This window comes from Manis javanica, chromosome 17 (assembly GCF_040802235.1).
Source record: "Manis javanica isolate MJ-LG chromosome 17, MJ_LKY, whole genome shotgun sequence".
NCBI lineage: Eukaryota > Metazoa > Chordata > Mammalia > Pholidota > Manidae > Manis > Manis javanica.
The window spans coordinates 27,661,024-27,733,112 of record NC_133172.1 but is presented as its reverse complement, the minus strand read 5'-3'; the positions used below and the strand labels follow the sequence as shown (position 1 = coordinate 27,733,112).

At 42.3% G+C, this 72,089-nt stretch overlaps 1 protein-coding gene across 3 annotated transcripts; it reads left to right on the top strand.

Annotated features, from left to right (window-relative positions):
* Positions 1-29,364: 29,364 nt before the first annotated feature.
* Positions 29,365-71,827, top strand: MYLK3 (myosin light chain kinase 3). Of its 3 annotated transcripts, none has more exons than XM_017668422.3 (13): positions 29,365-29,527; positions 40,445-40,535; positions 41,369-41,777; positions 45,367-45,812; positions 47,785-47,890; positions 48,503-48,596; positions 48,987-49,096; positions 50,042-50,183; positions 61,454-61,524; positions 68,010-68,138; positions 69,267-69,419; positions 70,355-70,487; positions 71,170-71,827. In XM_017668422.3, the coding sequence occupies exons 1-13, from the start codon at positions 29,441-29,443 to the stop codon at positions 71,227-71,229; spliced, it is 2,031 nt and encodes a 676-aa protein (XP_017523911.1). In that variant the 5' UTR covers positions 29,365-29,440; the 3' UTR covers positions 71,230-71,827. The 3 variants fall into 3 exon arrangements, with proteins under 3 accessions (XP_017523911.1, XP_017523910.1, XP_017523909.1); XM_017668421.3 differs by lacking the exon at positions 29,365-29,527 and adding an exon at positions 34,787-35,487 and having other exon boundaries at positions 45,367-45,476; XM_017668420.3 differs by lacking the exon at positions 29,365-29,527 and adding an exon at positions 34,787-35,487.
* The last annotated feature ends 262 nt before the right edge of the window (positions 71,828-72,089 follow it).

The following is a 72,089-nucleotide window of genomic DNA, read 5'->3' as shown; positions in this document are numbered from 1 at the left end:
ATGCCTGGTTCATTAATAGTTTAAAAAACAACACACATTTACTGTTATCTTACAAGTAATATGTCTAGCAAAAGAATATAAATTAACTTATTTCCATTAAAATAAATAATTTATCTTCTATTGTTCAAATGAGTCTACAAGTAATACATAAAAATATGCTCCTTCTTTGGGATGAGAGGAGAGACAGAGGCTTCCTCCTAAAACTGGACACAATTAGAAAATATAGTTGGCACAACTAATCCTGAGAGAGCATCAGAAAAGAGGACTGCACCAGACTGCATACACCTGGAGAAAAGACCAGACCACATGGAACAGGGTAATGTACCAAAGCTGTGGCCACGCAGGACCCAAGCCCTTCCCCCACACAGCTCACCTGTGGGAAGGAAGAGAAATGGAGCAGGGAGGGAGCAGAAGGCCTGGGACTGCTGAATATCTACCTCTGGAGATCTTCTCTGGGAGCACAAACCTACATTTCATGTTGCTTTCATGATACTTGCATGAGTACTGGTTTGGAAAGTTAATACAGGCAGAATTCCTGGAGAGACTGAGAATCCAGCCACTTGTGGAAAGCAGGGATCCATATCTGGCTGCTCTGGGACAAAAGCTTATACCTATGTGCTCAGCCCACTGATTAAGGTAGGGGAGACAGGCACAGCAGCCAGAAAGCGGGGAACAGCTCTTTCCTCCCCTCAGGGTTCAATACCAGTCCCCTGCCACCCCCGACATTGCTTCAGGGGCTGAGCAGCTCCAGAGTAGACCTTCTGGACACTAGAGAGCGCCATATACAAATATGAAATGCCAAAGAAACCTGGTCCAGAGTAAAATTAATATAACTCTGGAGAAAGATTTAAATGACATGGACCTTATGACTCTTCCTGAAAGGGAGTTCAAAATAAAAATCATCAACATGCTAATGGAGGTACGGAAAGATATCCAAGAACTCAGGAATGAATTCAGGTCAGAGATCCAATCACTGAAAAGCACAAAGCAGGGTATTAAAAGCAGGTTGAATACAGTGGAGGAGACAATAAATGAAATAGAAACTAGAGAAGAGGAATACAAAGAAGCTGAGGGACAGAGAGAAAAAAGTATCTCTAAAAATGAAAGAATATTGAGAGAACTGTGTGACCAATCCAAATAGAACAATGTTCACATTATAGGGATACCAGAAGAAGAAGAGAAAGAGAAAGGAATAGAAAGTGTCTTTGAGGAGGTAATTGCTGAAAACTTCCCCAGTCTTGGGAAGGAGATAGTCTCTGAGGCCATGGAGATCCACATATCTCCCAACACAAGAGACCCAAGGAAGATAACACCAAGACTTATAGTGATAAAACTGGCAAAAATGAAAGATAAGGACAGACTATTAAAAGCAGCCAGAGAAAGAAATAAGATCAGATACAAAGGAAAGCCCATCAGGCTAACAGACCTCTCAGCAGAAATCTTACAGGCCAGAAGGGAGTGGCATGATGTATTTAATGCAAGGAAGCATAAGGGCCTGGAACCAAGATTACTTTATCCAGTAATATTATCATTTAAATTTGAAGGAGGGATAAAACAATTTCCAGATAAGCAAAAGCTGAGATGATTTACCTCCCACAAACCATCTCTACAGGGTATTTTGGAGGGACTGCTATAGATGGAAGTGTTCCTAAGGTTTAATAGCTGTCACCAGAAGAAATAAAACCACAGTAAAGAAAGTAGAACAGCTAACTACTAAGCAAATGCAAAATTAAATTAACTATCCCCAAAGTCAATCAGGGGATAGACAAAGAATACAGAATATGATACCTAATATATAAACAATGGAGGAGGAAGTAAAAGGAGGAGAAAAAGAAAACAACCTTTAGATTGTGTTTGTGACAGCATATTAAGTGAGATAACTTAGACTCTTAGACAGTAAGGAAATTAACCTTGAACCATTGGTAACCATGAATTTAAAGCCCACAATGGCAATAAGTACATACCTATCGATAATCACCCTAAAGGTAAATGGTCTGAATGCAACAATCAAATGACATAGAGGCACTGAGTGGATAAAAAAACAAGACCCATCTATATGCTGCCTGCAAGAGACTCATGTTAAACCCAAAGCCATACACAAACTAAAAGTGAAGGGATGGAAAAAGATATTTCATACAACTAACAGTGAGTAAAAACCAGGAGTTGCAATACTTGTATCAGACAAAATAGACTTGAAACCACAGAAAGTAACAAGAGACAAAGAAGGACATTACATAATGATAAAGGGGTCAATCCAACATGAATATATAACCATTATAAATATCTATGTCTCAACACAGGAGCACCCATATATGTGAAACAAATACTAAGAGAATTAAAAGGGGAAATAGAATGCAATGCATTCATTTTGGGAGACTTCAACACTCCACTCACTCTGAAGGACAGATCAACCAGACCAAAGATAAGTAAGGAGACAGAGGGAATGAACAACACAATAGAATAGATGAACCTAACAGACATCTACAGAACTCTACACCCAAAAGGAACAGAATACACATTCTTCTCAAGTGCACATGGAACATTTTCAAGTATACATCATATACTAGGCCACAAAAAGAGCCTCAGTAAATTCAAAAATATTGAAATTGTACCAACCAGTTTCTCAGATCACAAAGCTATGAAACTAGAAATCAATTACACTAAGAAAATGAAAAATCCCACAAACACATGGAGGCTTCACAACATGCTCCTAAATAACCAATGGATCAATGACCAAATAGAAACAGAGATCAAGCAATATATGGAGACAAATGACAATAATAATTCAACACTGCAAAATCTGTGGGATGTAACTAAGGTTGTGCTAAGAGGAAAGTATATGGCAATAAAGGCCTACCACAGGAAAGAAGAACAATCCCATATAAGCAGTCTAAACTCACAATTAATGAAACTAGAAAAAGAACAACAAATGAGGCCCAAAGTCAGTAGAAGGAGGGATATAATAAAGATTAGAGCAGAAATAAATAAAATTGAGAAGAATAAAACAATAGAAAGAATCAATGAAAGCAAGAGCTGGTTCTTCAAGAAAATAAACAGAATAGATAAACCCTTAGCCAGATTTATCAAGAAAGAAAGGGAGTCTGCACACATAAACAGAATCAGAAATGAGAAAGGAAAAATCACATCAGACACCACAGAAATACAAAGAAATATTAGAGAATACTATGAAAAATTATATGTTAACAAACTGGATAACCTAGAAGAAACAGTCAACTTTCTAGAAAAATACAACTTTCCAAGGCTGACCAAGGAAGAAACAAAATCTGAACAGACCAATTACCAGCAATGAAATTGAACTGGTAATCAAAAACCTAAGAACAAAACTCCTGGACCATATGGCTTCACCACTGAATTTTATCAGACATTTAGTGAAGACCTAATACCCATTCTACTTAAAGTTTTCCAAAAAATAGAAAAGGAGGGAATACTTTCAAACTCATTCTATGAGGACAGCATCACTCTAATACTAAAACCAGGCAAAGATACCACAAAAAAAAAAAAAGAAAATTACAGACAAATATCCCTGATAAACATAGATTAAAAAATACTCAACAAAATATTAGCAAGCCAAATTCAAAAATACATCACAAAGATCATCCATCATAATCAAGTTGGATTTATACCAGGATGCAAGGATGGTACAACATTAAAAAATCCAGCAACATCATCCACCACATCAACAAAAAGGACAAAAACCACAGAATCATCTCCATAGATGCTGAAAAAGCATTTGACAAAATTCAACACCCATTCATGATAAAAACTCTCAACAAAATGGGTATAGAGGGCAAGTACCTAAACATAATAAAGGCCATATATAACAAACCCACAGCCAACATTATACTTAACAGCGAGAAGTTGAAAGTTTTCCTTTAAGACCAGGAACAAGACAAGGATGCCCACTCTCCCCACTTCTATTCAACATAGTACTGGAGGTCCTAGCCATGGCAATCAGACAACACAAAGAAATAAAAGGCTTCCAGTTTGACAAGGAAAGAGTTAAACTCTCCCTGTTTGCAGATGGCATGATATTGTACATAAAAAACCCTAAAGAATCCACTCTAAAACTATTAGATCTAATATCTGAATTCAGCAACATTGCAGGATACAAAATTAATACACAGAAATCTGTTGCTTTCATATACACTAAACATGAACTAGCAGAGAGAGAAATCAAGAAAACAATTCCATTCACAATTGCATCAAAAAGAATAAAATACCTAGGAATAAACCCAAACAAGGAAGTGAAAGACCTATACTCTGAAAACTACAAGACACACATGAGGGAAATTAAAGAAGATACCAATAAATGTAAACACATCCCATGCTCATGGATAGGAAGAATTAATATTGTCAAAATGGCCATCATGCCTAAAGCAATCTATAGATTCAATGCAATTCCTATCAAAATACCAACAGCATTCTTCAACGAACTAGAGAAAATCTTCCTCAAATTCATATGGGATTACAAAAGACCTCGATTAGCCAAAGCAATCCTGAGAGGGAAGAATAAAGCAGGGGAAATTACGCTCCCTAACTTCAAGCTCTACTACAAAGCCACAGTAGTCAAGACAATTTGGTACTGGCACAAGAGCAGACCCATAGACCAATGAACAGTCTAGAGAGCCCAGACTAGACAGCCCTGATATAAACCCAACCATATATGGTCAATTAATATATGATAAAGGAGCCATGGACATACAATGGGGAAATAACAGCATCTTCAACAGCTGGTGTCGGCAAAACTGGACAGCTACATGGAAGAGAATGAAACTGGATTATTGTTAAACCCTATACAGAAAAGTAAACTCGAAATGGATTAAAGACTTGAATGTAAGTCATGAAACCATAAAACTTTTAGAAGACAACATAGACAAACATCTCCTGAATATACACATGAGCAACTTCTTCCTGAACCCATCTCCTTGAGAAAGGGAAACAAAAGCAAAAATGAACTCATGGGACTACACCAAGCTAAAAAGTTTTTGTACAGCAAAGGTCATCATCAACAACAACAAAAAAGGCATCCTACAGTACGGGAGAATATATTTATAAATGACATATCTGACAAGAGGTTTACATCCAAAATATGTAAATAACTTACACACCTCAACACCCAAAAAGCAAGTAACCCGATTAACAAATGGGCAGAGGGTATGAAGAGACGGTTCTCCAAAGAAGAAATTCAGATGGCCAACAGACACATGAAAAGATGCTCCACATCACTAATCATCAGGGAAACGCAAATTAAAACCACAAGGAGATATCACCTTACACCAGTAAGGATGGCCAGCATCAAAAAGACTAAGAAAAACAAATGTTGGCAAGGATGTGGAGAAAAGGGAACCCTCCTACACTGCTGGTGGGAATGTAAGCTAGTTCAACCATTGTGGAAAGCAATATGGAGGTTCCTCAAAAAACTAAAAGTAGAAATACCATTTGACCCTGGAATCCCACTTCTTGGAATATACCCAAAGAATACAAATTCTCAGGTTCAAAAAAACATATGCACGCCTATGTTCATCGCAGCACATTTTACAAAAGCCAAGATATGGAAGCAACCTAAGTGTCCATCTGTAGATGAATGGATCAAGAAGATGTGGTACATATATACAATGGACTGCTATTCATCCCTAAGAAAGAAACAAATCCTACCATTTGCAACAACATGGATGGAGCTGGAGGACATTATGCTCAGTGAAATAAGGCAGGCAGAGAAAGACAAATGCCAAATGATTTCCCTCATTTGTGGAGTATAACAATGAAGCAAAACTGAAGGAACAAAATAGCAGGAGACTCAGAGGCTCCGAGAATGAACTAGTGGTTACCAAAGGGGAGGCAGGTGGGAGGGTGGGTGGGAAGGGAGGCAGAAGGGGATTGAGGGGTATTATGTTTAGAACACATGGTGTGGGGGATCATGGGGAGAACACTGTATCGCAGAGAAGGCACATAGTGGATCTCTGGCAACTTGCTACACTGATGGACAGTAACTGCATTGGGGTATGGGTGGGGACTTGATAATATGGGTAAATATAGTAACCATATTGTTTTTTTATGTGAAACCTTCATAAGAGTGTATATCAATCATACCTTAATAAAAATTTTTTAAAAATGCTCCTTATAAAAATGCAATTACAGGTGGGCGGAGCCAGGATGGTGGCATGACTAGAGCAGTGGAAATCTCCTCCAAAAACACATAGAGCTATGAAAATATAACAAAGACAATTCTTCCTAAAATAGAGACCAGAGGACACAGGACAACATCCAGACCACATCCACACCTGCAAGAACCCAGCACCTTGCGAAGGTGGTAAGAAACAAGCCCCGGCCCGGCGGGACCCCAGCGCCCCTCCCCCCAGCTCACGGGGGATGGAAAGAAACCGGAGCGGTTTTTATTTATTTATTTTTTTTGGCAAGTGATTTTCGGAAGCCTTAAAGGGACAGGGACCCCGTTGCTAGGGAGGCAGGGTGGTGGGACAAGTGAGCAGGTGCCTGGGACCGGCGCCTGAGGACAAATATTTTCGCGTGTTTTTCCCCACGGGACCGGTGGGCGGGAGCCTAAGACTGGCACCTGAGGAAATCGCGTGTTTTTCCCCTTTTTTTTTTCTCTTTTTGGTGAGTGCTTTTTGGAAGCCTTAAAGGCACAGGGACCCCGGTGCTAGGGAGGCAGGGCGGTGGGACCGGTGAGCAGGTGCCTGGGACCGGCGCCTGAGGACAAAGAATATCCCGTGTTATTCCCTGCGGGACTGGAGGGTGGGTGACTGAGATCGGCGCCTGAGGACGGAGGAAATCGCCCGTTTCCCCTTTTTTTTTCTCTTCTTGGTGAGTGCTTTTTGGAAGTCTTAAAGGGACAGGGACCCCGGTGCTAGGGAGGCAGAGCAGCAGGACCGGTGAGCGGGTGCCTGGGACTGGCGTCTGAAGACAAAGAATATCGCGCATTTTTCCCTGCGAGACCGGTGGGCAGGTGCTTTTTGGAAGCCTCGAAGGGACAGGGACCCTAGTGCTACGGAGGCAGGGCAGCAGAACCAGTGAGTGGGTGCCTGGGACCGGCGCCTGAGGAAAAAAAAAAATCGTACGTTTTTTCCTTTTTTTTTTTTTTTTTTTTCTGTTCCCTCTCTCATTGTTGCTGTTGTTTTGGTTTGGAGCGTGCTTTTTGGAAGTCTTAAAGGGGCAGGACAGGACACCTAGACAAGAGGCAGGGAATCTGGGGATCTCTGGGCACTCTAACCCCCTGGGCAACAGAGAGCACAGAGGCCCCTTATGGAGATAAATAGCCTCCTGGCCACTCCCCCTCCAACGGGGCTCCACCACTTTGGAGGAGCAGCACCAGCCAGGCCACACCCACAGCAACAGCGGAGATAAACTCCATAGCAAATGGGCAGGTAGCAGAAGCCCTGTCTGCCCACAGCTGACAAGCATAAGCCACTAGACGTCGCTATTCTCCCAAGAGAGGAAGGCCACAAACCAACAAGAAGGGAAGCTCTTCCAGAGGTCACTTGTACCAGGTCTGCAAAATATCTCTATCACCATGAAAAGGCAAAACTACAGGCAGACAAAGATCACAGAGACAACACCTGAGAAGGAGACAGACCTAACCAGTCCTCCGGAAAAAGAATTCAAAATAAAAATCATGAACATGCTGACAAAGATGCAGAGAAAAATGCAAGAGCAATGGGATGAGATGCAGAGAAAAATGCAAGAGCAGTGGGATGAAGTCCGGAAGGAGATCACAGATGTCAGGAAAGAGATCACAGAAGTGAAACAATCCCTGGAAGGATTTATAAGCAGAATGGATAAGATGAAAGAGGCCATTGAAGGAATAGAAACCAGAGAACAGGAACGTATAGAAGCTGACATAGAGAGAGATAAAAGGATCTCCAGGAATGAAACAACACTAAGAGAACAATGTGACCAAGCCAAAAGGAATGATATTCGTATTATAGGGGTACCAGAAGAAGAAGAAAGAGGAAAAGGGATAGAAAGTCTCCTTGAAGAAATAATTGCTGAAAACTTCGCCAAATTGGGGGAGGAAATAATTGAACAGACCACGGAATTACACAGGATCCCCAACAGAAAGGATCCAAGGAGAACAACACCAAGACACATAATAATTAAAATGGCAAGGATCAAGCACAAGGAAAGAGTTTTAAAGGCAGCTAGAGAGAAAAAGGTCACCTATAAAGGAAAACCCATCAGGCTAACATCAGACTTCTCAATAGAAACCCTACAGGCCAGAAGAGAATGGAATGATATATTTAATACAATGAAACAGAAGGGCCTTGAACCAAGGATACTGTATCCAGCACGAGTATCTTTTAAATATGATGGCGGGACTTAACAAATCCCAGACAAGCAAAACCTGAGGAAATTTGCTTCCCACAAACCACCTCTACAGGGCATCCTACAGGGACAGCTCTAGATGGGAGCACTCCTAAAAAGAGCACAGGACAAAACACACAACATATGAAGAATGGAGGAGGAGGAATAAGAAGGGAGAGAAGAAAAGAATCTCCAGACAGTGTATATAACAGCTCAATAAGCGAGCTAAGTTAGGCAGTAAGATACTAAAGAAGCTAACCTTGAACCTTTGGTAACCACGAATCTAACGCGTGCAATGGCAATAAGTACATATCTCTCAATAGTCACCCTAAATGTAAATGGACTGAATGCACCAATCAAAAGACACAGAGTACCAGAATGGATAAAAAAGCAAGACCCATCTATATGCTGCTTACAAGAAACTCACCTTAAACCCAAAGACAAGCATAGACTAAAAGTCAAGGGATGGAAAAACGTATTTCAAGCAAACAACAGTGAGAAGAAAGCAGGGGTTGCAGTACTAATATCAGACAAAATAGACTTCAAAACAAAGAAAGTAGCAAGAGAAAAAGAAGGACACTACATAATGATAAAGGGCTCAGTCCAACAAGAGGATATAACCATTCTAAATATATATGCACCCAATACAGGAGCACCAGCATATGTGAAGCAAATACTAACAGAACTAAAGAGGGAAATAGACTGCAATGCATTCATTTTAGGACTCTTCAACACACCACTCACCCCAAAGGATCCACCGAGCAGAAAATAAGTAAGGACACACAGGCACTGAACAACACCCTAGAACAGATGGACCTAATAGACATCTATAGAACTCTACATCCAAAAGCAACAGGATATACATTCTTCTCAAGTGCACATGGAACATTCTCCAGAATAGACCACATACTAGCTCACAAAAAGAGCCTCAGTAAATTCCAAAATATTGAAATTCTACCAACCAATTTTTCAGACCACAAAGGTATAAAACTACAAATAAATTCTACAAAGAAAACAAAAAGGCTCACAGACACATGGAGGCTTAACAACATGCTTCTAAATAATCAATGGATCAACAAACAAATCAAAATAAAGATCAAGGAATATATAGAAACAAATGACAACAAGAACACTAAGCCCCAACTTCTGTGGGATGCAGCGAAAGCAGTCTTAAGAGGAAAGTATATAGCAATCCAGGCACACTTGAAGAAGGAAGAACAATCCCAAATGAATAGTCTAACATCACAATTATCGAACCTGGAAAAAGAAGAACAAATGAGGCCTAAAGTCAGCAGAAGGAGGGACATAATAAAGATCAGAGAAGAAATAAACAAAATTGAGAAGAATAAAACAATAGCAAAAATCAACGAAACCAAGAGCTGGTTCTTTGAGAAAATAAACAAAATAGATAAGCCTCTAGCCAAACTTATTAAGAGAAAAAGAGAATCAACACAAATCAACAGAATCAGAAATGAGAATGGAAAAATCACGACAGACTCCACAGAAATACAAAGAATTATTAAAGACTACTATGAAAACCTATATGCCAACAAGCTGGAAAACCTAGAAGAAATGGACAACTTCCTAGAAAAATACAACCTCCCAAGACTGACCAAGGAAGAAACACAAAAGTTAAACAAACCAATTACGAGCAAAGAAATTGAAACGGTAATCAAAAACCTACCCAAGAACAAAACCCCGGGGCCGGACGGATTTACCTCGGAATTTTATCAGACACACAGAGAAGACATAATACCCATACTCCTTAAAGTGTTCCAAAAAATAGAAGAAGAGGGAATACTCCCAAACTCATTCTATGAAGCCAACATCACACTAATACCAAAACCGGGCAAAGACCCCACCAAAAAAGAAAATTACAGACCAATATCCGTGATGAATGTAGATGCAAAAATACTCAATAAAATATTAGCAAACAGAATTCAACAGTATATCAAAAGGATCATATACCATGACCAAGTGGGATTCATCCCAGGGATGCAAGGACAGTACAACATTCGAAAATCCATCAACATCATCCACCACATCAACAAAAAGAAAGACAAAAACCACATGATCATCTCCATAGATGCTGAAAAAGCATTTGACAAAATTCAACATCCATTCATGATAAAAACTCTCAGCAAAATGGGAATAGAGGGCAAGTACCTCAACATAATAAAGGCCATATGTGACAAACCCACAGCCAGCATTATACTGAACAGCGAAAAGCTGAAAGCATTTCCTCTGAGATCGGGAACAAGACAGGGATGCCCACTCTCCCCACTGTTATTTAACGTAGTACTGGAGGTCCTAGCCGCGGCAATCAGACAAAACAAAGAAATACAAGGAATCCAGACTGGTAAAGAAGAAGTTAAACTGTCACTATTTGCAGATGATATGATACTGTACATAAAAAACCCTAAAGACTCCACTCCAAAACTATTAGAACTGATATCGGAGTACAGCAAAGTTGCAGGATACAAAATTAACACACAGAAATCTGTAGCTTTCCGATACACTAATAATGAATCAATAGAAAGAGAAATCAGGAAAACAATTCCATTCACCATTGCATCAAAAAGAATAAAATACCTAGGAATAAACCTAACCAAGGAAGTGAAAGACTTATACTCTGAAAACTACAAGTCACTCTTAAGAGAAATTAAAGGGGACACTAATAAATGGAAACTCATCCGATGCTCATGGCTAGGAAGAATTAATATCGTCAAAATGGCCATCCTCCTCAAAGCAATATAAAGATTTGATGCAATCCCTCTCAAATTACCTGCAACATTCTTCAATGAATTGGAACAAATAATTCAAAAATTCATATGGAAACAGCAAAACCCCGAATAGCCAAAGCAATCCTGAAAAAGAAGAATAAAGTAGGGGGGATCTCACTCCCCAACTTCAAGCTCTACTACAAAGCCATAGTAATCAAGACAATTTGGTACTGGCACAAGAACAGAGCCACAGACCAGCGGAACAGATTAGAGACTCCAGAAATTAACCCAAACAAATATGGTCAATTAATATTTGATAAAGGAGCCATGGACATACAATGGCAAAATGACAGTCTCTTCAACAGATGGTGCTGGGAAAACTGGACAGCTACATGTATGAGAATGAAACTAGACCATTGTCTTACCTCATATACAAAGGTAAACTCAAAATGGATCAAAGACCTGAATGTAAGTCATGAAACCATTAAACTCTTGGAAAAAAACATAGGCAAAAACCTCTTAGACATAAACATGAGTGTCCTCTTCTTGAACATATCTCCCTGGGCAAGAAAAGCAACAGCAAAAATGAGCAAGTGGGACTACATTACGCTGAAAAGCTTCTGTACAGCGAAAGACACCATCAATAGAACAAAAACGAGCCCTACAGTATGGGAGAATATATTTGAAAATGACAGATCCGATAAAGGCTTGACGTCCAGAATATATAAAGAGCTCACACGCCTCAACAAACAAAAAACAAATAAGCCAATTAAAAAATGGGCAGAGGAACTGAACAGACAGTTCTCTAAAAAAGAAATACAGATGGCCAAGAGACACATGAAAAGATGCTCCACATCGCTAATTATCAGAGAAATGCAAATTAAAACTACAATGAGGTATCACCTCACACCAGTAAGGATAGCTGCCATCCAAAAGACAAACAACAACAAATGTTGGCGAGGCTGTGGAGAAAGGGGAACCCTCCTACACTGCTGGTGGGAATGTAAATTAGTTCAACCATTGTGGAAAGCAGTTTGGAGGTTCATCAAAATGCTCAAAACAGACCTACCATTTGACACAGGAATTCCACTCCTAGGAATTTACCCTAAGAATGCAGCAATCAAGTTTGAGAAAGACAGATGCACCCCTATGTTTATCGCAGCACTATTTACAATAGCCAAGAATTGGAAGCAACCTAAATGTCCATCGGTAGATGAATGGATAAAGAAGATGTGGTACATATACACAATGGAATACTACTCAGCCATAAGAAGTGGAAAAATCCAACCATTTGCAGCAACATAGGTGGAGCTGGAGAGTATTATGCTCAGTGAAATAAGCCAAGTGGAGAAAGAGAAATACCAAATGATTTCACTCATCTGAGGAGTATAAGAACAAAGGAAAAACTGAAGGAACAAAACAGTAGCGGAATTACAGAACCCAAAAATGGACTAACAGGTACCAAAGGGAAAGGAACTGGGGAGGATGTGTGGGGAGGAAGGGATATGGGGGTGGAAGAAGAAAGGGGGTATTAAGATTAGCATGCATGGGGGCGAGGGAGAAAGGGGAGGGTGGGCTGCACAACACAGAGAGGACATGTAGGGATTCTACAACATTTTGCTAAGCTGATGGACAGTAACCGTAATGTGGTTGTTGGGGGGACCTGATGTAGGGGAGAGCATAGTAAACATAGTACTCTTCATGTAAGTGTAGATTAAAGATTTAAAAAAAAAAGAAAGAAAGAAAGAAAAGAGGGACTACTCCTTGATAGGATAAAACTATTGGTAAATCAAAGATCATTGCATGCTTTAAATATCAAATGTTATCACTTAAAGGGTGTCAGATGATCAGCTATGGAGGTACGCTTTTCTGATAATATTCCTTTCTCTTAATAAAAAAAAAAATAGCAGTCCCTGTGTGCTGACCTCCAATGAGTTCTGCACAGTGGTATAGTCGGCATGTCAAAGTGTGGGCAAAGGGTCTGTTTGTTTCCATGCAGAAGATCAAGGCCTAGCTTGGATACCCAGAAAATGAACTAAGATACGATATGAGGAGTAGCTTCCGGCATCAGCACTCTCTGGAGAACTTTTGCTGGGGGATGAGCATCAAAAAGTCTCCACAGGGATCTGGGTGATGCTGCGGTTGTGGCTGCGTCCACCCCACTGTTTCCTGCACTTGCCATTGGAATGAGGAGGGAGATGTCTTGGCTGGCATGTGCATACAGTGAGACAACGAATTTGACCGGATCTGTACTGTTGGAACTCAACCAGGAGTTGGGAGGGGTGCAAGTTGTAGCACTCCAAAATCTTATGAGTATAGACTATCTACGGATAAAAGAACATATGGGATGTGAACAGATCCCAGAAATGGGCTGCTTTAATCTGTCTGATTTTTCTCAGCCTGTTCAAGTACAGTTGGACAATATCCATCATATCATAGACAAATTTTCACAATTGCCTAGGGTGCCTAAATGGTTTTCTTGGCTTCACTGGAGATGGATGGTAATTGTAGATTTGCTATGTTTATGTCACCGTATTCCTATTATGTTAATATGTGTGTGCAAATTAGTTAGTAGTTTAAAACCTTTACATGCTTAAGGTACTCTACAAGAAGATATGTCAAGGAAATAATCAATCCTCCCATGTTTTCTTCCATATGCTACATCTATAGCTTTTCTTCTTCCTTCCTAATTACAACCCTTAAATAGAATTTGTGCCTCATATCGAATTTACCAAGTATCATAATTCTTCCAGGTGGTAAAGATACCTCGAGACAAGTGTTGGGCATAGAAGCCATAGGGCATAAATCTGCAAAGAAGTAAAAAGCTAACCTTTTCAAACAATATGGCTTCTCTCTCACTTACCAACTTTACATTTCCCTGTATGGCCCCGGAAGATGACTGGTTAGCCGGAGACGGGTAAAATTCCTCAAGGTAGGAACAACCTAAGACAGGCACAGTCGCAGGGGTGCCATCAGGTGAGAAATTGGGGATCAACAGAGGTGAGGCTCAGAACCTCACCCCCCCTGCTTTGAGAGAAATCTTCTGCATCCGTGGATGTTTTGCTTCCGTTGTCCAGCTTGAATTAATACTTAGCCCATAGGCGCACACCTGATCATCTACATTTGCCCTCTTACAGCACTAAACTATGTTTTCTACCTTTATCTTGCATCTACCTACCACTTCAGCATTTTATTAAAAATAAAAATAATAATAATAATAAAGGGAGAAATGTGGGATCAACATATAAATTAAGTATAAAAATCAAATGAATATTCATATTTGACCTGATTGTTCATAGTTCACAATGTGTGATCAAAACCGAAAATTTCTGTGATGAATGCCCTTGCACTATTTACCATGTAAGAATTTATTCACTATGTAAGAATTCGTTCACCATGTAAGGACTTGTTCGTTATGCTTCAGAAGATTGGAGACTGACGAGAATTAGGCTTGAGATGGATTAATGATTGTACATTGAGCATTGACCCCCCTATACAGAATTTTATTGTTTTTAACAACCATTTGATCAATAAATATGAGAGATGCCCTCTCAAAAAAAAAAATGCAATTACAGGCAGAGCCATGATGGCAGCATGAGTAGGACAGTGGGAATCTCCTCCCAAAAACATATATTTTTGAAAATACAACAAATACAACTATCCCTAAAAGAGAGACCAGAAGGTACAGGACAACAGCCAGACTACATCCACACCTGCGATAACCCAGCACCTCCCAAACGGGGTAAGATACAAGCCCTAGCCTGGCGGGACCCGAGTGCTCCTCACTCCAGCTCCCAGCAGGAGGAGAGGAGTTGGAGCAGGGAGGGAGAGTGAGCCCAGGACTGCTAAACACCCAGCCCCAGCTATCCGCACCCAGAGTGCAGACACACAGTGTGAGGAGTGCAGGAAACTAGCGAAATGGGACAGTAAAAACCTGCAAGCAGGTCCCTGCATCCGGCTCCCCTGGGACAAAGAAAAGCGACTGTTTTTGAAAGTCTTAAAGGGACAGGAACCCCACGGTTGGATGGAAGCATCCCAGGACACTTAGCCTAGCAGCTGGGAATCCTGGGAAACTCCGGGCACACTAACCCCTTGGGCAGTAGCTCTGAGATCCCTCACGGTGATAAACAGCCCCCTGTCTGTTCCCCCTCCAGCGTGGCCCTGCCATAGCAGAGCAGCACCCAGAGGCTGGCCACGCGCACAGCAAGGGAGCTTCCTCCATAGCGGCCAGGCAATAAACAGAGACCCAGTCTACGTGCAACTGCCCAACACAAGCTGCTAGGGGTCGCCGTTGTCCCAATAAAGAAAGGCCAGGAGCAAGTGGAAAGGGTCTTGGCTCTCCCAGCTGTTAGATGAGTCAACAGCACTCCACTGCATCTATTAACATGAAAAGGCAAAAAAATTGATACAGACCAGACTAACTCAGACATCCTCCCCTGAGAAGGAATCTGGGAGATAGATTTAACCAATCTTCCTGAAAAAGAATTCAAAACAAAATTCATAACCATGCTGATGGACTTGCAGAGAAATATGCAAGAACTAAAGAGGGAGAATACAGAAATAAAACAATCTCTGGAAGGACTTCAAAGCAGAATGTATGACATGCAAGAGCATTAATGGACTAGATTTCAGAGAACAGTAATGCAGAGAAACTGATGCAGAGAGAGATAAAAGAATATCCAGGAATGAAAGAATATTAAGAGAAATGTGTGACCAATCGAAACAGAACAATATTCGCATCATAGGAGTACTAGAAGAAGAAGAGAGAGAAAAAGGGATAGAAAGGGTCTTTGAAGAAATAATTGCTGAAAACTTCCCCAACCTGGGGAGGAAATGGCCTCTCAGATCACAGAAGCACACAGAACTCCCACGACAAGGGACCCAAGTAGGGCAACACCAAGACACATAATAATTAAAATGGGAAAGATCAAAGACAAGGACAGAGTATTAAAGGCAGCCAGAGAGAAAAAAAAAAGGTCACCTACAAAGGAAAACCCATCAGGCTATCATCAGACTTCTCAACAGAAACCTTACAGGCCAGAAGAGACTGGCATGATATATTTAATGCAATGTAACAGAAGGGCCTTGAACCAAGAATACTGTATCCTGCACGATTATCATTTTAAGTATGAAGGAGGGATTAAACAATTCTCAGACAAACAAAAGTTGAGGGAATTTGCCTCCCACAAACCACCTCTACAGGGTATCTTAGAGGGACTGCTCTAGATGGGAGCACTCCTAAAAAGAGCACAGAACAAAACACCCAACATATGAAGAATGGAAGAGGAGGAATAAGAAGGGAGAGAAATAAAGAATCATCAGACAATGTTTATAATAGCTCTATAAGCAAGTTAACTTACACAGTAAGATAGTAAAGAATCTAACCTTGAACCTTTGGTAACCATGAATCTAAAGCCTGCAATGGTAATAAGTACATATCTTTCAATAATCACCCTAAATGTAAATGGACTGAATGCACCAATCAAAAGACACAGAGTAACAGAATGGATAAAAAAGCAAGACCCATCTATACTCTGCTTACAAGAGACTCACCTCAAACCCAAAGACATGCACAGATTAAAAGTCAAGGGATGAAGAAAGATATTTCATGCAAACAACAGAGAGAAAAAAGCAGATGTTGCAATACTAGTATCAGACAATATAGACTTCAAAACAAAAGTAACAAGAGATAAAGAAGGACATTACATAATGATAAAGGGCTCAGTCCAACAAGAGGATATAACCATTATAAATATATATGCACCCAATACAGGAGCACCAACATATGTGAAACAAATACTAAGAGAATTAAAGGAGGAAATAGAATGGAATGCATTCATTTTAGGAGACTTCAACATACCACTCACCCTAAAGGATAGAGCCACCAGACAGAAAATAAGTAAGGACACAGAGGCACTGAACAACACACTAGAACAGATGGACCTAATAGACATCTATAGAACTCTACATCCAAAAGCAACAGGATACACATTCTTCTCAAGTGCACATGGAACATTCTCCAGAATACACCACATACTAGGCCACAAAAAGAGCCTCAGTAAATTTAAAAAGATTGAAATTCTACCAGCCAACTTTTCAGACCACAAAGGTATAAAACTAGAAATAAATTGTACAAAGAAAACAAAAAGGCTCACAAACACATGGAGGTTTAACAACATGCTCCTAAATAATCAATGGATCAATCACCAAATTAAAATGGAGATCCAGCAATATATGGAAACAAATGACAACAACAACACAAAGTTCCAACTACTGTGGGATGCAGCGAAAGCAGTCTTAAGAGGAAAGTATATAGCAATCCAGACATATTTAAAGAAGGAAGAACAATCCCAAATGAATAGTCTAATGTCACAATTATCAAAATTGGAAAAAGAAGAATAAATTACACCTAAGGTCAGCAGAAGGAGGGACATAATAAAGATCAGAGAAGAAATAAATAAAATTGAGAAGAATAAAACAATAGAAAAATCAATGAAACCAAGAGCTGGTTCCTTGAGAGAATAAACAAAACAGATTAAGCCTCTAGCCAGACTTATTAAGAGAAAAAGAGAATCAACACACATCAACAGAATCAGAAATGAGAAAGGAAAAATCACAGCGGACCCCACAGAAATACAAAGAATTATTAGAGAATACTATGAAAACCTATATGCTAAGAAGCAGGAAAACCTAGGAGAAATGGACAACTTCCTAGAAAAATACAACCTTCCAAGACTGACCAAGGAAGAAACACAAAAGTTAAACAAACCAATTACGAGCAAAGAAATTGAAACAGTAATCAAAAAACTACCCAAGAACAAAACCCCCGGGCCAGATGGATTTACCTCGGAATTTTATCAGACATACAGAGAAGACATAATACCCATTTTCCTCAACGTTTTCCAAAAAATAGAAGAGGAGGGAATACTCCCAAACTCATTCTATGAAGCCAACATCACCGTAATACCAAAACCAGGCAAAGACCCACCAAAAAATAAAACTACAGACCAATATCCCTGATGAACGTAGATGCAAAAATACTCAACAAAATATTAGCAAACCGAATTCAAAAATACATTAAAATGATCATACACCATGACCAAGTGGGATTCATCCCAGGGATGCAAGGATGGTACAACATTCGAAAATCCATCAACATCATCCACCACATCAACAAAAATAAGGAAAAAACCCACATGATCATCTCCATAGATGCTGAAAAAGCATTCGACAAAATTCAACATCCATTCATGATAAAAACTCTCAACAAAATGGATATAGAGGGCAAGTACCTCAACATAATTAAGGCCATCTATGATAAACCCACAGCCAACATCATACTGAACAGTGAGAAGCTGAAAGCTTTTCCTTTAAGATCGGGAACAAGACAGGGATGCCCACTCTCCCCACTGTTATTCAACATAGTACTGGAGGTACTAGCCATGGTAATCAGGCAAAACAAAGAAATACAAGGAATCCAGATTGGTAAAGAAGTTAAACTGTCACTATTTGTAGATGACATGATACTGTACATAAAAAACTCTAGAGACTACACTCAAAAACTACTAGAACTGATATCAGAGTACAGCAAAGTTGCAGGATACAAAATTAACACACAGAAATCTGTGGCATTCCTATACACTAACAATGAACTAATAGAAAGAGAAATCAGGAAAAATTCCATTCACAATAGCATCAAAAAGAATAAAATACCTAGGAATAAACCTAACCAAGGAAGTGAAAGACCTATACCCTGAAAACCAGAAGACACTCTTAAGAGAAATTAAAGAGGACACTAACAAATGGAAACTGATCCCATGATCCTGGCTAGGTAGAATTAATATCGTCAAAATGGCCATCCAGCCCAAAGCAATATACATATTCGATGCAATTGCTATCAAATTACCGACAGCATTCTTCAATGAACTGGAACAAATAGTTCAAAAATTCATATGGAACACCAAAGACCCCGAATAGCTAATGCAATCCTGAGAAGGAAGAATAAAGTGGGGGGGGAATCTCACTCCCCAACTTCAAGCTCTGCTGCAAAGCCACAGTAATCAAGACAATTTGGTACTGGCACAAGAACAGAGCCACAGACCAATGGAACAGAATAGAGACTCCAAACATTAACCCAAATATATATGGTCAATTAATATTCAATAAAGGAGCCATGGACATACAATGGGGAAATGACAGTCTCTTCAACAGATGGTGCTGCCAAAACTGGACAGCTACATGTAAGAGAATGAAACTGGATCACTGTCTTACCCCATATACAAAAGTAAATTCGAAATGGATCAAAGACTTGAACATAAGTCATAAAGCCATAAAACTCTTAGGAAAAAACATAGGCAAAAATCTCTTAGACATAAACATGAGTGACCTCTTCTTGAACATATCTCCCCGGGCAAGGGAAACAAAAGCAAAAATGAACAAGTGGGACTATATTAAGCTGAAAAGCTTCTGTACAGCAAAGGACACCATCAATAGAACAAAAAGGTATCCTACAGTATGGGAGAATATATTCATAAATGACAGATCCGATAAAGGGTTGACATCCAAAACATATAAAGAGCTCACACACCTCAACAAACAAAAAGCAAATAATTCAATTTAAAAATGGGCAGAGGACCTGAATAGACAGTTCTCTGAAGAAGGAATTCAGATGGCCAACAGACACATGAAAAGATGCTCCACATTGCTGGTCATCAGAGAAATGCAAATTAAAACCACAATGAGATATCACCTCACACCAGTAAGGATGGCTACCATCCAAAAGACAAACAACAACAAATGTTGGCGAGGTTGTGGAGAAAGGGGAACCCTCCTGCACTGCTGGTGGGAATGTAAATTAGTCAACCGTTGTGGAAAGCAGTATGGAAGTTCCTCAAAATGCTCAATATAGAAATACCATTTGACCCAGAATTCCACTTCTAGGAATTTACCCTAAGAATGCAATACTCAAGTTTGAAAAAGACAGATGCACCCCTATGTTTATCGCTGTACTATTTACAATAGCCAATATATGGAAGCAACCTAAATGTCCATCAGTAGATAAATGGATAAAGAAGAGGTGGTATATATACACAATGGAATATTACTCAGCCATAAGAAAAAAACAGATCCTACCATTTGCAACAACATGGATGGAGCTAGAGGGTATTATGCTCAGTGAAATAAACTAGGAGAAGAAAGGCAAGTACCAAAAGATTTCACTCATATGTGGAGTATAAGAACAAAGAAAAACTGAAGGAACAAAACAGCAGCAGAATCACAGAACCCAAGAATGTATTAATAGTTACCAATGGGAAAGGGACTGGGGAGGATGGGTGGGAAGGGAGGGATAAGGGCAGGGAAAAAGAAAGGGGGCATTACGATTAGCATGTATAGTGTGTGTGTGGGGCATGGGGAGGGCTGTGCAACACAGAGAAGACAAGTAGCGATTTTACAGCATCTTACTACGCTGATGGACAGTGACTGTGAACGGGTATGTGGAGTGGGGACTTGGTAAAGGGGGGAGCCTAATAAACATAATGTCCTTCATGTAATTGTAGATTAATTATACCAATATAAAAACAAAAAAATGCAATTACAAAAACATGTGGACTATAATGGGAAATTGGCTTGTTCCTGCTCCCCTACCCCACTCACCCAGTTCTGCTCTTTTTCCAGAAAGTAACTCCTGTTAATAGTGCAGTGTATTTCCTTGACTATTGCTAATGGATTTACATATCTGCATCTGTCTATCTGATTATCAGGCTATTTTTTCAGATAGGGATAAGTTTTATGCATTGTTTTGTGAATTTTACCTTGGCATATGCCTTGGATAGCTTTTCATGACAGTAGATATTGAGCTGTCATTCTTTCTCTATTGGTTGACATTTAAGTAGTTTGTAGTTTTTCTAAAAAGGCAAAATCTCTTGCTTTCCTGTTTCATTGACCTTTAGCACACTTTCCACCCAAATTGAGAAATTCTTTTCTTATCTGTAAAGAATCCCCGTTGATGAAACTAAAAAGCATAATTGTATGAAATTGGATGGAGTTGAACAGATCAAAATATATGATTATATTTAGAAGCATAGTACTAAAATTTCTTTATTAAAACTTATGTTATCCTATCCCAGTTAATGAATGGAACAGAACTGTATTGTATTTGTTTTGCTTGGAGCTAAGGAGGCAAGCCAGCTTGCACATCATCTCTCAAGTATACTAAGAACAAATGTCCAGATTTAAAATGTCCTTGTTTTCCCCCTACTGTTCTTTTCCTTCTATTTCCTGCCTAGTTTTCTTAGTTTATTCTCTATACTCTAAGTTTTTGACTTGTTGGATGTTCTTTTATTATATTTATTCATATGTTCTTGACACTGGAATCTGTTTAAACTCAAGGAGACCGTCAGAGTGTTAATTTCCAAAAGAATCCTATGTATAACAATGTATAGGAATATCTGTCGATAAAAATACACATTTTGGGGGACCCAGATCCACCCATACCACATACTCTCCACTTTTGAAGAGCAGAAATCCCTTGCATGGCCAGTTTTGTCAGGTGTTTATACTGTTTATACTGTTGCACACCAAAATGGTTGGAGAGCTCTGTGCTTGGTTAGCATTGACTTTCCTTGGCTCTGGCAGAATGACTTTTCTCTCTGTTTTCACATTTCTTCATCTGTAGAAGCCTGGAGCTTATCAGCCTCCCTCTGCAAGGTCGGGTCCGAATTCTAGCTTAAATTTGGCTTTTAACAAAAGGACAACAGCCATCATTCACCAAGCACTAAGGTACATGCAAGCACTGTTGTATTTCATATTGATTATTTCATTTAATGCCCCAAACAATCCCATGCATTAGGTTTAGAGATGTCAAATTACTTGCTAAAGTCATTCAGTGAGTAAACGGTAGAGCAGGGCTTCAAACCCAGGTCTGCGTAGCACCAATGCCTGAGCTCCTAACCTCTGTTCATGCATTTACCACTTAACCAATGAGTCCTCATGAGAGTATGAGAAGAGAAACCCATAGACACCACTTACTAGATGAGTGACTGTAGTAAGCTAGATAATGTCTCCCTTGAATCCTAATCCCTGGAACCTGTGAATGTTACTTTGTGTGTCAAAAAAGGGCCTTGCAGGCTTCTCTCTCATTTACCAACTTTACATTTCCCTGTATGGCCCCAGAAGATGACTGGTTAGCCAGAGACGGGTAAGATTCCTCAAGGGAGGAACAACCTAAGACAGGCACAGTTGCAGGGGGGCCATAAGGTGAGAAATTGGGGAACAACAGTGGTGAAGCTTAGAACCTCACCCCCCCTCCCACCTGTGTTGAGAGAAAGCTTCTGCATCCATGGATGTTTTATTGCCCTTGTCTAGCTCGGATTAGCACATAGTCTACAGGCACACACCTGATCATCTACAATTGCTCTCTTACAACACTAAGTTATGTTTTCTACCTTTATCTTGCATCTACCTACCACTTCAGCAGTTTGTTAAAAATAAAAATAATAATAAAGGGAGAAATGTGGGATCCACATATAAATCAAGTATAAAAATCAAACGAATATTCATATTTGACCTGATTGTTTATAGTTCATAATGCGTGATCAAAACCGAAAGTTTCTGTGATGAATGCCCTTGTACTGTTCACCATGTAAGAACTTATGCACTATGTAAGAATTCGTTCACCATGTTAAAACTTGTTCATTATGCTTCAGAAGATTGGAGACTGAAGAGAACTAGGCTTGAGATGGATTAATGACTATGCATTGAGCATTGACCCCCCTATACAGAATTTTATTGTTGTTAACAACCATTTGATCAATAAATATGAGAGATGCCCTCTCAAAAAAAAAAAAAAAAGGCCTTGCAAATGTGATCAAGTTAATGACCTTGAGATGTGAAGATTATCCTGGGCTCTTAATGCAGTCATATATCATAAAGTGGAGGTACAAGGCGACATGACACACAGAGAAAAGCTGATAAAGCAATGTGATCATGGAGACAGAGACCACAGTGATGTGGCCACAAACGAAAAAATGACAGCAGCTATCAGAAACTAGAAGAGACAAGGAGCAGATTTTCCCCTGGAACCTCTGGAGGTACACTGCTGACACCTTGGTTTGGCCTGGTGATACTGGTTTTGGACTTCTGGCCTCCAGACTTGTGATAGCATAGATTTCTGTTATTTTAAGCCACTTAGTTGGTGGTGATCTGTTACAGCAAACATGGGAAATTAATACAGTGATTTTATGACTGCTCTAGGCCAGTTTCCTTATCAGCAAAATGAAGATATTAATGGTGATACCTATAATTGTTAAAAGTTAATGAATGTAAAATGCTTGGTATGGTGCCTGGTACAAGGCAATTGCTTAACAGAGATTAGGTGTTACTATTATTATTATTACTAATGGGCTCTGTGTATGGGATATTCTGGGAGCACATGAGACAGAAGTGAAGCTAACCCAGCCTGTAGTTCATATGATGCAGAAGGCCATCCAGGAAGGTTAACAAGGCATTAGAGGCAAAGTTGAAATTAATTAAAAGTGACAATATATGACATTTACTGAACAAATGGCAGAAAGTTCACAAAAAATCTCCACTCTTCTCCCATCCTGCTTCCCATCCCCAATTTCTAAGAATGACTGTAACCATCAGGGAAGCACTTTTCACGTGATAACTTGTTACCTGGTAGAAAGTGACCCAGCAACTTTATTATTTCTCTGGATCTGATTCTGAATGATCATTCCAGGACATGTGAGTGAAACCAAAATAAACGATGCAACGGAGAATTCAAAGTGTAAATTCAGTTGCCTGTCAGGAATGCAGTCAGTGACCACCACACTTTGCTCTATTGTCCATAGAAGTGAACAGAGAGAGGGCTGTCCTGGAGTAGGAACCGGGGTCCCAATGTCTAAGGATTATTTCTCCCAAGGCCTTTACTAGGGCAGATCAGAGTTTGCCTTTGAGCTGTTCCCCTTTGTTCACCCAGCTCCAAGAGAGAAGTCATCTCCTTCATTGTGGGTGGCTCTGGGCTAGCAATGGAGGAGTTAGCAGCATGGCCTGGAGTGGCTCTTGGTGGGCCTGGGCCAGCTGACACACACCACTTAGGTTTCCAAGGAGCCAAGCTGTCCCCACTCACGTATGGCTGATGCACTCTGGCTAAATGCGGTAAGGCCAGGGCCCGGGGCCAGATTCAGGGCAGGAAATAGAATGCCACCTCCATCACCAGGGAAACAATGGTCTGCATGCATGACTTAAACTGGGGCCAACGAGAAAGCTTAAAGGGAAGATCAGCAAAGGAAGGGAGGAAGGGAGACCACAGGGCTGCTTGATTAGATTTTTGTCTTGGGGTATAACAGTTGACAAGCCATTTAGCTGCTCCCATGTTTAAGTTTATCTGCATATAAGATGGAGGTAACAGCATTTACGTATCTCACTGGGGACTTACGAAAACAATATTTCTGACAGACCACATGGGATCCATGGATGGAAGGTGGTATGTAAGTGCAGATGATAAACTTATTGTGTGTTTGTGTTTTCAGCAGGTGCATTAGGAGCGCATAGATCCTCTAGAAAACACTTTTAAAGTCTGATCAAAACCAAACTACAATAAAAACTAACAGTTTTAGGGGCACGGATTTTTCTTTGGTTTTGTGCGGGTTTTGGGGGAACTGCATGTGTAATTCAGACTTCGGAACTGTTTTCAAACTTACCACTGGGATTAGTAATATTTACATGTGATTAAATCATTTGAGAATGCTGTAATGGAAAAACAAATGTGTTTAATAACACAAATAATGCTATTTTTACTATTTCTGAAGAGTCCTTCTGAGTCTTTGTATGTGTGTTTTGTTCATTTAAGGCTAAGCAATTGACCTCAGATCTCCCTAGAAGGCTATTAAGTGTTTTCTGTCAGCTGGGGACTGAGGGAGCACCTCTCTCTGTTCTTCATTAAACCTCTGTGCATATTATATGTCTAAAATAATTCCCGTGGGTCCACATGATGGTGACTATTACAGAAAAACAAGTGTGTTTAATAATACAAGTAATACACATTTAAAAAATAATAATTATATAGATAAAATATAGAAAATACAGATCTTTTGCAATTCTTTCATGCAGAAGTAACCATACTGGCATATATGTATATTTTAAACAAAAAATGGGTTTTAATTTATGTAACTTGCTATTTTGCAACCTGCTTTTGCGGTGAGGTCTTCAGCTATTGGATCTGGGAAGAACATCACAGATCCCTAGAGTCTCTGGCCTGAAACAGGGAGGCATCATGGTCTGTTGAAGGCTTGCAGGGTGGTGGAATGAGGGCCTCAGAACTTTAGTCCGCACTTGCAAAAGACTTTCAAAAAACCTGTTCTCTCAGATGTCAGTCCAGTTCCTTAGCAGCCCTGTGTTTTAGCAACAGCATACATCCCCAAACTAAACACTTGCTGGTTTTACCCTGTGTGTGGATGATGATTCTGTGCCTTCCCCACCCCATCCATTTGCACCCTGCTGTCAGGTCCCCCTGTGCCCCACTCCCCCACCTCAACTTTATCGTGCTAACAGAAACTTGATTCAGGCATAACTTACAGTACAGTGCACAAATCTTAACATACTGAAATGAATACAGCAGATTGTATGTACTCATGCATACACCAATGTGAGCACTTCCCAGGATATAAAACATCTCCAACATCCCAGAAGTGGCATTGTGTCCCCATCAATTCCCCCTAGGTAATCATTCTATCCATTCTTAAACACTAATTTTTTCATGTTACTTCCCACCTAAAAACATTCCATAGAATTGTCCCTCTATCTTGTGGCTTTGGGTCTAAATGTCTCTGCCTGATTTTCCTGGCCTGCTGAATCACTAGGGCCTCTATTGATACCTCCTGGACTGAGGTCAGTGTTTGCACGATCTCTTCACCTGCTAGGCTTTATCCAAAGCTTTGTTCAGTCTGTGTCCTTATGAGAGTTGCTCTTTCCTTAGCCTCCCCAAATCTAACCCATCCTTCAAGGCTCAGCTCAAGTCCCATTTCTTCCAACAGTCCTCTCTTGCCAAAAATTTATTTGCCTCCTTCTTCTGAATTAGTTGATGCCATGTCGTTTCTGGAAAAATCTGGGGTCATGGACGCCCAGCCACTATGCCATTCCTATGCATGATGCTTGATGATCATTTCTATTCTGTAGCAGACAGTTTCCCAAACCCTCCCCCATTCTTGAGCATTATGGGGTGTCCCCAGTGCTGCCATTCCCCAGACTCAGGCCCTGCTTGGTGGCTCACTCCCTTTCTTTCCCCACTTTTGGTTCTCAGCCAAATCGTCTCCTTCACAAAGTCATGTCCCACCTTAGCACCCATTCTTCATATTTGACACCAAAAAGTCCTGAGACCAGGCTTTCCTCAGAGGGTAGGAGTAGATTGTGGGGAGAGAATTTGAGCTGATGAAGACGGAATTCTCTTAATCAGATATGGGAGGGCTGCAAACACTGTATATCATACTCTTTTGTCCCATCCCATCCTTTGTGCCTAACAGTTAATGACTATCCCACTTTCTCTGTTGTTCCAGTGTGTTAGCATTGCTCCTGCCCAGACTTTCTGACATTCCACTGCAGAGTTCTGAGTTCATGAGAGCTGGTACAGCCAAAGGGTTTAAATAAGATATTTCAGTTGAAACTTCTGCTTAGCATAGGTTCTGCCCATTGTCGTGTTCAGCAAAGTGAGATGGTTATCAAAAGCCTGCAGCCCCTTCTCTGATTCCCGTCAGGCCAGGTGAGCCAGGGTCCCAAAGTGATGTGTGTGTCTGGAGGGATGGGGAGGAAGGGGGTCCAGAAACCCTGCACAGGGAAGTCAACATAGGCCCTGGAGCTGTAGAGCCCAGTCTAAGGCACAGCTTTGCACTGACTCTCACGGGAAGCCTCAGTCTCTCCATGAGTAAAATGGGGATCATAATCCATCCACCTCAAATGAGTGTAAATGTGAGCACACATCAAAGCTCTTTGCACGTGGGAACACCCTACCAGTGAGCTGGTGGATGGGCACACAATGCAATGTGTTGACATGAAACTAGTTGGCCTGGTTCCAACTTGCAAATGTAATTGTGTTTCTGAATTGACAGTTGGCAAGTTCAGCCCCCTACAGACAAAGTCATGTTCTAGACAGAAAGATGTTTTAGCTAGATTCCTTTTAGTTGTATGTAGGCTCTGGAGTCTGGCTGCCTGAATTTATGTAGAGTTCTAACACTGACTTTGGAAAGTGGTTTCATCATTCTAAGACTCAGTTTACTTGTTTGTGAAATGGGGATAACAGTCCTTTCCTCTTAAAAGTGTTGTGAGGGGCAAAATGTAATTGCTCCTGCCCAGACTTTCTGACATTCCACTGCAGAGTTCTGAGTTAATGAGAGCTGATACAGCCAAAGGGTTTAAATAAGATATTTCAGCTAAACTGCTTAGCACAGGTTTATAATATAGTAGTCTAACCTACAGAGTTGTACCACAGTGCCTGACATATGGAGGGCTCAATAAATATTAGTGCTTTTATTATTTCCTAATAAGTGTTGCTCAGTAAATGTTGAATGGATGGATGGATGGATGGATGGATGGATGGATGGATGGATGGATGGATAAATAAATGAATGGCTGGCTGGCTGCTGGTCTCGATTTGGCTCCTGGGAGTGCTTTTTTTTCTTCTTTAATATCTTCAGACTTTTCTAGTATTTTCAACCTTGTTTAGGTGGGCAACAGTTTTGATTAGGCTTGTAGGAAAGGAATTGAAATAAAAAGGCTTCAGCTGGGAGTAGGAATGCTGACAACAGAAGGCAGTGAGATCCTGGGAGCAAACCCCCAGCCCCCTGAGATCTAGCAGGGGACCTCTCCCCAATCCAGGGCCCCTTCCCATGCAGTCATTTCCCTCTTTTCTTCAGAGAGACCAACCTTACTTTGATCCTATTCCCAAGCACAGTTCTGGGTTCATCCTGGCAGGACACTGGCTGTTGTTTTTATTGTCTTTCTGGGTAGCCAGATGAGACAGGTTTCAGACATTTTTCTAGTGAAGAATAAACAACTAACATTGTATTTGGGGGTTCCTTGGCCCCCTTCTTATCCCCTCAGCTGTCAGAGCCAAGCCTGTGAGGCCAAGGCCAATACACACACCCTCTCCAATTCACAGAGCAGGGTGGGGAGTTCCATGGCCACTCTGAGGTCAACAGTTTTGCTCTCTAGTCCTGTCTTTGCCATTGACTAAGTAGTGACCTTCGTAAAGTCCCTTCCCCTCTCTGGGCTTCAGATTCTCCATCAACAAAATGAGGGAATTGACCTTTATAGTCTCTGAGGTTGCTCCTGTCTCTAAAAGCAGCAAATAGTGTGAGTTATCAGCATAGGTAGAAATTCTGACTTTTGCTTTCTGACTGTGTGGCCTTGGATGAGCCACTTAAGTTAGCCAGATTGGTCCCTCTGTACAGTGGGGATGATAACTAGTAGTTTAACCTACAGACTTGCAGTGAGCTTGAAATAAGGCACTGCAGCTGAAGTGCTTAACACAGGGTCTGCCCATGGCCAGGCTCTGAAATTCAACTAATATCCAAAGCCTTCAGCCTCTTCTGTGACTCCTATCAGCCAGTCCAGGTGAGTCAATGTGTGTATCTGTCTGTCTGTCTGTCTATGTGTGCCAGTGTGTATGGAGGGCTTGACCTCCCCCCGAGCACTCTGGGAAGATCTGGCTAGGGAGTCTCCCTGGGGCCAGCACTGAGTTGGAGCTGTTATCTCGTTCAGCAGACTCAGGGGGTCACCCCTTCCCCAGTGCAGTGTGCCGGGCTCTGGAGGCTGTGTGTGTCTTCACTGCTTCCTGAGTATTCTTATTCAGAGAGGCAATAGCGAGAACCTCCCAGCCTGGAGATGACTTACCAGGCTCCTAGCCAGGGTGCAAGTAGCCCCAGTGAAGGAAAACAGAGCCACCAATCTGTTCTGCTGTTGAATGGGGCTTTCCTCTGCTCTGGAGGGCTGCCTGAAGCCTAAAGGTAAGGATTCCCAGCAGTCTACTGGGCTCCTGCTCCAGGATTCTGGGTTTTGAACTCAGGTCAGCTCTGCCCTAGGGCTCCCTCCCTCCCTCCTTGAACCATACTGTGTTTGTTTCACAACTGGACACTCTGCTAAGTGATGCAGGAAGTAGGCCCCCAGGGAGGCAGATACCATCCAGCAAACCAGATAAGCAAGTGAAGCCTCTGGATGCCTCTGGGACTTGGGGCAGGGTCAGAGATAAGTGGAAATGCCAGGCTTATCGTGGCTGCCTGAGTTCTAGAGAAATCATCCTGGCCGGCCAGTCCACCTCATTCTCAGTGCTCCGGGCAGTTGGGCTTCTCCAGGCAGAGTAGGCACTGAGTCGGCACAGCTGCAGGATGGGGACACTGTGCCCCTCTCCAGCACTTTGCAGTCCCTGCACCAGAGGCCAGCAACGGGCATCAGATTACACCCAGATATTTGCGGTAAGGGCAGCTCTGGACCGGTCTGCTTTGAAGTAAGAGCCTGAGGAACAATTGTTAGGGTCATGGGACAAAGGGAGCCTCAGTGACAGTTGTTCCTCAGATCTCGGTCCTCTTGGACCAAGATAGTCAGCAGGAGGCTTTGGTTGAAGGGTACAGCCTGGGGATGGCCTTTCCTAACTAATGTGGGGTGTGGTAGGCAGGCAAGGCTGAGCAGCAGCTAACCCTGAAGTTGTCCATGTTGAACTTAGTGATGCTTTCTGAGATTCTAGTTCATCTCTGGTTTCCTTCCCTGAGTTAGCTCAGCTTAATGAAGGACACATCTGCACTGCTGAGTGCCCATCAGCTAACGGTGCAGGGGAAGTGGCTGGGCTGGACCAGGTGCCTGGGGGAGCTGATTTAGGGTTGGGGAGACACTCCCCTTCCCCCTGGCCCCACCACACAGTGAGGTGACTGACCATGCTGCCGTTCTGTTGGCTGACCCTCTGGGGTGTGATAGGAATGGGGGCAGGGGTGGTGAGTTCTAATCTCTACTGGTTTCATGTACTTACCATGTGTCCCACACTATGCTAAATGTTTTACTTCATGAATATTCAAACAGCCCTGTGGTTACTGCGCTGTTATGAGCCCTCTTTACAGATGAGGAAAGCTGCATTCAAAGAGGTTAAGTAAGTTCCAGGTATGCAGCTGTCTCAGAAGGCACTTTTGTGTGCCATAGAAGAATACACCTCTCCTCAGGATGCATGGCCTCCCTCTCTCAGGATGTTGTTATGCTATTTGATTTTGTTAGAACAATAGCCTCCACTGCCATGTGCTGTGACACTTGTTATAAATATACAAATCTACAAGGTGAATGACACATTGTTCTCTCTCAGATGTGCCCTGCAAAACCTGCTTCCCAACCTGCTTCCCATCCTTCTCCCCAGCAGCAAATACACTGGAGTTTTTTAGCTGTTTCTCCAGGTGTTTGCCTCATTTCCTGCTTGCCAATTTTCTACATTATGTTGGACCTCCTCGTAGGAGAAGTGAGGATTTAACTCTCACTCTCCCCTGACTTTCCAGTCCCACCTCCAAAGAAATATGTCACTGTTTCAACATAATAAAGTGTTCTTATACCTTATTAAGGCATAATAGTATGACTAATGTAAATATTATTCCCTGAAAAAAATAATTCACGTGCTTCAATTTCATTCTTTCTTGTAAGAACTCTGATTTTCTTGGCGTCCCTAACCCTTTTGTTCCACTTGACCCTGTCTGCCAGCATCATGCTGATGGCTAACATTTGAGCACTTACTGTGTGCCAAGCACTGATCTAATTGCCTTACAAACTTCTCACTTACCCTCCTGACAACTCCATCAAGTGTAGGCATTGTTATTCTCATGTTACAGCCCAGAAAGTGCAGACACAGAGAGGTTAAGTAAACTGGCCCATGATTCTGCCTAATAATTGGCAGAGACAAAAGTTAAATCCAGACAATCTGACGCCAGGCCCATGCTCTTAACATTTTACTACATGTCTTTAATATATAATATTTCCTCCTCCTGAAGTCATCCCTTTTTGGGGCTCTCTATCTTCCTGCTCCAACTCTGGGTTTATGTTGAAATTGTTGTTTCCTGGAGCTCTATTTTTTGTTTGTTTAGTCTCTCATTTTGCTGGAGTATATCCTCAAAGCAGCTTCCTTAGAAAACTTGCATAAGTTTTTTTTACATCTTTGCAAATCTTAAAATTCTTCATTCTGCCCTCTGACAGTGGTGCAATGTCTTCAAAATTCTAAGGGGAAATCCTTTTTAATCTAGAATGTCACATTCAACCTGTCTAACATCCAGTTGTTTTTAGGGTCATTCTGATGGCAGTTTTCTGGTATGTGACTTTTTTTTTTTTAATTTGGGGAGATTTTTATAATTTTCTTTTAATCCCTGTATTCTAAAATTGCATGATTGTATTTCTTTGATAAATCCCTTCCCATTTTTTTTCATTTTTTTTCCTCCTGAAACTAGTTAATTAGATGTGAGACCAGGTAGGTCCACTGCCTAACTCTCTTGTCTTTTATCTCATAATGAACATGTCTTTATCTTTTAGTTTTATTTTCTGAGATTTATCTTAATTTCATTTTCTAATCCCTCTATTGGATTTTTAAATTTTAATCTTCATATTTTAAATTTCCAAGACCTCTCTTTATTCTGTGCTGCTGCTTTTCCGTAACACCGTCTTCTGTTTTAATGATAGAATAGGCTTTCATATTATTCTGTGGCTACTGAGAGCCTTTTTGAAACTTTCTATTTCTTGGTTACTCTCTTTTCTCTACAACTATGTTTCTGTTTATTTGGGGCTCCTCTTTTCATTTTGGGGGTTTCCTTTGAATATCTGGTGATCCTTTTTTATGTGTGCATATTTCAGAATAAGGTAAAAAACACTGGGGGGTTGAGGCTTGTTAACTGCTTGGCTTTGTTGAGGACAATCAGAAGGGTAGCTATCAAGGGACCCCCAAAGCCAGTAAGTAGAACTATTGTTTCATGGACCATTGACTTTCTCCAGAAGCAGACCCCTGATCTCCAGGTGGGGGCTCCCCAGCACTGCCCATCCTGTGCAGAGGTGGGTGAGGAGGAGAACTACTAGTGCTTTGGAATAGACTCTTCAGCCTTGCATTTCTGCTCTCCTCTTACTCCACCTAAGGTCTCAAGCCTCTGGGGTTCTTCAGGGAAAGTGGGCTGTCACCAGGAAGACCAAGGTAGAGTCTTGGGGTTCAGTGCATGCTGACCCCAGCCTGTGGTAAACAGAAGTCAGCTTGTTTTTTCTGGGACTAGATCAGCTGTCCTGCCCTTATCCAGGGAAGATGAGGAGTCTATGGCCATCTAGCTCACCTGCCTTTTCTCTGGTCTGTGTTCTCTCGACTTGGAGAGTGGAATGCCTCCCCCATCCTCTGAGCAGGTGCTGTTGCCCAAAAAGAATTGCCAGTGGCTCCTGCTGTGCAGGGAGAGTTGGGAAGCCACGAAACAGCCCTCAAGAACCCCTATGCTCATAAACTCGTTTTTCCTGTAGGTGGAGAAATAAAAGGGATTCAAAGATGATTCTCCTGGTTTTGCTCCTTTTCATCAAAGATTCAAAAATTTTTCTCTTTGGTATATTCTGAGCTTTCTTCCAAAGGATCTGAGAGCTTACTTCTTCGAATTGTCAGGATTTCCTGCCTTGTACTCATTTGATTATTCTGAGAAACCCCAGCTTCTGCCTCCTCTTTCCACTAGTCTCTCAACAGTCAGCCCCACCTCCTGCGTCTTGCTGGAGCCTCATTAGTTCATTCCTTCCATACAGTGAATGCCCACCACATGCCAGGGATATTGGTGCACCTGGGGATGGAGGCAAGCCTGAGAGGTGTTGTTCTGGCCTCAAGGAGCTTCAAGGTTGTTCTGGAACAGTGGATGATGTAGCAGCCTCATTTCTAGTATGTCTAGTAAATCTTGTAATCACTTGTTGCTTAAGGAGACCCAGGGCAAATACATATTAGCTTTTGACATGATATGTATCTGGGACATTTGTTTGTTTCCTTTGGATTCATCTGGACTTTGAAGATATCTTTCCAGGCTTTATTAACCCAGAGCTTACCTGCATGCAGGTTGCTCTGATCCCTATATCAGTGGTTGGCCTGTGGTGTGTATTGGTAGGAACTCTCTCCCAAATATTGGGTCTGTCTCTTCACACTGGTGGGGACTTCATTCCACAGCGGCTATTGGTACCTACTGTAGGACAGAAGTTGGGCTGGCTCTGAAACTTCAGGAAATTTCTCAAGGCAGCCACTTCCCAAAGTTTGATCCAAGGAACCCTAATTCCACAAGGAAGTTTTAAGTGGGAAGTGTGGGGCAGAAAGTGATCCCCTGGGCAGATGCTGGTTTCTTTCTGTGGCAGATTAGGTTTTGTTGAGTTACATAGTGAATCCCCAAGAGAGGCTGAACACAGTGTTCTCCAAATTTCTTTTTCAAAGGAGAGTTTATTTGTGGCTATGTTTTAGATCACAGTGACTATAAGAGACCAGTGCTCTTTTCAGCATGTTTCAGGCCATTCTGCCAATGACCCCTAGGATTGTGCTTCCAGAAATGGGTCTGGATTTCTACATGAGCTTCTTAGGGCAGCTTTCCCAATTGATAGAGAGATGGGTATCAAAGAGGTTTGTGGTCAAGTGGCACTTGCATAGCAAGCACAGGTTTTATGGGTGCTCAAAATAGCACAATGATCTAAAGGTGCTATTAGATGTGAGATTTCCAGGTCAAAGTTTATTCTTATGATTGTTTTTATTCAGAAGCGGGGAGCTTAAGGTGACACCAAAGTGCCCCTCTCTGGTGCCAGCACTGACTATGGCTGAACAACCCTCAGGAGACCATGTGCTGGGCCAGCCTTGGACAAATTCCCTCTCTAGCCTTGCCGTCTCCCTATGAGGGCCTGGGAGAAAATGGAGTCAGTCAGGGGCTCCCTGGTGGCCTCAGGCTCTGTGGTGCCACCTCACGCCCCAACTCAGTATCAGCCAGAGCCTCTCCTTTTGCTTTATTGATGCTTCTGTACAAGTTCTACTCAAAGGTTTTTGAGGCTAACGTGTTCAGAAACCATGGGAAACAGGCCTCTTGCTCTCTAGGGCCCTACTGCATCTGTTTCAGTTTAGGGATTTAGTGCCCGATACCCGTGTAGTCCACTCTGGCAGAGCAGAGGGCTGCTGGCAAGTGTGCCCTGAGGACTCTGTGGGGAACATGATCTGCGGGATGGCACTTGGTGAGCAGCCTAGGCCATTGTCCCTCACTTCTATTTTTAGCACAAGTGACTGGTGACTGAAGCCCTGTGTTGGGAGGGACCTGCAGGGTCATCCCATGGGCAACCTAAACACATGTTTGGGGCATCTGCAAAGCAGGGACACTGAAAATTTCTTTTTAATTTACAGAAGCATCAACATTTCATCATGGCAAAAATCAGAGTGACCTCACATTTATTTTTGGTCTTGCTTTTATTGTGAATTAGATGTGTGTATAGCAAGTAGGACACTGTCCACTCCTCTGTGCTTTGGGTGTTTACTCTGCCCTGGGGTTCCTGGAGCCCCTTGTGGAGTCCAGCTGTCAGGTACCTTACCTAAAGGATCCCTTTTCATCTAACCTTTAGTTTCAGCTACATGAACTACTGCCTGCCTGTGGCAGATTCTTAAAATATTTGCCCATCAGCACCCTCTCAGAGAGGAATGCTGCCATGATGTCAAAAGGGCCCCACAGAGAAGGGCCTGGGCCAAACCCAGCCTGTCACTCATGGCCCACAGCAGAGTGGGAGATAAGCAAAGGCTCAGAGAGCCTGGTCCTCTGGGCTCCCCGAACAACCCAGGCGATCCGTGAGGGTTGGCACTGTGAGGTGAGGCTCTAGCTACCAAGAACAATGAACATCCAGACCCTGCCGCCTAAGTGAAAACCAGGGGTCTGCAGCTCTCCCAGTTCCTCCACCTTGTCAAGGCTGCATCGGGATGTCAGGAGCACTTAAGGAGGGTTTGGAAGCCCAGGTACCACTAGTGTCAAGCAAGGCCTGTTTAACCACCATGGACAAAAAGCTTAATGTGCTAAATGAGAAGGTTGACAAACTCTTGCATTTCCAAGAAGACGTCACAGAGAAACTGCAGTCTGTGTACCAAGGCATGGGCCACCTGGAGCAAGGCCTGCACCGGCTGGAGGCCTCCCGGGTCCTGGGCCTGGCTGGGGCTAATCATACTCCACCAGCTGCCACACAGGCTGGGTGGCTGGAGGTCCTGGAGCTGGTGAGGGCTGTGCGGCAGGATGCTGCCCAGCATGGTGCCAGACTCGAAGCCCTTTCCAGGATGGTGGTGGCTGTGGACAAGGCCATAGCTTTGGTGGGGGCCGTGTTCCAGAACTCAAAGGTAGTGGATTTCATCATGCAAGGGATTGTTCCCTGGAGAAAAGGAAACCTGGCTGACAGCACTGTGGAGGTTGGTTCCTGCTTCCCTGCCCTTTGGGCTGGAAGGGAGGCCCGGGGGGCCCAGTGGGGAAACAGGCCAGGTGGCAAGGTTTAGGAAAGCTGGGGACTATTGTACCCACATTGTGCCCCTTGCATGACCTGTTGGTGGGGAAATGGAGAGACAGAATCTTAAAGGTCATAGGTGTATTTCCAGACAGGACACTGACTGACTGATTTTCCCAGGGAAAGGAAGGGGCAGTGCCCTGGGGAGGGCTGTGGGGCTTGGGTGGCTCCAGGGCACGCAGAAGCCACTGACAAGTGAGCTGTTAGAGAGGGGGGACCATGAAGCTTTTTGGACATCCCAGTGACATCTCCTTGCTCCTTTCTGTTCCTCTGCCCTGGGGTGAGAGATGGAGTGATCAGTTTACCTCTGCGGAGCCCCTATTCAGAAACCCAACCCCCCTCCCTTCTTGTCCCCAACCTTGTGCTGTGTCCTGGAGTGGGTGGAGCATGCAGCTGCCTGTGGAGAGATGAGTGTTGACAGTGACCCATGGGGGACACAGGTCCAGGGTGGAGCTGGAGCCTGGGGGTGGAGTGTGACATTTTTGGGAGCCGCTGTCCCCAAGGGTTGCATAATCAAACCTGCTGGCTAGTGGAAGTTTGGCTGGGGTGGGAGTGTTTGTGTATATGTGTGAGGTGTATGGAGGCCACACTGTTTCGGAACAGCTAAGGGTCAGCCACTCAGCAACACTCAGACAGCCTGGAGCCACCATTTTGGACCCCTGCAGTTGCCCACCAGCTTCTGGCAAGAGATAAGCTCGGGGCTACAGGAGTCTGCGCTTGACTGTCAGCTGCTGAGGCTTTCAGGGGCCAGGCTGCCACAGTTTGTCTTCCTTCCCCACCCCAGCCAGGCCAGCTCAGCTTGCTGAACCCTGCCCCTCCCTACCCTGCAGCTCCTTCCAGAGCATGCCCCCTTCCTTCTGCACCCCGACTGTAAGCCTGGCATGCAGGGGAGATGTGACCTGCTCTTGCCACTGATAATCAACCTCACCTTTAAAAAAGAAAATTAATCTAATATATGCACATGGTAAAATTGTTCATGTGATATAAAGAGCATATTCATCCCTCCTACTTCATCCCCCAGTCCCCAAGACAACCCTCCTACCCAAGCAAACATGGGTGTCAGTTGCCTGTGAAACCTTCCAGATAGATCTGTTAATCTATAAGCACATTAGTATATTGACCACCATCTCTGTTTTGTTTTTCAATTTTTTAAATCGAAATTTAGTTGATATAAAATACTATATTGGTTCCAGATGTGATTTGACTATATATATTATTAAATGCTCATCATGATGAGTCTGGTTGCAGGAGGGTATAATATAAGGATGAGTATAATGAACCCTGTAAGCCCATAACTGGAGACCAAAGTTGTTTCATCCATTCCCTTCCTACTTCCCTTTCTCCAGGTTATTTTGAAGCAAATCTGAGACATTGGATCATTTCCTCCATAAACATTGCAGAATTTATATCTAAAAGAAAGGACTGTTTTAGAAAAACATCATCACAATACTATTATCATACCTAAAGAGTAAATATCAATTTAATATTGCCTAAGTCAGTGTTCAAATTTTCCTAATCATCTTATACTTTTTTCCCCCTTGCTGTTTGTTTATTTGAGTCAAGACCCAAGTAAGGCAACTGATTATATGTCTCTTAAAGCTAATTCTTTTCCTCTAATTCATAAAAAAAATGTAAAACTTTTTATTATGGAAAATTTCAAACATAACCAGAACTAGACAGAATGGTATATCTCATTGTGGTTCTAATTTGTATTTCTTTTGCTAGAAACATCTTTCATAGATTTAAAACCTTTCATATTTTTCTGTGAACTCCCTGCTCATGTTCTTTTCCCTCTTCTCTATTTCAGTTTGTTTGCACTTTTCTTACTGATTTGTAAAAGCTCTTCATATATTAGTGGAATTAACTGTCATACATGTACCAGATACTTAGGCATTTCTGGATAGATGGCAGACAGAATTCTCTCTTTTCTGAGTTCTTGTAACATTTCTTGTCTGTTCTGCTCCACTGGTGTGTGATTGCTCTCTCTTCTGGTCTTTGGGTTTAATACACATATTGGGAACCCTCTATAGGTTTGGGTCTAGCCTTCCAGTCAGGTTGTCAGCTCCTCTTTGGCCCATGGCATGCTCCCTGCTTCCCTCTGTGTACGGTGGTCAGCAGGCATCTCACAGGAAGAGTCAGGGAATGGGTTGTGAACAGAGACACAGCCCCAAACATTTAACTTACTGTTGGTGCTGAAAATGGTGTATTATGGAGAGTTTCTGGACACTTTCTTTGTGTGTCCTAAGAGGCGGGGGCATAGTAATCATTTGTGTGATTGAATTAAATCCTAGCACTGGCTGTTAAATTTGAAAATTTTGTCAGCCCTTCATGAAGCTCCTCTTTGGATCTTCTAAAATGCCCAGGGGCACGTTTGCTTGGAACAAGAAATTAGATTATTACTAGAAACCAGATGCTCTCTCATGAAGGACAGGTTCAGGCTCAGCCAGGGGTGGGCCCAAATCACAGTCAAGCTGATCAGAAGACATCAGTCCTCTAGAATGTTGTTTGGAGGTCTCTTCTCCTTCCTTCAGATGCACCTGGCAGGGCAGGGATCAGAAGGCTGAGCCTTGAAGACACACTCAGCTGTGTGTATGCGTATGTGTGCATATGTAAGTGTTTGAGAGCCTGCGCACACCAAAGGCAGGGGGCGGGTGAGGACAACCTGAGCCCAAGGTCTGCCAAAGGACATCTGTTTGAGTCCCTCTCTACTAGTGGAGGAAAACAGGAGGCAGCTCTTGATAATGCTTCTAGTTACCCCAACTCAGGGGGGAAGGGCAAAGTCTGCAGAAAGAAGCTAAGGGACAGGACCCTGCTGAGCAGGGAGCCCAGATCACACTGACACTGTTGATGATAATCATGATGACTGCAGCTAGCATGCATTTATTAGGTACCCAGCACACCCCAGTTGCTGGGTTAGGTGTTCCTGTGTGTTGTGTTTGTACCATTAAGAGGACCAAATTTGAGATCCTGGAATCTAGAGGGATGAGCAAGTAATAGGATTGAGAGAAATGGGCATAGTGTAGGAAGAACAGTGGGACCAACTCTCCACCTTAATGTCAGGGAAATATTCAAGCGACATGAGGACTATGGTGCCCCAGTTAGAAGGAAGGAACTGCTCCAGCCTAATTTTGCCAGGTGGGCCTGGAATTACCAGATTTTCAGATTTAAGAAAAGCTGGGAACCTGGAGTTTTTTCTAATCAATTTTATTAAGGTGTAATTTACATACAGTAAATTGCACATACACACACAAAATACATACATTTTAAGTATATAGATATATATATAGATATATAAGTATATAGATATATTTTAAGTATATAGATATATATAGATATATAGATATACATTTTAAGTATATAGATATATATCTAAGTATATAGATATATAGTATATAGATATATACATTTTAAGTATATAGATATATAGTATATAGATATATATAAGTATATAGTATATAGATATATATAGATATATTTAAGTATATAGATATATGCTTTTTTTTTTTTGGCAGTTCTTTTTGTCCTATATATATATTATATATATAACTATGTGTTGCTACTTTTAAAGTCACTGGAATATAAAGTTGGTCTTATATCACACCAACACAATCAGAAGCTAGAACAATTCTATCACCCCAAAAGGGAACTTAGAATTTTAATGTAAAAATCTTCTAGATTTAAAATGTTGATAACAAATTAAAATTTTTAAAATGTAAGCCAAACAAAGTGTGTCTCAAGCTGTTTTGGGCAGTGGGCTCCCAACTGAGGCCTCTATGGGCAAGGCAAGAGAAAGGGCCTTCAGAGGTGAGTGCCATGGGCCCGGGGCTCAGCCAGGCTCAGGGCTATGATACCTGCTGCTGTGACAGGTGCCAGGAGGAGTCTTAGGGGCTGCACCAGCCAAAGTCTCAAAACCTCTAGAAGTGCCCGGGGGACCCAGCAAGGGGTAAAGCCATCTAGACAGATTTGCACTTAGAAATCCCAAGTGGCTAGACTGTTCCAGGAGTAAGCACATGCACTGGTGTGGCATGGAGCATTCAGAATTAAGAAAGAGCTGCTGAGAGTTTCTCTGGGCTGGGCTTTGAGCCTCCTTACATGATCAGCTCATTGAGCACAGACAGCTCTGTCTCAGGCAGGACAAAATCACCAGAGATACCAAACATTTATCATGCCGGGCACATTTCTCAGGATATTCCACAAATTAACTCCCCTGATCCTCCCACTAACCCTATGAGGCAGATAATATTCTTTCTGTTTCACAGATGAGGAAAGTGAGATACAGAGAAATAAAGGATCTTGGACAAGTGGTAAAGGTGGGGTTTAAACTTTGAGCAAGTCTGGCGCAAGGGTCTGAGAGGCCATGCTCCTGGCCACACTACTGTACTGTCAAGGGGTAACCATGGGCTCCACCCAGCCAGTTCCCAGGCAGACATTATTAATTGATCATGGGATGCCTTACCCCGTCCACCTATTCCCCCCCAACCCAATCCCTGACATGGATTCAAACCAAGCCAATACTGCAATTGCCGTAACTGACTGATCTGAATTGACACTTCAAGATTAAATCTTCTTTTCATCCCTGGTCCAAGTACTTGGAGGTCCAGGTAAACTAGACCCTTCTATCAGGGGCTGAGTCTGCCCCTTACGGGCAGTATGGTGACACATTAGAAAGGATTTGGTGACTTTGAGAAGCCTTCAAGGTTCTTATATCTAAAATGACAATAGCAATGTCCACCTTTTCATATCACTGTGAGACCATGTGAAGTAGCCTAGGTAATTATGTCTTAAGCACATGGTAGGGGCTCACCAAATGTCTGTGGCCTGAATGATGATGTTGATGATGATGATAGTTATGGTTGTTCTTTTAGAACAAAGAGCGAGCCGAGGAGAATGGAGCAAAACCAAAGCACACCCTGAGCACCAGAGCGGCGCAAGCTGGGGTCAAGGGGCTGCGGGCAGGTAGGTGGGGCCCCATTTGCTTTATTCCACAGGGCACCCAATGCACTCCCACAATAAAAATACCACCACCAACAACAATGTGATTACTGAAAAACTGGTGAAGCTTCTGCTTTTTTTTTTTTGGCAGTTCTTTTTGTCCTATATATATATTATATATATAACTATGTGTTGCTACTTTTAAAGTCACTGGAATAGTTCTTTTCTGTGTAAGCTATGTCACTAGCTTGATACTCAGGTTTATTTCACTTTGTTTTACATTTTTATGATTCTCTTTTTAAGTTTAATTTTCTTTTATACTTTTTTATAATTTTTTTGCATAATATTTACATGGTTCCAAAGTCAGATTGACAAAACAAGGTATATTAAGAGAACTCTAGCTTCTATCCTTGTTTCCTGCACCCTGTTTCCTCCCCAGCATATGGAACCACTTGAGAAAGTTTTTGTCTTACCTTTTCTTTGAGGTCCAGTCTCTTTAGACCACATTTTAAGTGATTAAACACATGCATGTGCATGCACTCACACATACACACACATAAACAGAAACATACCATATACATTTTTCTCCACCTTGCTTTTTTTTACTTAGAGTATATCCTGAGGTTACTCATAGCTGCACATGGAGATACTCATTTCTCCTTTTTTTGGCTGTGCAGCACTCCTTGTATGATGTATCTTGGTTTAATCAACCAGCCCTTACTGATGGTCAGTTGGGTTGTTTCCAGTCTGCCTATTATGAATATGCTCACTGAATGGCTGTCTGCATTCTTTATAATGTCTTTGGGATAGATTCCTCTAAATGGGAGTCCATTTCTACCCTGCCTATTTTTCTATAGAAAACCAGAAGGTGGACCTGCCAGAGGGGACAGTGGAGAGGCTGCCCCACATCGATGCTTCAGGGATAGGATCTGACCTGCTCACTCAGGCAGAGGCCTTAGCAGGACAGGGAGACAGAGGTCCCCTCCCAACCCAGGTGCCCCCTGGCCACCTGCTGCTGCCCACAGAGGCAGAAGCCAAAGTTCCTAGGACATCCAGTGAAAACCCTGGAACTGGCCGGGAATTGTCTGCAGCACCCAGCAGGGTCAGTGAGGCCTCCAGCAGCCAGGAGGCTGCGCCAGGTATGGGACAGGGAGCATCATCCAGCAGACATGACGCTCAGCCCTTGGAGGAGGAGTGCATGAGGCTGACTCCAGGGCCACCAGCCCAGACCAAGGCAGCTCACAGTGGTGGAGAAACACCTCCAAGGTAAGGGGTACTCCTTCAGGCTGGGCAAGGAAAGGATTAACTGTAGTCCCTCAGCTGGAACACGGTCAAGGGACCAGCTGCTCGGGTTGAGTGTCCGCTCTCTGCACATTGCTGGGTAACCTCACAAGGGGAAGGCAGGAGAAGGCCTAGGCTGTGCATTCAGGAACTCAGAGTACTGGTTCTCACCTGGTGCTTGTTAGAATTACCTGGAAGGAATTTTTAAAATAACAATTCCCAGAGATCTGATTTATTCAGTCTGGATTGAGGCACAGGCATTGAGATACATTACATCTATCATTCTATCTATCTATCTATCTATCTATCTATCTATCTATCTATCTATCTATCTATCTATCTATCTAATCTATCTACCTATCTATCTATCTATCTAATCTGTCCGTCCATCCATCCATCCATCATCCATCCATCCTTCCACCCATCCATCTATCTATCATCTATCTATCTAATCTATCTACCTATTTTTTAACAAGCTCCTTAGGTGATTTCAATGTGGAACAGGGCTGAGAATCTCTAGTTCTTAGAGAAATAATAATAGCTAAAAGATGGGGTTCACTGAACACTTTCCAGGTGCCAAGAATTAGCATCATCTCATTATATTCTCACAACATCATTGGGCATGAGTGTGGTTAGCATCCTCATTTTATTGATGAGGAAATGGGCTTCGAGTACCCAGGGCCACACAGCTTGGGATTTACAGAGTTTTTGGACTCCAGAAACTGTGTCCTTAACCACCATACCTTCCTCTGGTCAGCATTTGATTAAGTCCTCACCACTCTGGTGGGGAGAGAAGGATGAGTACTCAAAAGTGGGAGGTGGGTGGAGTGTGGGTCAGTCCATGGAACTTTCTGAAGAATTATGCTTGGTGCCCTGGAGGTGGCAGCCTGAGGACCAGCCCTCAGCAAACAGCACAGAATGAAGAGTTTAGCGACCGACTGCCAAGCCCTCCTGAGCCCTGTAATTGCCAGCCCTGCAGCCCCCAGGGACACCCACTGGAGGGTATTGTGCTTTCCTGGCTTCTCTCAAAAGGACCTGGTACTCTCCTGCCACTGCCCAGGGCTGTCCTGACCTGTAACGGAGGCCTGAGGCTGAGGCTGGGCTCAGGAGGGGAGCTGGTATCTGTGTGTGTGGGCTGAGAAGCCCTGTGTTTGCCAGCCTTTGTTCTGGAAGGGAATGGAGCTCCTGGGAGACCTAACCAGCCAAAGGGAGGGATTCTTGGCAGGCATTCCTGGATGCCCTTCAGGGCTATGAATGTGGAATCTGGGGACCAGGGTAAACTTGCCATGAGCCTGTTAGGGGCTCCAAAAGGATTCTGGTGAGGGAAAGGTGTTTATGAGCTGAATTTTAGGGACACTAGACTGCCACAGGGCTCAGGAAGGGGAGAGACCTCTACCTGCCCCTCCTCATGGGTATATTTTGAGGAAAATAGGTTTGAACTCAAGCTGTGGCTCTGGTTGGCAATAGCTACCTGTACAGAAGATCCTGAGGCACTTGGTGGGACAGAGTGCTGTGATCGATGCCTGCCCTGGCTGTGCTGTGCAGGAGGGAAAGCCTAGGACACTCAGAGTAGCATGGGAATGCATGGCAGTGCATTGGGTCATTCTGTGTCCCTTGGAATGAAGACCAAAGGGGACAGTGGTGACTACTGACCTTCTCAGCTGGTCACTTGACTATCTGGATACTCTTCTAGCAACTGGCTTCCAGAAGTTTTTCGTGTCCCTCTATTGAAACAGGGCCTGAACTAGGCTTAGATGCCACCCTTCCCATCCTACCATGTCATCACCAACCCATACTCACTCCCAGGGGGCACTGTGTTGGGGGCATACTGTTGCCTCCTGCCCACAGGCTGCTGCTTCTACTGCATTAAAGAAGAGGCCTTGCTCCCAGAGGACTCACAGCAGCTTAGAGAATGGAGCTGGGCTTTCAGCTGCTGGGGAAAGGCCTCACTTTTTAATTGTAAAAAGCATGCTTTTTAAATGTGTTCAGTGGTGTTAAGTATATTCATGTGTGTGACATAGATCTCCAGAATGTTTTCACCTTGAAAATCTAAAACTCTGTAATCATCAGAGGATTCCCATTTCCCCCTCCCCCAGACTCTGGCAACCATCATTCCACTTTCTGTCTCTATGAATATGACAACTCTTAGTGCCTCATGTAAGTGGAATCAGTCTTCTGTGACCAGCTTATTTCACTTAGCACAATATCCTTGAGGTTCATCTAGGTAGTAGCATGTGGTAGGATTTTCTTCCTTTACAGGGCTGAATAATATTCCACTATATGGCTAGGCCTCATTTTGTTCATCTGTTGATGGACACGTAGGTTGCTTTCACATTTGGCTATTGTGAAAAATGTTGCTATGAAGATAGATATCTTTGAGATTTTGCATTCAATTCTTTCAGATATAGTCTTAGAAGTGAGATTGCAGGATCATACAGTAGTTCCATCTTTACATTTTTGAGGAACTGCATACTGTTTTCCATAGCTGCTATACCATTCTAGGCCTTAACTTTTGGAGCCCTCCTGTGTTTGTGCTTCCTCTCTTCATTGACTATTAGCACGTCTCTGAAGTATTATCATCCCTGTTTGACAGAGGGAGCTGAGCTGGACAAGCCCAAGGTCATCCAGCAGACCAGTTCAGAGCTAAGACCAAAATGGAGGCTGTCTGACTCCTGCTTGAGCATCAGTCTACACCTGACACTCACACCTGCACCCCCACCCCTACACACATAGACCCTGGCAGTAGGATTGTGAAGAGTAGTCAGGGTGGGGGCAACTCTAAGAGGGAGGGTCTATACTTGGGGTCATGGCACCAGGGTGAGGGTCCTTCCCTCTCAACATAGGGACTCAGAGGGCCTTCCTGACTTCTAGCTGGGGTCCCAAACCCCAGTGCTGCAGGGTCTGGGTAAGAAAAATGGACAAAGTGGGCCCAGTGGCATTGCCAGGGTACAGTGGGGCTTGTGGGGAAGTGGAGAGCTATTCCTTAGCCATACAGGTATGTAGGCCCAGCACAGCCTCTGTGTTCAAGAGAAACACATAGTCCAGACTCTATGAGCAATTGCCTGATTTTAATAAAATGTGTCTGACCTGTATTTAAAAAACAATAGGGTGATGTTTGACCTGGCTCTCCCTTCTCCATTTAACTGAAAGGGAAACTGAGGCCCAGAAAAGGGTGGGAGTATTGCGGTCATGTCTCCTGCCTCTAGGCTACAATACTGCTGGGCCGAAGCAGGTTTCCAAGGGCCTCAGAGGGATCTGGTGCCCACCCCTATCCACCAGTTTGCTTCAAGCCTTTCCTGGACACTCATCCTGAGGAATCCTGAGAGCTGATAGCACTGTCTGTCCCTGAAGCCAGCATCTCCCCTGCTGTCCTGTCTAAGCAACAGTGGTCAGGGATCCAGAGCAGCTGGGGTTGGAGTCTGCTGGTTCCAACCCTAAGCTAACACTTACTATTAACAGATGAGGAAACTGGGGCCAAGGGGCCACAATCAGTGAGTGGAAGCAGCCGGCATTTTGAACCCAGGTCTGTTCTGACTCTAGAGTCCTTGCTTTGCCATATTTCTCTCTGCCCCAGGATCTCTATCCATGTGCAAGAGACGGATACCCCTGGGGAGCTACTTGTGACACGAAGGGGCAGCCTCAGACACACACCTGCTGTGGAGGCTCCAGCAGCTGCCCATCCAGGTGAGCAGGAACCACCTGAGTCTCAGGCCCCTGGGACTGAGTCAGGAAAAGAGACCCCGAAAGGAGCCAGTGAGTTTTCCCCCCTGTGGAAGTGGAGCAGTGATGGGGGAGCAAAGGCCGAGAAAAAGCAGGAGCCTGGCACCAAGCCTACCATGGGACCGAGTGGGGCCAGGTGGGCCAAGGGAGACAATGCTGGGGCTCCAGGCCTGCAGCAGGACAAAGGCCCAGGAGCAGGAATCCCTGAGGTGGGGAAGGACTGCACAGCTGGAGACATGGGCAGAGTGGAAGCAGGAAGGAAGATGCCCCTGAGAGCTGAGGCTGGTCGCCTGGTTCTGGGTAAGTGAGGCCATTGCTGTGCCCCCAAAGGTGAGTGGGTTTGGAAGGGTATTTCCACGGGCCTCCCTGCAGCTTCCAGGGAGATGAGTTGAAGACAGAACAGCCTGTGGCTCAACTAGGCCAATTTCTCAGAGCCACCTGGCTGCCTGAGCTTTCTACCCATTGGTATCATTCTGGATGGAGATAGAGAAATCTGTTAAAACAAACCCATTAACTGGTAGATCCATTATCAGCCATTTTCATCCAGTGAGTTGACTACTCATCCTGGGATAGGGAAGGGCATGGTGAGGCTGCTGACCTGCTTTCTGTCCCAGTGGTGGTAGGAGGTATCCTTGTGTTTCGGTGACCCGAAGACCCTCAACTTCTCCTGCTGTTAGGGTCATACCCTCCTTGGTCCAAACCCTCATCCCATGACTACAGGAAGACCACCCTTTGCTGATTCCCTGCCCTGGAAGTTCCAGAAGTCCCTGAGGAAGGCTTTGTGTTCTGCACATCTCAGCTCTCAGTTGCCCAGTCACACTGACTTCTTCAGCTGCTTCCTCTCCCCTTGTGCGACACAGGCCTCCCTTAATTCCTGAAACACAGCTGAAAACAGGACTGACTTCAGAGTCTTCTCTGAGACTTGGGATGGTGATAAAGCCAAGGTTAACTGTGAGCTCACTGTATGCTGAGCCACGTGCATTTGTGCCAGTATTTATCCTCACAAGCCTGTGGAATGAGGATACAAGAGAACACAAGACAGGTTTGGAAGCACACGCAAAGCCAGAGAGTCAGTGCTGGCAGAGCTGGGATCTGAACTTGACTGTCTGGCTCGAGAACCTTTTGTGTAAACCTTATGGCTCTGCAGCCTCTCAGAACAGAAGGCATTTCTGTGCAGCAAAGGAAACTTCTGAGCAAAATTCTAGACTGGGACTCTGTGACACACACCAAGGTTCCATGCTCTCCTGGCCTTTCTAGGGGTCCAGTAAAATAACAGTGACAGAAACCCACAAATGTTACCCCTTGCAGTCTAGGGCTCAGGGCTTACCTTTGCAGATACAAAAAAGGATGAGCAATATGCTCTCAAACGCAAATTCAACTTTCTACTTTAGGGAGCAAACTGTTGCATGTATTAGGACAAATTAAGAGAAAATAGCAGTATTTCCATTGCACCCAGTATATGGTTTCAGAGGTATTAGAATTGTCAGTGGAAAACTCTGACTGCTCCCACAACAAGCCCAGAACAAATGTCAACCTAAGCCACAGACTTCCCTCCAAGGGTCTTCTAGCCCTTAACTGTGCAAACTGGTTTATATCATTGTGTTTGGTATGCATTCTGGATTTGCTTTTATTCCTTTATCATGTGACATTTCTAGATTTACTTTATGTCTACAGGACAATATTCTTTTAAAAATCATAGACTGCTTTTATCTTTCCAAGTCTTCTATTTACCCCAAGACCCGCCATCCCCCCGACCCTGGCCCTGGGAGCTGACCCTCTATCATGGCCTCCCTTGCCTTGTCAGGAGACCCACAGGGGAAAGAAGAGGGAGGGTGGGTGTTTCTCCAGCTGTCATACCACCCTTGCTGGTTTCCATAGCCTTGCTTGTACCTGTAAACACAATCCTGTCATTAAACTGTGCTCGATTACCCCATTCAAATGTGCCTTCTGTTTCCTGTGGGCTGTACTGACCCAACGTGGACCTCTTCTCTACTGCAATGAGCAGACTGGACGTAACTTCTCCATCTTGTGAAGAGCACTGTTGTAGGTGCTGAAGGACCCAGGTTTGAATCCCATCTGTCACTGACTGTGACATTGGAATGGTCACCTTACGTCCCTGAGACTCAGCTTCTTCCTCTGCCAAATGGGAAGCTCCAATGTTGATTCTTGAGAAGGACAAAGGGTTTGTCCTTTGAACCAAGTGGGTCTGAGATGGGTGTGGACAGGTGTGGGCTGCATGTAGGAAGCTCACAGACTGTTGTCTTCTGAACAGATGACAGTCCAGCCCCACCAGCCCCTTTTGAGCACCGGGTGGTGAGTGTCAAGGAGACCTCGACCTCAGCGGGTTACACAGTGTGCCAGCATGAAGTACTGGGAGGGTAGGTGGGTCTTCTGCCTTGATGGGGGCAAGGGAGGGGTAGGAGGTGGGGCAGAAACACCTGGAGCATCAGGGTGCTGGGTGATTCTCAGGAACTGCTTAGTTGAACAAGGCCGAGAGTGGAGCAGCATGTGAAAGGGGATAGTCCACAGAGGGGAGTGCAGAGAATGTCCCCTGTTGTGTAGGAGAGCCACATGGGGTGAAGGAGCTGAAGTGCAGAGTGAAGAGCGCCTACACAGTGTGGGCACAGGGGCTCTCTACTGGAGGTGCTGGGAGGGCTGATGGGACAGATAAGAGGGATGGCCCCTGAGGCACAGGGCAGCTGGGCGGTGTGGGGTTGGAGGATGTCCCCTGTGTAGGATAGACCACTTGGTACAGGTGAAGAGTTCTTCTCTAGGTTTCAGGACAGAGCAGGTGAGGGGGATGCCTCCTGGAGTGCAGGGCAGCCTAGGTGGTGTGGGAGTGATGACTATGGTACCTCTGGGGTGCAGGATAATCCTGTGGTGTGTGTGGAGGAGGGCTAGGATCAGAGAGTGCAGGGTACAGGATGGCTGCCCATGTGTGTGGTGAGCCTCTTAGGTTCTCAGCCTGCTGTGTCATTGTGTCTCTGCAGGGGCCGGTTTGGCCAGGTCCATAGGTGCACAGAAAGGTCAACAGGCCTCTTGCTGGCAGCCAAGATTATCAAAGTGAAGAATGCCAAGGACCGGGTGAGGCGTCTGTCCTGAGCCAGCCAGTGCCCCTGGCTAAGCTCAGGACTCCTTCACTTCCTTCTCATCTGCCCCGGGCCCCATACTGAGCAGGAAACCTGGTTGCCTTCCCTGCCTCTTTCCCATGACTCCCACACTCCAGTCAGCAACAGGGGCTCCTGGATTCCAGGTTTTCTTAGTGAGCCTCAGATTTCCTGTCTCTGAAATGGGTGGGTCATACTATGGTCCCTTCTGTTGTAAGGTTTGGGTGGTAAGAGACCTGGTGTGAAAGCAGGAAACAAGGATGTGGGATGGGTGTGCATGTGCATACATGTGTGTGTCTTGGGAGGCACGGCTGCCTCCTCTTCCTGACACATTTCTTGGAAACTCCCCTCCCCCTGGCTCTGCAAGGAGGATGTGAAGAACGAGATCAATATCATGAACCAGCTCAGCCATGTGAATCTGATCCAGCTCTATGATGCCTTCGAGAGCAAGAACAGCTTTACCCTTGTCATGGAGTAGTGAGTGTCTTGAGAGGTGGGACAGTGGCTCCTCCACAGGCCAGGCTCAGGGCTAAGGCTTGGGGCCATGGTTCTAGGCAAAGCTCTCCCTGTCCCCTTCCCTTCTTGGGGACATCCAGGGAATGTCATCACCTCCTCTGCTTGATCTCCAACATGGAGCATGGAGGACAATGCCATTTGTCACAAACCAGTGGCCAGTGAGCTTGATTTGATCTGCAGTTGTATGTTGATGTGGCCTATACAACTTTTAATAATTTTGATTTAGTTAACAGGTGAAAATTTGGAGATTCCACATTAAAACCTAGATTTCTGGCTTTTCTTGAAAATTTAAAAGATCTAGTAATGCTGGGCCTGCATTTCCAGCTGGAAGTGGTATACCAGCTCACCTTTGTAGACAGGCCAATTAGTCTTCCATTTGCCACCACTCCCAACTAACCCCTGAAACTGAGGCCAAGGACTAGGAGGCCATGTATTTGGGGGCTTGTCTTGCTACTTGCCTGCTGGTAGAATTGAGGAGAGTGAAACATTTTGTCATGGCATGTCACTATAAAAATTGGAAAAACAAAATTCAAAAAATATTGTGTATTTTAAGAAAACCTTTGTCTCACATCTGGTCTGATTTGCCCATTTGGAGTTCTTGTCATGTAGGTACTAGATGGTCCCTGCAGGCAAACAAATTTACAACTTTGGCCTAGAATATCCACAGTGAGCCTGTATTATCAACACTGAAGACAATTCAGTCTTCCCTTGGTCCACTACTTCCTTTTTACCACTGCACTCTGAGCTGGAACAGGGCCAGAGCAAAGGTCCCCATTAACCCTAGACGGTAATGACACCCTTAGGTTGATCTGACTTAGCCTTTTTTTGGCTGCTGATGATAAGTGTGGCCAAATCCTCTGAAAGCCTCACTTAGACCAGTGCCTGCCTCTCCCTTTGCCCTGGCAGTGTGGATGGGGGTGAACTCTTTGACCGGATCACAGATGAGAAGTACCACCTAACGGAACTGGATGTAGTCTTGTTCACCAAGCAGATCTGCGAGGGTGTGCATTACCTCCATCAGCATTACATCCTGCACCTGGATCTCAAGGTCAGGCTCCTCCTGGACTTTTGGTGGGTGGGCCCAGGCTTTCTGAGCCTCTGCTGCTCTTTCATCCTCAAAAGCTCTGTCATAAACAATCGTGGATGCCACTCCTGGCTCTCTGCTATTTCCTAGTTCTGAAGTCTTGGGCAAGACATGATCCTCTCTGAGCCTCAGTTCTTCCATCTGTAAAATGTGGATAATTATACCTGTTTAAGTGTTACTTGAAGATTAAATGATACAATGACCTTCTTTTATTTAAGGATATCTTTAAGATTCATTTTTAAAAATTAAAATAGGAACTTATGCTGTAGTGACAAATACAGGCATGTATAATATATAGAAATGTATAAAATACACAGTGAAAGTTCTTTCCCCCATCTCTATGCTGAGAGGTTTTCTCTATTAACAATTTGGTATGATACACAAACACACACAAAGGGGATTGTACTCTGTCCTGTTTTAAAACTTGCCGTTTTTAGTTAATAGCATTTATAGACATCTTTTCTACAAATGTCTTTAAGTGCCATGTCATATTTCACTGAAATAATGCATTACACTTTCTTTTGTCTACTAGGATTGATCTAGGAGTATCATGCACTGGGTGCAGTGCCTGGCTGGTAGGAAGCACTTGATACATGGTGGACATTTCTGTGATTTCCCACTCAGCTGGGCCAACAGATGGGCATTTCTTTACAACCCCTTTCAGGAATTTCAGTGGCTTCTCACAGAAGATGGGAAGTGGGTTGGCTGGACCTGTGTGGGTGCACATTGCTCCTTGCACATTGACCATCTTCAGACTGACATCAGACTGTAAGGTTGGAGTACTTAGAAAAATAGTGGGGATGGTGGGGAATTGACCTTAGTGTCCCCTGCTCACTAGAGCTAATTCCAGGGCTTCTAAGTCAGCTATTCTGTTGATTGGGAAGTTAGTGGAAGCTCAGGATTCTGCTCTGTGGTTCTGGGTCAAGGAAAAGCCTTTGCCGCAATCCCTGTGTCTCTGCAGCCAGAAGCAATAATTACAAAGGTCCATTTCCCAGCCAGGAGAAGGGCTTGTGTTGGTTCAGCTCCCTCCCAGCCATGAGATCTTGCATAAGTTCTTTGATCTTACTGATTGATCTTACATAAGCTCGTCAATTGCAAAATGGGAAATAATAATACCTACGTCCTAGGGACATTGTATGGATAAAGCCCCAGAGCTGCACTGTGTAATATAGTAGTCACTGACCAGTGTGGCTGTTCAGCACTTTAAGTGTGGCTAGTGTGACTGAGAAATTGAATTTCATATTTTATTAACTTACATTGATTTAAATTTAAAAACTGACACTCTATTCAGTTATTAGTAAACTTTTAAGTATTTTGGAACAACTTCAATATATGAATTTACTTTTCAACTATGAATTTCATAAAATCTAAACACAAATAATTCATGAAATCTAAATACAGCTAAAATATTTCTGGTGAAAATTTAGTATCTGACTTGAGATGTGCTATAAATATTAGATACATAATGGATTTCAAAGACTATATAAAAAGTGAATGGGAAATATATATTGATAACCTATTGAAATAATAGTTTTGATATATTGGTTAAATAAAATATATTATTAAAATTAAGTTTTAGAAAATACTTGAGATGAATGAAAATGAGAACACACAATATACCAAAACTTATGGGATGCATCTAAAGCAGGAAGAAAATTTGTAGCTGCAGGTGCCTATATTAAAAAAGAAGAACAATCTTAAATCAATAGTATAACATTCTACCTTAAGGAGCTAGAAAAAGAAGAGCAAGTTAAACTCAAAGCAAAGAAGGAAGAATTAACACCAGTTCTTTATGAACTCTTCCAAAAAACAGAAGAGAAGGGAACACTTTCTAACTCATTTAATGAGGCCAGTCTCATCTTGAAACCAAAGACATATAAGAACAAAAACTACAGACCAATATCCCTTATGAATATAGATGCAAAAATGCTCAATAAAATAGTAGCACACCGAATAAACATATAAAGAGATTATACACATGACAAAGTGAGATTTATCCCAAGAATGCAAGATTAGTTTAACATATGAAAATCACCAATGTAATTTGCCATATTAATAGAATATAACAAAATCACATCCTCATTCCAACAGATACAGAAAAAGCACTTGACAAGATCAAGCAACTTTTCATAATGAAAATACTAAACCAACTAGGCATAGAGGGAACTTTCTCAACCTGATAAAGGCCATCTATGAAAACCCACAGTTAACATTATACTTAATGGTAAAAGACTGATGCTCCCTCCTTAAGGTCAGGAACAGGAAAAGGGTATCTGCTCTTACCACTGCTATTAAGCACTGTACTTGAGGTTTTGACCAGGAAAATTAATCAAGAAAAGAAGTAAAAGTCATCCAGATTGAAAAGGAAGAAGTAAAATTGTCTCTATTCACAGATGCCATCATCTTGTATATAGAAAATCCCAAGGAGGGTGGAGAGAAACTACTGGAATAGATGAGTTTAGCAAGTTTGCAGGATATAAGACAAATATACAAAAACCAATTGCATTTCTATATACTAGAATACAATCAACAAGCTGTAAATAAAATTAAGAAAACAATTCCATTTACAATACTATCAAAAAGAATAAAACACTTAGGAATAAACTTTTTTTGGTATAATTAATCTACTGTTACATGAGGAACATTATGCTTACTAGACTCCCCCCATCACCAAGTCCTCCCCACAAACCCCATTACAGTCACTGTCCATCAGCATAGTAAGATGCTGTAGAATCACTACTTGTCTTCTCTGTGTTGCACAGCTCTCCCCGTGCAACCCCCACATTATACATGCTATTCATAATGCCCCCTTTCTTCCCCCCAACCTTGTCCCTCCCTTCCCACCCACGTTCCCCAGTCCCTTTATCTTTGGTAACTGTTAGTCCATTCTTGAGTTCTGTGAGTCGGCTGCTGTTTTGTTCCTTAAGTTTTTTCTTTGTTCTTATATTCCACATATATTCCACATATTCCACGTATGAGTGAAATCATTTGGTACTTGTCTTCTCCTCCTGGCTTATTTCACTGAGCATAATACCCTCTAGCTCCATCCATGTTGTTGCAAATCATAGGATTTGTTTTCTTCTTATGACTGAATAATATTCCATTGTGTCTATGTACTACATCTTCTTCATCCATTCATCTACTGATGGACACTTAGGTTGCTTCCATTTCTTGGCTATTGTAAATATTGCTGCGATAAACATAGGGGTGCATCTGTCTTTTTCAAACTGGGCTGCTGCTTTCTTAGGGTAAATTCCTAGGAGTGGAATTCCTGGATCAAATGGTATTTCTATTTTGAGCTTTTTGAGGAACCTCCATACTGCTTTCCACAATGGTTGAACTAGTTTACATTCCACCAGCAGTGTAGGAGGGTTCCCGTTTCTCCCCAACCTTGCCAACATTTGTTGTTGTTTGTCTTTTGGATGGTGGCCATCCTTACTGGTGTGAGGTGATATCTCATTGTGGTATTAATTTGCATTTCTCTGATGACTAGTGATGTGGAGCATCTTTTCATGTGTCTGTTGGCCATCTGAATTTCTTCTTTGGAGAACTTTCTGTTCAGATCCTCTGCCCATTTTTTAATTGGACTATTTGCTTTTTGTTTGTTGAGGTGCATGAGCTCTTTATATATTTGGAATGTCAACCCTTTATTGGATCTGTCATTTATGAATATATTCTCCCATACTGTAGGATGCCTTTTTGTTCTATTGGTGGTGTCCTTTGATGTACAGAAGTTTTTCAGTTTGATATAGTCCCACTTGTTCATTTTTGCTTTTGTTTCCCTTGCCCGGGGAGATATGTTTATGAAGAAGTCGCTAATGTTTATGTCCAAAAGATTTTTGCCTATGTTTTTTTCTAAGAGTTTTATGGTTTCATGACTTACATTCAGGTCTTTGATCCATTTCGAATTTACTTTTGTACATGGGGTTAGGCAATGATCCAGTTTCATTCTCTTACATGTAGCTGTCCAGTTTTGCCAACACCAATTGTTGAAGAGGCTGTCATTTCCCCATTGTATGTCCATGGCTCCTTTATCATATATTAAATGACCATATATGTTTGGGTTAATGTCTGGAGTCCTTATTCTGTTCCACTGGTCTGTGGGTCTGATCTTGTGCCAGTATCAAACTGTCTTGATTACTGTGGCTTTGTAGTAGAGCTTGAAGTTGGGGAGCAAGATCCCCCCACCACTTTATTCTTCATTCTCAGGATTGCTTTGGCTATTTGGGGTCTTTGGTGTTTCCATATGAATTTTTGAACTATTTGCTCCTGTTCGTTGAAGAATGCTGTTGGTAATTTGATAGGGATTGCACTGAATCTGTAGATTGCTTTGGGCAGGATGGCCATTTTGACTATACTAATTTTTCCTAGCCAAGAGCATGGGATGAGTTTCCATTTGTTAGTGTCCTCTTTAATTTCTCTTCAGAGTGTCTTGTAGTTTTCAGGGTATAGGTCTTTCACTTCCTTGGTTAGCTTTTTTCGTAGGTGTTTTATTCTTTTTGATGCAATCGTGAATGCAATTGTTGTCCTGATTTCTCTTTCTGTTAATTCATTGTTGGTGTATAGGAAAGCCACAGATTCTGCGTATTAATTTTGTATCCTGCAACTTTGCTGAATTCAAATATTAGTTCTAGTAGTTTGGAGTGAAGTCTTTAGGGTTTTTTATGTACAATATCATGTTATCTGCAAACAGGGACAGTTTGACTTCTTCTTTACCAATCTGGATTCCTTGTATTTCTTTATTCTGTCCAATTGCCATGGCTAGGACCTCCAGTACTATGTTGAATAGAAGTGGGTAGAGTGGGCATCCCTTTCTTGTTCCCAATCTTAGAGGAAAAGCTTTCAGCTTCTCGCTGTTCAGTATTATGTTGGCTGTGGGTTTATCATATATGGCCTTTATTATGTTGAGGTACTTGCCCTCTATATCCATTTTGTTGAGGGTTTTTAAAATTATGAATGGATGTTGAATTTTGTCAAATGCTTTTTCAGCATCTATGGAGATGATCATGTGATTTTTTTCCTTCTTTTTGTTTATGTGGTGGATGATATTGATGGATTTTTGAATGTTGTACCATCCTTGCATCCCTGAGATGTATCCCACTTGATCATGGTATATGATCCTTTTGATGTATTTTTGAATTCGGTTTGCTAATATTTTGTTGAGTATTTTTGCGTCTATGTTCTTTAGGGATATTGGTCTGTAATTTTCTTTTTTGGTGGGATCTTTGCCTGCTTTTGGTATTAGAGTGATGCTGGCTTCATAGAATGAGTTTGGAAGTATTCTCTCCTCTTCTATTTTTTGGAAAACTTCTGGATAATGAGTATTATGTATTCTCTATATGTCTGATAAAATTCAGCTGTGAATCCATCTGGTCCAGGGGTTTTGTTCTTGGGTAGTTTTTTTGATTACCTCTTCAATTTCGTTGCTGGTAATTGGTCTGTTTAGATTTTCTGTTTCTTCCTTGATCAGTCTTGGAAGGTTGTATTTTTCTAGGAAGTTGTCCATTTCTTCTAGGTTTTGTAGCTTGTTAGCATATTCATAGTATTCTCTAAATTTTTTGTATTTCTGTAGGGCCCATTGTGATTTTTTCCTTTCTCATTTCTGATTCTGTTGATATGTGTAGATTCTCTTCTTCTCTTAGTAAGTCTGGCTGGGGGTTTATCTATTTTGTTTATTTTCTCAAAGAACCAGCTCTTGGTTTCATTGATTTTTTTCTATTATTTTATTGTTCTCAATTACATTTATTTCTTCTCTGATCTTTATTATGTCCCTCCTTCTGCTGACTTTGGGCTTCATTTGTTCTTCATTTTCCAGTTTCAGTCATTGTGACTTTAAACTTTTCATTTGGGAATGTTCTTCCTTCTTTAGATAGGCCTGGATTGCTATATACTTTCCTCTTAGAACTGCCTTTGCTGCATCCCACAGAAGTTGGGGCTTTATGCTGTCAGTGTCATTTGTCTCCATATATTGCTCGATTTCTGTTTTAATTTGGTCATTGATCCATTGGTTATTTAGAAGCATGTTGTTAAGCCTCCATGTGTTTATGAGCCTTTTTGTTTCCTTTGTACAATTAATTTCTAGTTTTATGCATTTGTGGTCTGAGAAGTTGGTTAGTAGAATTTCAGTCTTTTGGAATTTACTGACTCTTTTTGTGGCCTAGTATTTGATCTGTTCTGGAGAATGTTCCATGTGCACTTGAGAAGAATGTGCATCCTGCTGCTTTTGGGTGTAGAGTTCTGAAGATGTCTGTTAAGTCCATCTGTTCTAGTGTGTGGTTCAGTGCCTCCATGTCCTTACTTATTTTCTGTCCAGTGGATCTGTCCTTTGGAGTGAGTGGTGTGTTGAAGTCTCCTAGAATGCATGTATTGCATTCTATTTCCTCCTTTAATTCTGTTAGTATTTGTTTCATATATATATTGGTGCTCCTGTATTGGGTCCATATATATTTATAATGGTTATATCCTCTTGTTGGACTGACCCTTTTATCATTATATAATGTCCTTTATCTCTTGTTACTTTCTTTGTTTTGAAGTCTATTTCGTCTGATACCACTACTGCTACACATGCTTCTTTCTCCCTATTGTTTGTATGAAATAGCTTTTCCCATACCTTGACTTTTAGTCTGTGTATGTCTTTGGGTTTGAGGTGAGTATCTTATAAGCAGCATATAGATGGGTCTTGTTTTTTTATCCATTCTGTTACTCTGTGTCTTTTGATTGGTGCATTCAGTCCATTTAAATTTAGGGTGATTATTGAAAGATATGTACTTATTGCCATTGCAGGCTTTAGATGTATGGTTACCAAAGGTTCAAGGTTAGCTTCTTTACTATCTGTCTAACTTAACTTGCTTATTAAGCTATTGTGAGCACAGTCTGATGACTCTTTCCCTCTCTTCTTATTTCTCCTCCTCCAATATTTATATGTTAGTTGTTTTATTCTGTGTTCTTTTGTGTTTTCTTTGACTCCTTTTGTGAGTAGTTAATTTTATTTTTTTGCCTTTAGTTAGCATTTGGTCTGATTTCTTTGCTGTGAGTTTATTTTCTCTGTTGACATCTATTTAGCCTTAGGAGCGCTTCCATCTAGAGTAGTTCCTCTAAAATACCCTGTAGAGGTGGTTTGTGAGAGGCAAATTCCCTCAACTTTTGCTTGTTTAGAACTTATTTAATCCCTCCTTCATATTTAAATGATAATCATGCTGGATACAGTATTCTTGGTTCAAGGCCCTTCTGTTTCATTGCATTAAATATATCATGCCATTTTCTTCTGGCCTGTAAGGTTTCTGTTGAGAAGTCTGATGATGGTCTAATGTGTTTTCCTTGGTAGGTAACCTTTTCTCTCTCTCTGGCTGCCTTTAATGCTCTGTCCTTTTCTTTGATCTTTTCCATTTTAATTATTATATGTCTTGGTGTTGTCCTCCTTGTGTCCCTTGTGTTGGGAGTTCTGTGGGCCTCCATGTTCTGAGAGGCCATGTCCTTCCCCAGTTTGGGGAAGTTTTCAGCAATTATTTCTTCAAATACACTTTCTATCCCTTTTTCTCTCTTCTTCTTCTTCTGGTACCCCTATGATGTGATTATTATTCCATTTGGATTGGTCACACAGTTTTCTTAGTATTCTTTCATTCCTAGGGATCCTTTTATCTCTCTCTGCATCAGCTTCTCTGCATTCCTGTTTTCTGATTTCTATTCCATTAATGGCCTCTTGCATCCTGTCCATTCTGCTCTTAAGTCCTTACAGAGATTGTTTCATTTCTGTATTCTCCCTCTGTACTTGCTCTTTTAAGTCTTGCATATTTCTCTGCAGATCTATCAGCATGGTTATAACCTGTATTTTGAATTCTTTTTGGGGTGATTGCTGAAGTCTATCTCCCCAGGCCCTCTCTTGGGGGTTGTCTGGGTAATTTTGGACTGTACCAAATTCTTCTGCCTTTTCATGTTGATAGAGTTAGCTGTAGGCAGGTAGCATGTGTGTCATCTGGGAGAACAAAGTCTTTTCCTGCTTGCTTGTCACTTTGCCCCTCTCTCCTGCCTGTGTCAGTTACCTACACTCCTGGAGCAGCCTCTGGGTTAATCCTGTAAGCTGCTGTGGGCAGGATCTACGTCAGAGTAGCACAGAGCCCTGCAGGGTGTGGCAGGCATGCCGGGTGTGCTCTCTTCTGTGAAAGCAGTGCCTCCACTGGGCAGCTGTGTGCTGATTGCAGCCTTTTTGTCTGGCCCAGGCCGCTGTGCACTGGGCTGAGGTTATGGGTGGCTGCTGGGGGTGCGGCTCTTCCTGGGCCACTCCTCCGCCACCACCACTGGCTCCCGCGTGCTGCCCCTGGGCCCCTCTGGTGCCGCCGCCGCCAGTGCACACAGGCTGCTCCCAGGTCGCTCGGTCGCCGCTGCCACAGGCTCATGCAGGCCGCTCCGGTGCCGTACTTAGGAATAAATTTAACAGAGGTCAATTCCTAACTCGGAAAATTGAAAAAGTGTTGAAAGAATCTAAAGACGACCTTAGTAAATGGAATAACATCCCATTGTCATAAATCGGAAGACTTAATATTATTAAGATGACAATGGCAATACTCCCTAAATTGATCTACAGCTGTAACATGATCCCTATAAAAATCATAGCTGGATTTTTTGCAGAAATTAATGTGTTTGTGTTAAACGTCAGGTGGAAGTTCAAGGGACAAAAAATATCAAAATCAGTCTTGAAAGACAGGAGCACATTGGGAGGAATCACAGTTCCCAATTTTGAAATCTTTCTACTGAGATACAGAAATCAAAACAATATATTATGAAAGTAAGGAAGGACAGATAGGTAAATGAAATACAATTGAGAGTCCAAAAACGAACCCATACATTTGTGGTTGATTCATTTGTGACAACAGTGCCATGACAATTAAATGGGGAAAGAATAATCTTTCAACAAATGTCCCAGCATAGTACAGGGATGCCATGCTTGATATCCACATGCAAAGGAGTGCAGTTGGGTCCCTACCTCACATTACATACAAAATTACCTCAAAGTGGATCCTAAATGTAAGAGTTAAACTATAAGATTCTTAGATGAAAACATAAGAGTAAATTTTTGTGAGCCTGGATTAAACAATGGTATTTTAGATATGACTCAAAAGCACAAGCTAGAAAATAAACATCTATAAATTAGACTTTAGCAAAATTAAAAATTTTTATACTTCAAAGGATACCATCATGAAAATGAAATGAAAGCCCATGAATGGGAGAAAATATTTCCAAATCATATATCTGATAAGGAACTTGTATATTGCAAATATAAAGAACTGTTAAAACTCAATAATAGAAAGACATTTAAAAGTGGGCAAAGGATTTGAATAGACGTTTATCCAATGAAGATATACAAATGGACAATAAGCACATGGAAAGTTTCTCAACATCATTAGTCAGAGAAATGTAAATGAAAACCACATTGAGATACTATTTCACCCATTAGACTAGCTAAAATAAAAAATGATAATAACAGGCAAGAAGAAGTGTTGGCTAGAATGTGGAGAAATTGGAACCTTTATACATTCCTGATGGGATTATAACCTTGTGCATCCACTTTAGAAAACAGTTTGGCAGTTCCTAAAATGTTAAACATAGAGTTGCCATATGACCCAGCAATTTCACTTCTAGGCATATACTCAAGAGAACTGAAAAAATAAGTCAACACAAAAACTTGTATACAAGTGTTCTTAAGCATTATTCATGATAGCCAAAAAGTGGAAATAACCTGAATATTCACTAACTGGTGGATAGATAAACAAAATATGGTATATACATACAATAGAATATTATTCAACTATGAAAATGAATGAAGTATTTATACTTGCTACAATATGGATAAACCTTGAGGACATTATAAGTGAAAGAAGCCAGATGCAAAAGGCTAAAATTTTATGATTCCATTTATACGAAATGTCTGGAAAAGGCAAATCCAGAGAGACAGAAAATACATTAGTCATTGCCAGCATTTGGAGCAAAAGGGAAAATGGAGAGTGCTGACAGGTATGGGTTTTTTTTTTAAGTGTGAAAATGTTCTAAAATTATAATAATCATCACACAACTCTGAATATACTAAAAACCATGGAATTTTACACTTTAAAATGGTGAATTTTATAATATCATTATTTATATAATTTATATTTCAGTAATGCTGCTAGAATATTTTAAATTATATATGTGGCTTACATTATATTTCTATTGGACAATGTTGTTCTACACCTTATAAAGAAGACACGGAGATTTTAGATATCTGAAGAATTGTACAACCCCATCATAACATTAATAACAATAAGACCTTTTACTGGGAGAAAGTACCTGCATTTGCTTTGGAAACTGCAATGCTTCATGCATATTATGTCATTTGATCCTCATGTCCTCCCAGGAGGAAGGCAGGAAGAGGTTATTATTCCTTTTTTATAGGTGGAGACTCTGAGGTTTCAGTATGGAGGGCCTCAGGCCTCCAGGTCCTTTCTACCATAAACCCTACCTCTGTGCCCACTCCCCACCACTATCCAAATTTGTCCTGCACAAGCAGTAGGTTTTGTTCCAGGCTCCCTCAGGGACTCAGAGCTGATCTGAAAGACTTATAGGGAGAAGCATGTCAAGACCATGGTCTTTATCCCATGTGTCACAGCCATTACCACAAAAAAAGATGGACATTTAGCAGCTCTGATGTCCTTGACAAAATTATTGAAGCTTTGGTCCCACTCTGGGATGTAATTGTTCAGGATTGGGGCCTAGGCATTGGGACTTTTGAGAGCTCCCCTGATAATTGTGATGTGCAGCCAAAGTTTGGAATCACCACCCCAAGCCAACAGTCTCAAACAAGCAGCCTATGGGCCAAATCTGCAACATACAGGAAAATGTATATTTAAATTTGATTTAGTTGTCAACATTTATAGCATGGAATTTTCACATAAAGAAATGTCTATTTCTGGCTTTTCTTGAAGCCTAAGAAACTTTGGCAACTGGGCCTGCATTCCTGCATGGTGACCAGCAGAGCTGCATTATATAGGCAGGAGTCCTCTACTTCTTCACAGTTCACACCACTCCTTATTGTCTCACACCCATCTACTTTATCTATTTTCACTGTCTATATATCCCTGTAGTGCTGCAGTGAGCTATTCATTTCCCTTGGGGGCTGGGAAACAGAGACCTATTTATGTGAGTGTGGGAGCTGCAGACCTTAGCAGTTGATTGAGTTAAACAGATTTCTTTTTCTTTCCCAGCCAGAGAACATACTGTGTGTCAATCAGACAGGACACCAAGTTAAGATTATTGACTTCGGGCTGGCCAGAAGGTAAGGGGGTTATTTAGGTACTTTGAAAAAACTCCTTGGGCATTTTTTTGGCTCTCCTGGGTGTGGTTACCCACAGTTCAACCAATTTTTGAATTTTGGGACTGACACAAGAAAGCTTTGTCATTAAGATGCTAGTGGCTTTCAATTGTGCAGATAGGCCCTATTATTACCGCAGTGGGTGGCTTTGTGCTGTGGGCTCTGCTTCTCTCTGAAAGGCTGTGGAATTAACTGTGTTTCAAACTGCCTGTCTGAGCAGAGAGGGGAATGATGGCTAACAGGAGGCCATGGCATGGGGGTTCTGGGCAGCTCAATTCTATTCATCCCCCAGGCCTCCAGGGGCCAGGAGATGTTGGGCTGTATGATATACATCACCATCCCTGCCCTCCAGGAAATGACTAAGTCAAATAGGAAAGTGCACAGATGACAGTGAAGGGCGGTGCTGTGGATAAGTGGTTCTGGGCCCCTCAGAACTGGGTTAAGTCATGGTAAAATGGTGATATAGTGAAGTACCTGCTGACACAGGGCAGTGATGAACGTTAAAAGAGATGATACATCAACGGTGCAGAGCCATCCTATTAGGTGGTTAGGTTCTCAAGTTTCAAGTGCATAAGGTAAACATTAAAAAGTATCTAGTGCCTAGTGAAGTATAGACAGTTTTCTGTGTGATCTTGCGCAGTCATGCATGATGAGTGTCATGCCTCTATAGGGCTCTTGCCCATGGCACGCACACCCAGTGGTGTGGGTTCTTAGTAGCAGACCCTTGGCGTTGGGGTGGGCTGTCCCCCAAATCTTTGAGCATCCACAATCTTTAAATATGGCAGTTGTTGTGTGCCTATCCTCCAGGCTTTCCCCAGAATTCTATTTCCATGAAGAATGGCATTTCTCTGGGAATCACATATTTCCTAGGTAGGTCTTCACACCACAGCTGAATTTTCAACTCTTAAAATTTTCTCTTACCCTCATGATCATTTTCCACGAAGTTGTTCTTGTCACTTGATGGGACTTATGGTATCCTCTACTCCATCCACAAGGGGAAGAAAGCAGAACCTCATCCTCCTGGAGGCACAACTGCTCACCAGAGGTCAGCCCCCAGGGTTCAGCTCCTGCCTCCTAGAGGTGGCAATCTAAACCACAGTGGCAGGCTTCTTCCTACATCACTTTTCTGCTGGTTGGAGTGGTGAATGTTACCCTTTTCAGGGGTAAAAAATCATTTTAAGTGCCCCACATGATGGGAGGCCAAGTATGATATCATTAGAACAACAGAGGAAAGTTCATATCACCCCACTGTACCTTCTGGATCCCCTTTATGGTCTGCTGTATTTTATGAATACCAGATCCCCCAGCCCAAATGCTTAAAAAATCACGTTGTCCATAATGTAAAAAAATTGCTTAATATTTTCCCAAATGATGTCTTATGTCTTACATACTAGAGCACTGTTTCTCAGCCTATCTTTAATTATCACTGCCTGCCCCCTCAAAGAGCCTTTTTAAACATTTATTTCCTAATCGCCAGGCCCCTCTCCATGAAATTTAATACCACTGATGTACTGTGTATCTGTTAATGTACTGTGGCCCTGTGGAGAGCCACAAACCACTGTTAATAGCTAAGATTTTCTGCCTCCCACAAGAACCCATGCTCACCCACTGTAGGGCCATCCTGTCATTGGGAATCACACCCTGGGATATGCAATACCCTCCCAAATGCCAGATGACCAATTGCCAAATGAGTATTTACACTGACATACTGTGAAATCAGAGCAAGAAGTAACCACCTGAGGGGCAGCTGGAGAGTGAGAATAAGGTGCACACTGTGCGTGAGCAGGCTGACCTGGGGGAGGAAGATGCAGTAGGAGATGAAGGCACTGATGGGAGTCTTGAACGTCAGGCCATTCAGTCTTAGCTGTTGGGGAGGTAGGAAAGACTACAGGCCAATTTGCTAAAAGTCAGCTAAGTCAAAATTAAGCCAAAAACTGTCAGACCATCCGTCCAAAATTGTCAGACAAATTTGTGATCCTGGTCAAGGGCACTGATTACAGGAATTTTGCTGGTGGGCCAGAGGCAGACAACAAGTTCAAGAAATTAAACACAGGGAACTACATTTCAGAGGGTACCCACTTAAAACAGCTGGGCACTGGAGAAGAACAGGTCCCTGAAACACGTGATATTCAGGAAACTGAACTCAATGGAGTTGAGCTGGGCTGACAGGTTCCAGGTGTGAGATGAAAGGGAAACATCAAAAACATCTTCAATAGTCTGGCAAACTGGTCATCTAGTAATAGGATCATTTGGCAAATTGGCTTTTGCCAAGGTGATTTTTGCCAAATTGGCCTGCTTCCAGGCAAGTGTATTCTAAGAGGAAGGATCTGGGGGGTGGGGGTAGGGGATGTGCAGGTTGAGAGAACATATTTTATACTCCAGAATAACTGTAGTGAAGGAGGGAGTGCTAATTTCTCCTTGTAATACTAACTAACAAAACACAAAGTTGTATTCTGGGTGGAGCTATTAGAAGGTGCTGAGATTTTCAGTGGGGTTATGTCCCTTAGTAGAATGTGGGGCACATACAAACCTTCAGAGGCTATGACATTGAGCAAGAGGGATCAGCATTACACAGGGTAGGCAGTGAAAGCCACAGTGGGTCTAAAGAGGGACATGTCAAGGGTCAAGGATGGGTACAGGATGGGAAGTATCTTGTGTAAGCTTGCTCTCCAGTATGCTGGGTACAGCTTTGGCCTCCTGACTCCCAGTCTAGTGCTTAGATTGGACTCCATGCCAATTTCATCAGATCCTTTGATGGGGCAAGGAAGTGCCTACCCAACCCCTGAGGCTACAGCCTCATATGTGACCCTTTGGTCACGGACAGCTTTGTGCTGGGAATCAGGAGAGGAGGTCTTGGTGGATATTTTGACACAGAGTTAAGGTTAGCTATTGCCGTGATATTGCCGTATAACAAATTACCCCAAAATGCAGTTGCTTTAAAGTCTTTATTCTCATCTATACATTTGTGAGTCAGTATCAGTAGACCCAACTCATACTAGCTCATGATATGAAATCCTGTAATACACTTGTTAAAACATGGCCATCATTAAATTTAAATTGTATAAACTTACAATTAAAGAAATTGTATTAAAAACAAAGATATTACATTTTAAAAACTTATCACTTGCTAATTATTTTACTTCATTTCATTATTATTTATGCTCAGGAGGTTAGTTATGCCTATTGAATCTATATGGTGGAAATACTATAGAATAGTGTGCTATTGCACATCTCTTGCCAACTCTGTTTTCAGTGACATCACGAAATCAGCCATAATAAAATCAGTATTTACAGCAAAGAAATTGCAAATGCTACAAATCAGGCCTTAAAAAAAAACCAACAACCAGGTAGCTGGTTGTTAAACATTCACCCACATACTCTTGGTTGGAATCGTTGATATGGGCTGAGCTGTGCTGGGCTTGGATCCAAGATACAGACCAGTGAGGACAGGTCTGCTCCATCTGTCTCTAATTCTCTTCTCATGGCGATGGCAGAACAGCAAGATGACAAGCTTTTACAATTCTTGGCTTGGAATTGGCCCACTGTCCCTCCCACCCACATTCTATTGGCTGGGCAGCTCATATGGCCAAGCCCAGCATCAGTGAGATGGGGCAACACATGCCACCACCAGTGGGAGGGGCTTTAAATCACATGATACAGGATGAGGCTCTGGGGCAGGATGAACCAGTAGGACTGATAATGCAACTGGAAAGTAGCTTCCAGAGGCTGAGGGCCTGGGCCTTCCCTCCTCTTTTTCTCTTCCTCTGCTCCACCTTTGTTTTTGTGGGGGGAGTAAGTTTCATACATTGAAAAAAGTATGTATCACACAGCATTGGCCACATATAGTTGCAAATACATTTGCTAGACTACATCTACACTAAATACTAAAACCAATTTTCATCTGAATACAGAAAGGTACAGTACCCCTATCAGAAGTAATAGATACTTTATATACTTTCTAAACAAAAATCCTCACAATTTTAAACCAAAAACAAAATTAGAATCTTCAAATTGTCTTATACACCCATATATTTAACAAAGGTCTTTTTTCCACACACAATGAAGCAGTGTACTGTCCGCTTACGGGCCCTGAGTGCTGGAGGACACTGCGGCATTCCCTGGGGACTGTCTGCACAGAGTGGTCGTTGTTTAGGGGAAGGCTGTTCCTCTCAGTTTGACTCATTGGCCCTGAGTCGGTTGCAGTGCAGGGAAGGAGCAGGCTATCAGAGGGCTTGTGCCCTCTTCCAGCTGCCTTGCTTCCTACCTTCCTACTACAAGGTCACCAAAGTAAGCCTGTTGCTCTTTCACTGGATGGCTGTAGGTTATGCTGGCTCCAGGTCTTCATTTACCTATCAGCAAATTTGGAAGAGAAGAGACTGCTCTTTGACAACTCACCTCCCTGGTTTAAAGGAAGCAGGCACATTGGCAGAATATTCATTTTATTCTCAGTGGCCTTATCTCTAAAATGGGGACAGTAATCTTACTTATTTTACAGGGCTGTTGTGAGGATGAGAAGAGATTTTGTGTGTGTGTGTGTGTGTGTAAAAGTTTGAGCATGGTACTTGGCAAACAGGAAATACCCAGTACATTTTAAAATTAACTCTTTTTAGAGCAGTTTCAGTTTCACAGTAAAATTGAGGGGAAGGTACAAAGCTTTCCCATGTATCTCCTGTCCCCTTAAATGCATAGCCTCCCCCATTATCAACATCCCCCACCAGAGTGATACATTTGTTGCAGTTGATGAACCTACACTGACACAGAATTGTCACCATAGTTTACAAATCCATAGTTTACAGTTTATTCTTGGTGTGGTACATTTTATGAGTTTGGACAAGTATATAACGACATGGATCCATCATTATGGTATCATACGGAGTATGATATTTTATGCCTTACAAATCCTCTGTGCTCTACCTATTCATCTCCCCCTCTATCCCCAGCACAACCCCTGACAACTGCTCATCTTTTTAGTGTCTCTACATTTTGCCTTTTTTAGAGTGTCACATCCTTGGAGTCATATAGTATGTAGCCTTTTCAGACTGGCTTCTTTCACTTAGTAATAGGTATTTAAGTTTCCTCCATGTCTTTTTATGGCTTGATAGTTTATTTCTTTTTAGCATTAAATACTATTCCATTGTCCATTCAGCTACTGAGGGACATCTTAGTTGTTGCCCACTGAATTTTAGTTACAGACTTTCTTCTTCAAGAGTGATTCTCAGAACTATCTTTTGTTGCTTCACTCCCCTTCCTCCTCAACCATCATCTCTCTTTTCTAATCACCATTAAACTTTATGTCCAGAACTTTTTCTAAATTTTTTTTCTTTTTTAACTGTGGAAAATACGTAACATGAAATTTACCAACTTAACTATTTTTAAGATTTCACTACTGTTAAGTACATTAACATTGTTATGCAACCAACCTCCAGAACTCACATCTTGCAAAACTTTTTATCTTGCAAAACTTTCATTGCAAACAATAGCTCATTTTTCTCCTGTCCCAGTCCCTGGAAACTACCATTCTCCTTTTGTCTCTGAATTTGTCTATTACAGGTACCTTATCTAAGTGGAATCATACTGTATTGTCTTTTTGCGACTGGATTATTTCACTTAGCATAATGTCCTCAAGGTTCATCTGTATTGTAGCATGTGTTAGAATTTCCTTCCATTTAAGACTGAACAGTATATCCCATTGCATGTATATGCCACATTTTTCTTATCCATTCATCCACTGGCAGACACTTCAGTTGCTCCTACGTTTTGGCTATTGTGAATAATGCTGCTATGAACAAGATTCTGCTTTCGATTCTTTTGGATATATACTCAGAGTGGTACTGTTGGATCATATGGTTGTTCTACTTTAAATTTTTTGAGGAACCACCATACTGTTTTCTAGAGTGGCTGCACCATTTTACATTCTCACTGCCAAGGATTCCAATTTCTTCACATCTCAGCTAACACTTTTTTTGATAGCAGCCATCCTGATGGTGTCAGATGGAATCTCATTGTGGTTTTGATTTGTATTTTCCTGATGATTAGTAATGTTGAGCATTTTTCCTTTTCCTAATTCTTCCTGTCCTCTCCCCAACCACACTGCCCACACCAACAGCAGACCTCCACACACAGCTTCCACCCAGTTTGTTTAAGCCGAATCTTGTGGCTGCTTGGGACTAAGGTATATTGGTCTTTCCTTTTCTGATTGTCATTGCCTAGAGAACTGTGATTTTCTGATTTTTCCTGGTGACTTAGAAAAGTCTGAAGGTCCTGGTGATATGATGATTACCCAGTAAACCACATGTGTGGTGGAATGTGAGGTCCAAGCAGATGGCTGACAGGAAGGGTTGGGGAATGTCTAGTTCCCACCAGGAATTAGTCCCACACTCCACATCTCCCAGGGCTCACTCCCATGGTCTTCTACACTAATCCGCCGCTGCTGCCCCGCACCTCCCCAGGTATAAGCCCCGGGAGAAGCTGAAGGTGAACTTTGGCACTCCTGAGTTCCTGGCCCCGGAAGTTGTCAACTATGAGTTTGTCTCCTTCCCCACGGACATGTGGAGTGTGGGAGTCATCATCTACATGCTGTGAGTGCCCTGGGCCTGGCTTTCAGTGGGGATGGGGCTGTCTTAGTTTGGGTAACCTTAGAAGCAGCAAAACTTTGAGTGTGAGTAGTTTATTTGGGAGCTGTTCCCAGGAAACACCAACAGATGAGTGGGGAAGCGGGATGGGGGAAGACAACCTTTAAAGCAGTTACTGAGTCAGTTACCAACTGCTGGTAACTGGAGTTTAATCCTGGGGGGACTGCTGGGATCTCTGGTGGAGTCATTACATCTGATGGGTGAGAGGGTTGAGGTATTCCTATACCAACTCTATCAATTATTGCTTGTGGGCTGATCTAGCAGCATTAATTCCCAGAAACTTCTGGGTGGAAAAAGCAGCTTCCACTAGACAGAAGGCTCTCTAGCAAAGAAATGCAGGTGCTGCAGTCCAAGTGGGGCTGGAGTGCACCAGAGTGGTAAGGAGAGGGGATGGGCAGGGCAGGACACTGCAGCATCATCTGACCTTGTCCCTCCTGCTCTGCACTCGGTGTTTTCTATGGGCTGAGGAAGCAGTTAGGATGGGCAGAGAGGACATTTGTGTACAGACTAAACATGTTCCTCTCTCTGTGGGCTATTTCCTCACAGGTCAAAGTCATGCTTTGCTCCCAGTCTTATCATTGTGGTATAATTGCTACCTGTGTCCCACACTTTGGATATGTGCTGCACCAGGAGGGGGAAGTTCAAGGCCAAGGCCAGCCCTGTCTCTCCACCCTCACTCTGGAAGGGTCTAATAAAGCCAGTTTTCCTTTGGCCCCTGAGCCCTGACTATTATCTAAATTGGGCTGGCTGTCTCAGACATGCTAAGCTATTTTTATATTAAGTCAATATGTACCTGATATGTGGACATATTGGATTAGGTCCCAATTTACCCTTTACTTCAAGTAAGAGTTAAAAAGGTAAGCATGGCTGGGGATTTATTAAAACACTCTTCCTGCCTCCAAATTTTCAATCCTGCCACTTCCTCCCCTAACCAAACACACTGAACCATCTCCTGTGGAGAGATAATAGAGGTTCCAGTTAGTTCTGCTTGAACCTTGTAAGAGTCTCTGTCTTGTCAATGCATGTTGGCAGATGTGGCTTCCTGATACTGACAGTCCTTTCTCTTCTCTATAGACTCAGTGGTCTGTCCCCATTTCTAGGGGAAACAGATGCAGAGACCATGAATTTCATTGTGAACTGCACTTGGGATTTCGATACTGACACCTTTGAAGGGCTGTCGGAGGAGGCCAAGGACTTTGTTTCCCAGTTGCTGGTCAAGGAGAAGAGGTACTCATTATTGAACATCACTCATGAACCTTTCTGATGGTAACTGCTCACCTGGGTGCTGTGAAGAGCAGGCTGGTGCTGGGCTTCCTATGGGCTGATTCTGTCCAGGGTTTCTTAGTCTGCTACTTCTTTGGAGGAAAAAAGGCAGCAGGGAAAGGGATGAAGGAAATCAATTAAAAAACAAACAACTAGGAGCATAAAACCTAGAGTTTTAGAAAGGATCATATTTAAAAATTAGTCCTATTACCAAGTATCATTATTAATAGGCTAATCTTGAAAAAAAGTTGAGATGTGCAAATGTTATTCCCCAGAACAAAGGCCAGGAAACCTCATTTCTTGATAGTGAAGGCCTACCTAGTTTTCAGCAGCTACATCAGTCATGGTGAAGCCATTGAGTTTCTGATACTCAGACATAGAAAAATAACTGCAAGTGATGCAGGGGTGAGTCCCAAGAGTTTGGGCTCCGAGACAGCTCATAGTTCCCTGGCCATTATAATTTTGTTGCTTTCTGATTGTGAAAAGTGATAAGAGAAAAAATATTTCTAATTCAGATGAACAAATTGACATTATTCTCTGGAAGGAGAGACTGAGGATTTTTCAAGGCTCATGATCTTTTACTATCTTAAGAGTACTTCTAGGCACAGCTGGCCTTCCACTGCCCTGCCTCAGTTCCCCAGCTCTCTCTGGGAGGGGGTGGTTTATCACTGGGATATATTCCCTCTACTGAGGGCAGGGAACATTTTGCTGAACAACTTTCTTATGCTTCTAAGGAGTGGAGTTCTAGACATGAGTTCCCTTTTTAGTACACGGCATGAACCTGCCTAAATGATTAATCTGTTCCACTAGCTCAGGCTTTTTACCCCACTGAATTAATTTGTGGACATCCAGAAAAGGCAACACCAACCAAAAGTCTCAATTACTGTTTTGTTTCACAGCTGCAGAATGAGTGCCACACAGTGCCTAAAACATGAGTGGTTGAGTAATTTGCCTGCCAAAGCTTCAAAATGTGAAGTTCGTCTCAAGTCCCAACTATTGCTGCAGAAATACTTGGCTCAGAGAAAATGGAAGGTATCTGTTTTTTCTTTAAATGAAGGCAGCATGTCTTCTTGATATGTCCTTTGAAAGAAGAGTAGCTAAGTTTTTACTTACATTTTGATTCTAAATAGAAAGGTTATTTGGGAAGAAAAAAGTCTTTCATGTCAAAATTGTTAGCCTAATTAAAAAATGTCACAAACCAAAAACAACTGGCATAAAAGTGGCATTTAGCTTACACTTACTGGACATTTGAAGTAACAGAATGACATTTGAGTGAATGTTCTCAATGACAATAGTTGAAGTTCTCAGAACTGCTTGTAGCTTGTGGCCTGATTCCTCCACATTTCAGAAATAGGGGCTGGAAAATCCCTATTAAGCTTTAAAAGTTTCATAATTTTGTTTACAACAGAACTCTTTGGAAATATAGACATAAAAACTATCTTAGAAACAACTGTTTTCTAGGGAAGTGACTTTCCAACATTTTGATACTGACTCAGATCTTTGCTAAAAACACAAACAAAAAATAGCTTTACTTAGAGAGCCAGAATACAAGTATATTTTCTCACTTACTATGTGCTCCAAACATGCTCCTGAAAGTCATGTGACTGTTCTATTATAATTTTGCTAAAATCTTGTTTTCACTAGTCCTTTTATTAACTCTTCTTAAAGCAACTGATCTAAAAATATGTTTTTTGGTTTCTCTCTTCACCTCAAGAAACATTTCTACGTGGTAACTGCTGCCAACAGGTTAAGAAAATTTCCAACTTGTCCCTAATCCTCAACTCTGCTGCTCGCATGTGCCCAGAAATTACTGAGACCAGGGCAGGGGGGAGTCGAGGGGGGAGTGAAGACTCAAGATTTTTAATAATCTGGACTTTAACTAATTATGGTTCCACTTATTTTATTTAAAAAGATTATGGCTGTTGCCTTCTTTGTGGATGAAAAAGTGGCTGTAAGGAAAGTGACTAAGAACTTATTTTCTGCCTTATAAATCACTAAGTTAAAATGTTGTGTTTACTGTTCAAGTATACCTACTTTTGGTGATAAGTGTAGGCATGCTTTAGATAGGTAGGAAAGTTCTACTTTGCATATGCCAAATTTAAATTCTAAACTTACTCTGATTAAAGAACTCAGTAGACAGTTACACAGAGGCATGTTATTTAGTATCACCTCCTCTAGTACAAAGAATTCCTAGAATTCTGATTTGCTCATGGGTGAGATATTTTATTGGATTATCCCACTCTAATGTAAAGCAGCATGGATTTAGCACAGAGATCTTCAAACTTTTTAAATTTGTGCTCCCTTTTGATAATCAAAATGTGTATCCTCTAGAATTCTTTGAAGTTTAAAAATATACAACTGTCACAGCTAAATCGAGTAATGATCATTTTGAATGTGCTTTTTAAATCTATATACATCTCCATCCTCTCCTAATTCTGTCCTGACATTGGTAGGCTCCCTCCTCATCTCCCTTCCAAAGATACAGTTATGCAATATATGGGTAATAAGAATGGAATGATATTCAGCTTCCTGAAATACAAAATGATAAATCATGAGACAATAAAACTGCTCTCCTACTGCTTCATTAAGGATATACTACTTTCAGTGTTGTCACTTAACATAAAATAATTAAGG

Excerpts from the sequence above, each read along its gene's own strand:
- MYLK3 (XM_017668420.3), top strand. The coding sequence starts at position 35,011 with ATGTCAGGAGCACTTAAGGAGGGTTTGGAAGCCCAGGTACCACTAGTG. Across the intron at positions 35,488-40,444 it reads TGGCTGACAGCACTGTGGAG|AACAAAGAGCGAGCCGAGGA; the intron begins GTTGGTTCCTGC and ends TTGTTCTTTTAG. Across the intron at positions 50,184-61,453 it reads TCCTGCACCTGGATCTCAAG|CCAGAGAACATACTGTGTGT; the intron begins GTCAGGCTCCTC and ends TTTCTTTCCCAG.